Source organism: Coffea eugenioides, chromosome 1 (assembly GCF_003713205.1).
Source record: "Coffea eugenioides isolate CCC68of chromosome 1, Ceug_1.0, whole genome shotgun sequence".
NCBI lineage: Eukaryota > Viridiplantae > Streptophyta > Magnoliopsida > Gentianales > Rubiaceae > Coffea > Coffea eugenioides.
This window is the reverse complement of record NC_040035.1, coordinates 4,650,008-4,710,955: the sequence shown is the minus strand read 5'-3', so window position 1 is coordinate 4,710,955 and position 60,948 is coordinate 4,650,008. Positions and strand designations below refer to the sequence as shown.

The following is a 60,948-nucleotide window of genomic DNA, read 5'->3' as shown; positions in this document are numbered from 1 at the left end:
TCAAAAAAAAAACCAACGGTGCCCTATTCTTTTTCTTTCTCTTCTCCCTCCCCTTTTCTTCCTTTCCTACTGCCGCTGCTATCTCTCCCTCTCTCCGCGGATGTACGCGGCTGCCAATCACTGCTCGCATGCCATCGCCGCTACTTGCGTTGTTTCTGCTCGTTACTATCGCTACCACACCATGCTGCCGCCGCTAGCCACTACCCATGACCATCTCTGTTTCCGCTATTTGTTGGCATCTCTGATTTTGGTTTGGGGGCGGTGGAGGTCCACCATATTGGCTTCACACCACCATTCCCACTTATGCCATAGCTGCTCGAGACCCTCCATTACGTGCTCAGGGAAGTTTCGTTGTCCCTTTTTGTTTCGTATTCTATTATTTATCTCTTACATTGGAGACAATGTAAGATTTAAGTGTGGGGGAAGTAGTATATTGATAATATATTGGAAAAGTGCAAGTGTAGGCATTTTTGTTGGAATTTTTTGTTTGACTTTGTGGAATTTTATTCAATTTTTACCTATCTTTGTGCATATTTGTGATTGTTCTTGATAACGATGATTAGATATCTCAAATTTTTCTATTGTTAAGATTTTACACTCTAAGGTGTTAAGTATGACATGGTTAAATCTAAGAGTATCTTTTTGGTGAATATTTGAGATTTTGTGACTTTTGCACTTTGTGGTTAACTTCTCTAAGTATTGTCAATATTTGTCTAGTATTTTTTATGCAAATTGGTTCAACTATTAATCTTAATTCTCCATGATTAAGAAATAGAGCGGGTTTGTGTAATTGTTAGTTTTAATTTGGTGCTTATTTATGAATAGTATTCGGCTATACTCCGCTAGTATCGTTGTCTAGTAACCGGAGGTCTTCACCACAAGTGTCGATTTTCGCGTCAAAAAGTGATGATCGCTATGAGTATGTGGTTTTTAAACGATGATAGCTGAGTAACCGAGCTCCTTCATTTGGCCAATGTCGGAGTTCGCGTTAAAATGCTTAAATGGCTAAAGACTAAGCATTCTCCCTGGAAAAAAAAATCAATCAAGTGTGGGGATATTTTAGAAAAAGATGTGTTAATAGTGAAAAATGTGGAAGTGTTTGAATGAATTGTTAGCCCGCTGATCCATGAATTTTAATGTTGAGATTTTGTTTAATAGTCGAACCATTTGCTTATGGATGCTGGTTGAATATTTGATATTCTTATATTAGTTAGTTATAAATTGAAAGAGTCCTTGATCTTGAAACCTAACTGGAGAAATATTTTTTTGAAAAATTGCCACTAATACTTGACATATGTTTTAATTGTATCTTGGCAATAGATGATTCGAATAATAGCCATTGTTTGAATTTGATTGCTTGATTTGTGTTCTCATAGTTGAGGACAAGCATGGTTTAGGTGTGAAGGAAATTGATAGGTCATAATTTGTTGCTAAATTTATAATTATTTTCTCATTGATTTTAGCCAAATATTATTTTAATTGTCGGATTCTACTTATATTTGATATTTTGTACTTATTTCAGGAGTAGGAATGAAAAGTGCTTAAATGAAGATTTTCTAGTGAAAAACATCTAACGGTCGCACGTGGGCGTGCCTAAACTCACTACTCAATGCCGAAAAATCGGGATTGATATTTGGCAGTCTTCCAATCTAAGTCAACTTCCTAATTTGTTAGCGGGTCTCTCTCAAGAAAAAGAAAAGCTTGAGGAAATTGATTTGTAATAGGACTTTCTTTTAGGAATTTGATTGGTATTAGAAAACCAATCAATTAAGAAGTCAAAAGAGGAAACAAGAAAAATAAGGCTACATTCCCGTTTGATTGATATGGAAGCGATGGAACAATCTGGATGGGAGTGTCACGACTCTTTGGGGAAGAATGGCAGCTTGGTCTTTTCTCCTTAAAGGAGACGATGGCCTCCTTGCTCCTTGGCTTTGGTTTTGGTGAAATTGTAAAAGCTTTGGCGTTGGGATTTTTTTCCCAATGATGAGCCACTAATCTTCTTTTCTAGTCGAAAATCAACTTGAAGACTCGATTCCAAACATCTGTGAGACCGAATTATTTTACTTATTTCTTTTATTCATTAGTATTTGTACGTTTCCTGGTTTAACTTCTTATGTTTGTTATGTTATTTGAATGTCAAGGGGCCGATATTCGAATTAACCTAATAATCTACTGTCAGATTAATTGATTGAATCTGTAATTGTTTGACTGGTTAATACCAGTGTGATTGGTTTCATGTTAGGGAAGCGTATGATCTAACTTAAACGAACCCTCGTAGCGTGTTTGTTGGTTAGGGTTGGGTTTTTCTAATTCTTAATGCAATCGAGAAAGTAAATCCTATGGTCGTACCTAGGGTATTTCTTGGTTAGGGAAATAGTTAATGGTCATACCTTGACTATCGAAAAAGTAAAGAAAGGCTGATTGTTTATCGCGTGCATGACAACTATAACCACTCTATTATCGAACTGTGAACTCGCTCTTTCGTGAGTACAATAGCACATCCAGGCAGGAGACTTTTCCTATAACATTCCCACTAATTCATACAATTCGGAAGCAAGATGATATATAATTATTGGGATTTTCTAGTGATTGCTCACAGATTACTCGTTAACACATTTAATATTCAACAAATCTATCATATATATATATATATATATACACACGCATATTAACAATACTAACAATTATTATCGTCTCTTACATTTATAAACTTTTTCTATTTAATATTACCTCCCCTCTTTTATATTTATTTACTTTTCTAATTAATTTTATATTTTTAAAAATATAATATCTGAAATATATTTTAACGAGGAGCCCATAAGGCATATGTTAGACAAACTGGTAATTATTTTAGTATTCCTTTCCCAGCTTTGTCTTAATAGGCAACGGTGACCAAGACACTAATCTAGTCAAGATACTCACACAAAATATCTTTATCATGGCCTGCATACTATCCTCCACCTTCCTGTACAGGACAGCCAAAACTATAGGAAGGATTTCAAAATCAGCAAGCATTCCAAATTCCAATCAATCAAAAGGTTATTCACTTATTCATAAAGGGTTAAAGTGCCAGAACAAATTCTGGTATCCTTTTTCTTTTCTTGATTCGTGCTGATAAAACATCCTGTAAAGTGAAAATGCAAATATGCTCTAATAAACAAACCTTCCACTCTAATCCTCATGAAAGTCTCCAGTGTGTCAATCAATTCGAAGATATTTAAGGGTTTTGTAGAAGATGCAAATCAGATATTATTACTCTATGTGCAATTTGGACTTCATTTTCCTATAATATTCAGCGGCAAATCAGACATTGGCTTTTCCGTGAGGTTTTCTTCCACCCCATTGACCAGTAGAACTGGTTTTGTCAAGGCAATTGATAGTGACCAGAAAAGCACTCTCCACGGTTGGTGAATCTTGAGAGATACTATGAGTATCATCAAACAGATACCAGTCAATACCTAATTCATAATCTTGAATTTTACAATTTTCACTTAAAATTTTGTCACTCAAATGTATGCCCCTTGCCATTAAAAGGGAAAAAAAAAAATTAAAGAACTACATGCCTCACAAATTTGGATTATAATTTATGGGGTCATGTTATGTGTCCGAAACCTTGTAGACTTGAGCTCTATGCATGATGGTTTTGAAAGATTGCAATGTTCTTCACAAGAGTTTTGGCCTTTTTTTTTCATATAAAAAAACCAAGTACTAAACATCTTTTCTATTTCACCTCGTACAATGGATCTCTAGGAGTTTTACCTCTCAAGTAAAAATGTGTCAACTAAACTAGTCTAAAGCACAGAATCTTGGAGAAAGTATTTTTAAAGTGCAATAATAGTAGCTGCATTGACTCTGAGAATCAAGATATTAAGGCACATCAAGCACATGTCACCAGCTGTATGCTCTTCTCTTAAGTATTCTCTTATCCCTTCAAGATGAAGAGTCTATTCAATGAATTCAGGTGGTTAGAAACTCAAGAAGAAAAGGCAAAGCCAAATTATGAATTTTTCCAAAACATAGAATCAATGGCAAGACAATAAGTCATTTGGAAGCATGTACCCCGCACCATTCCATCAATTCCTACAGGGACAAGACTAGAAAAGCATTCAACTTGTTTTCCTATAATTGCTACATTGCCCAAAAAAAAAAAAAAAAAAAGGCTGAACTAAAAGATGCAAACATCTTTGTCTTCATGATTCTTCCTCAGCATAGCCATCACTAAATTTGAACCACTTCTTCGCCTTGCACAAGTTCATCAACAGATACCAAGCAATCCCACCAACTGTCATCAGGCCACTCATCAAATACACAGTCTTGGAGGCTATAGCCATTATGTACACTAAAAATCCTGATGGAATCAGGCACATAACCACCAGAGCCGGTAGTGGCAGGGGAACCCGATAAGGCCGTTTCATGGTGGGGAATTTTCTCCTCAACCAAAGGAAAGTTAGAAATTCTAAAAGCATTCCTAAACTGTACAAGAAATTTGCTGAATATATGATATCTGTGTAACTCATATATGAAATACCAAGTGAAATAGCAGTTGATAGTAATATTCCCAGCCAAGGTGTATTGAACCATTTTGACCTTACTTTACAAAACTCAGGCAAGAATCCAATCTCAGCCATTCCTTCAACCTGATAAGCACTGCTACTCAACTGAGCTTCAAACAGGCCAATTGCTGATAAAACAGCTCCAATTTCAATCCAAATTTTCAACCATTGACCCGAAATCATTTTTGCTGCATCAGCCATGAATCCAGCTTCCCATAAATTTTGGTCAACAGATATTGCCCCAGTAACAGCTACAAGAGGAATAATATAACCCAAACAAGTGAAAATCACAGCACACAAAAGTGCTAGAGGAAAGGTCTTCTGTGGCTTATCAACTTCACCTGCCATAGTACTAACATTATCCCAAAAATTCAGGTTCCAAAACAATGTATTGAAGAACAAACGCCAATCTTTTTCCACACCCTTTTGGCCTAAACTGATCCACCTGTGAGGATGAATCTGTGGGATTGCTATCAAGGACATTAGTATAAATGGTGCCAGTGAAATCAGGCCTAAAGCAACAGCTGCATATCCAACTATAGTTAAACCTGTGTAGTTGAGAAAGGATAGAAGCAAAGTTGAAATCAAGATTGCCATCTGTCTTGGCAGGCCTGATGAAAAGATGGGGAAGAGTTTCTTGAGATAGTCAATGCAAAGAGCTGGAAAGGCAGCTATGTTGATAACTCCACTGAGGAACTTCCATGTTCCCATGAGAGAACCCCAGAAGGGGCCAAAAGCGCGATCAGCCCAGATGACAAAGCCACCATTTCCAGGAAAAGTAGTGGAGAGCTCAGCTGTGATGAGAGCTTCAGGGATACTCCAAATAAAGGGGAAGATGATAAAGCCAAGAATGGCCAGTAAAGGTCCTGCAGCTTGAACTGCAGGCTCTTCTCCATATGGCCCCCCAGCAACCTCAAAGTAGATGAGGAATATGAGAGGGATGAGGGTGAGCTTCTTGGGAGTTTTCGCGGTGGGGGAGCTGGTGGTTATGGGGAGAAGCTGTTCAGGGCAGTTTTGGTCATCTTGTGGTGGTGCTGAACGTGGAGGAGATTTACTTGGCTTGTTGATGTTTGTTCCCATTTCTGATTGATTCCACAAACCCGGCCTCCTTGAGAAATTCAGTTAAGAGAAAGCTTGGAGGATTGGTACTGGGGTGATAGTAATCTGGGGAGGTATCATTGAAGAGAGAATTCCATTTCTTGATGAGGAATGTAGTGAAGACAAGGTGGGGGAATCAGGAATCAGATCAGAGTAGCGTTATTGGTCATTAGACCATCATAGAGCATAGAATAGAATACTAAAAGTGGTAGGTTGCGTAGAGAAACCAATGCCGTTAGGTAGAAGGTCAAAGGGTGCTTATATGGGAAATTTGCTTACCTAAAAAGTAAAGAGGAAAATCTACATTATACTAAAACTACACGATATTTATCAGCCAAACTTCTCCAAAATGTGGTGCTCCATATTAGATATTAAAACCACACAATTTTCCAAAATTCAGTTTTTGATTGGAAATTGTAATTTTGAAATTTTATAGGAAGTTAGTTGATAATTCATCCAAAAGTCTGCCTTACTTGATCTCTTTCTTATAAAAGGATCCAATGTTAAGAATGAATAAGACAATTTTGGATTGTATTTTTTTTTTTTGTTGACAAGGGAATCCGCAGCTGCTACTCTAAAGCATAAACACTTCAATTAGCACCCTCTATTAGTAAAATTTGGAAAGGTTAGCACGTACATAGGTAGTTTAGAGCTCGTGAATGGCCAAAAGTGCAAATAATTTGAGCATAATGCACACAAAATGGAATTTTAGGTTATTATCTATTTGGGGCGGCAATTTTTGGACAGATATGACCTTGATAGCAAAATGACAAAGTAACAATTTGCCAATAATTGCTAATTGTACGATTAGCAAGCTATTTAAATATCAAAATTTTCCTTTTTCTTTTCTCTTTGATTGTTTAATGGTCCTCACAAAGCATACTTAGAAGAAAAAGAGGGTTGATTCACTATTAGGACTTCAAAATTATAGCTGACCCTGAAATGCATAAACATCTGTGCAGAACTCTTGTAATGTGCCATTAGAGCACAACAAGAAGAATCATATTAAATTCAAGTCAACTGCCATTTTATTAAATTCCATGCTTCTTGTAGATATAAAGTAGGGCTTCTCTTATGGACCATCATCTCTTGCCTTTGTGCATATGGATTTTAATAGCTTTAAAGACTCTCCCATACGTCTTGGCTGGCTTGTTTATATGTTGTAGGCAGGTGTGTACTCTTACATTCTCCAATAGTCCATGGGGGGCTGGCTTAGTTTTGGCTCTTAAGTAGCACATATTGCAATTGAATTCACACATTAATTTGTTACAGAAAAAAGAGAAAATGAAAAGAAAAACTAACAAAACACACACACACACACACACAAAATATATATACGTGGCCTTATTTTTCTTTTATTAATTTTTAATAAAAATATTGTTGTAATTTATTTATTTATGATTTAGTTTTTGGCTCTTAGTAGCAGTTCACAACACAGTGCAGTTGAATGCACACAATTGTTACCACAAAAAAAAAATAAAAAAATATATATATATATATCACACACACACACAGACAGAGTTTCGCTTTCGCACAATACACGTGGCCTTACCTTTCGTGTCTTTAGTTTCCAAGTGCCTGTGTCGGTTCTCCTTTATTTGGTTTTTGGTGGCAGCATGGGCGTTCCGTTCTGCATTTGGAGGGTCAAAATAATCGGCCGCTGGAATCAAGAGATTTGGCTATCTTCTACCAAGCGCTCAAAATATTGGACCAAGAACAGGAATCTCTTAGACAATGTTATCATCATTTCCAACGTGGTATTTTACCATATATAAATCTCAAATTTGAATGCAAGAGCAGTAATATTTTAGTGTAAATTCCAAAATTGCACACATATGCCATCCAATTAATCTAAGGCCAACATTTGAAGTCACTTTGATGAGGTACTGTAATTGTCGGCAGTATTTGTTTGGATTAAGAATTATTTCGAAAATTATAGTTTTTGTATTATTGACTATATCACATTTTGTAATGTGATATATGTAACATGAAAAAGGTAATTAAAGAAAAACAAATTATGATGTATGTCTAGAGAATAGTATGATAAGATTGTTAAATAATGGGTCGTCAAATCGTGGTAAACACAGGAGAAGAGATAGATTGGGTGATTCAGGGGAAGAGAGTATGAGAAATCTTGAATTCGAGAACTCCTACTTACACGTAAAAACAAAAACTTGTTGAACATGATATCTTATATATATAAAAGATGATTGAGTTAGGGAGAGAGTATGGTTTGGTGATAAGATAGGAGAGATTGTAAGTAACAAATTCTTGATTAAATGATTGAATTAGGGGGGAGAGTAGAGTTGAATGGTAAAGTGTGAATGATTATAAATAAGAGGTCGTGGTTACCTCTCGCTTAAAAAAAAGGAAGATGATGATTGAATTAGAGAAAGTCCAACAAAACTCAAAAGAAGAAAAATGGATAACGAAAGATAAGTCGTCAAATTGGCTTTTCATTCTAAAACTTTTGTGGTAGCCAAAGAAAGTGTTTGTTTGCATGAAAGTGGGTGAAGCAGGGGATTTCACAACACAACAAAACTTTTGCTTGTGGAATGTACTTGTCTGTATACTTCATGTGTTTAATTATCTTCTCAAGTGTTACAATTGATAGTTTTGTTTCAGAGTGTAAACTACAATTATTTATAGTTCCCGGGTGCAAACTGTAATTCACCTATAGGGTGGTCAAGTGGACACTGTAGCATGTGTTTCAATACTGTTGCTAATTTTGAAAAGTAATGAGCTAATTAAATCACCAACTAACCAATAGCCCAAAGCTGTTGGCCACCGTCATCGTCTTTAAGATTTGGGTAAAATACAAGAAATCCCTTGTGATTTCGCGAAAAGACACCTTACTCCCCTATCGTTCAGAAACCTGCACATAAACACTTTAAACTTCATTACTAAAGTGGAAATTGACCTTTAACCGGATGTGCAGGTCGAATATCAGGTAACAAGGCAGGCTGAAAACTGGACCTGTGAACATCTCCTAGGATCCAATTGAGGATCATTAAAGACCCTCGCTTCCTGCAGAACAGCACCCTTCTCGATCCCCATGAATGGAGAGTAATCCACTACAGATTAAAGAATCGAAATTACAACATCGGATTTCATTGATTGCTACACTCAGGCAAGGTTCAAACAAATTCCAAAGGCTAAAGCAGATCTGAGCCAAAATTAACCGGTCTCTTCGAAATTAATGTAGTGAAGAACTAACCCAGGGCTACAAATACAAATAGTAAATAAATCCGCAGGACCAGTATTTCAACTTCTGCTAATTCCTTTTTTTTTTTTTGTCTTTTTGCTTTTTAAGTGGGCACAGGTTTTGGATAAAGTGTTTGATCCGTGTGTCTTCTGGTTTTTAAAAATTTACAACTTCCAGATGGAATTTCATTGACTAAATTTGCTTGCCATATATGGAAATTGAACTGGTTATGTATTTTAGCAATTTTTCACCTGAGGATCCATTCAATGACAGACATGGTAAAGCTAGAACTCAACTCTCCCGTTTCTGAACAATGAAAGGTATGTCTTCACTACTAAAGGTCGTCTCATGTTGCAGAGTGTTCTGAAGGATATTCAAACTCAGAATAAAAAATTTGGATGGAAAATCTTGCGATACCATATTCCCTCTTTCATCAATGTTGTTCCTATAGACCTGAAGCATTGGGTCTCTGTTTTAACAAGCCTCACTGCACTTTCTTCTCCTCAGATTCGAAGTCCGTAACAGCTACAATCTCTTATTTTCAATCTTCTCAAGCTTGGCAAACATTTCTTTTTGACATCTGCATTCACGTGATTATCAGCACCAATTTTCCTGACAAAGCTCGTTTCTTGTCAATCTGTATGGCAGAATCTGATTCATAGCAAATTTGCTTTGGTGGTGTCGCATGCTGCTGATACCATTGCAAGACTGGAGAAAGGAGGAGTGTTGCGGATCTCTTCGCTTCTGCCTTCTCTCTCTTCTGTATGCTTATATCGGGTGGGAGAGTGAAGTCGAATCGCAGATATCTCTTTGGTCGACGTTGTACAAATTAGTTTCCCTGGACAGTAACTTTTTTCTTTTTTGTGAAGGAATTGGACAGCCTGCCAGGGTATTTGACCTTCTGCCAGTAACTAAGCCGGTTCAAAAGGTAATTTACACTTTAGTTATAAGGTTTATGGTGTTTATGTGCAGGTTTCTAAACGATAAGAAGGTGAGGTGTCTTTTCGTGAAACCACAGGGGGTTCCTTGTATTTTACCCTTAAGATTTGGTAGGATAGGAGGTTAAAGATTTAAACCTAGCCTCTCACTATTTGTCACTATATGTGACTTGCGTCTTGCCACTTTAAGTAATTTAAATCCATACGGGTGCGTAATGCATTTGTTTGATCCGATGGTGGTTCAGTCTTGATTGGTTCCCCAATAGGCTCAGTTGGGTCCTCCCCTTAGAATGAGTTACAGTAGGAGCAGGAGTAGGAGTAGGTGTAGAGTAGACAAGTGATCATTGGCAAAAAAAAAAAAAAAATTAAATCACCAATTGCAACCGTACTTGGCGTGTGCACCAACTGCAACTGTATTTGCCCCTCATCAAAGTTGTCACTTAATGTGGTTTCTCTTAAATCCATATCCGATGGCGGTTTAATCCCTATCGGTTCCTTGTGACCCTGTTAGGTCACCCCCTAGATAGGATCTTTTAGGAGTAGGAATAGATGTAGATGATGACAATTGATCAAAAAAAAAAAAGCACGTGAAACACCAAAGCAATTATCTAAGGGGTATTTGGTAGATGGATATTTGGGGCAGAAATAGGTATCAAAGTTAGTGTATTTATATTTATTGTTTTGTTGCTCACAATAAATTATTCAATAAAAATGTTAGATTTTATTGTCTATCATTCCCCACTTATATTTTAGGTTTCAAAACTAATTAGCTTTTTAAGTGAAACCCATTTCTCTTCTAAGGGTGCGTTTGATAAAACTAAAATCTGAAAATTGAAATTTGATGTCTAAATCCATTAAGTTATTGGATTGTTAAATATTAAATCAAGTACATTTGAGTATACATCACATTCAATGATAAGTGAATAGTTTATCACTTTTTTTGGAGCAAGTTTTGTCTTAAAAATTCAGTACCACTTAATTAATTCAGATGTTCAAAATATTACTTCCATAGAGAGATAAAGAGAGCCAATTCTCAATTGCTTTGCAATATTTTCTCAAGAAATCAGGCAAAAAAGTTACCAATAATATAGTTCATAACCATGGGTGAGGGCTTTATTAGCTTATCTCCCTAAACTGTAAGTAATCCTTGCATAAATTCTAAGTGATATTCAACAATTCATTCCCAAAAAAAAAGGAATATTTTCTAAGTTATTTGAGTCAGCTTTTTATCATAAAATTATAACTATGACTATATGTTATTTTGTGGAGGGGTGCGAATTGAAGCAACCCAAATATTATTCTTGAAAATCCTGCCTTAGAAGGGGAAAAATAGTCTAAAAAATTTAGAAGGAAATGAGAATACATGGGCCTTCAAACGCTTGTGAGCCCAGCCCAGTTGCTGACACAACTTAGTGATCATCTTATGGGCCTAAATCATGGAAAAACGACTGGATGGTTCCTCAAATAGATATAGGCCTTCGAGTTCTTTTGGGTTTTATCTTTGGGAGCCAACAGTAAGAAAAATATCTCCACTTCAACTGATCCAAGCAAGAAGCAGCTGACATTCTTGTCAGTTTTCAAGAACTGCTGGGGATTGTCTGCAGAAGAATGGAGTCAGTTTCACTGAAGCATGTGATTTCTGCTGCTGGCACTATATTTCCAGCAAGATATTCAAAAAACCCAATTCATATTAGAAGGGTTGGCACTCGTTCTAGACATTTTCCACTGGTTCTTTACTCCAAGAAATGGGATTTTCAAGGTACAATCTTTTCTTCCTACCATAGCCATTAATTTGTGTTTTTCTATTTCTTTTGTTAAAGTTTCATTCAAGTAGCACATGTTTGAATCCTTCTTTGCTGTAATCTGTCTATGGATATATTTACTTTTAGGAATAGGGGATGGATTCTTTTTTCTGTGTGATTAAGCGCTATTGACAAATGAGCTGGCTTGTTTTAGAAAGATAGATGATTAGGTTGCATGAAATGTGTTTGCTTTTTCTTTATTTTCTTTTCATAATGGTGATTTTTGAACTAGCAATGCGGGAAGTGTTTTTCCCCCTTGTAAAAAAAAATTGGGTGATAAATGAGAAATTAGTCTTGTACATATGTATTTCCGGGCTGCAATTTATTTTAGAATAGCAAAATGTCTTTGCTGGTGAACCAATAGAGCAATAAAATGCTTAATGTTTAGCAGCACCATTTTCCATGTTCTTTCTCTTAATTTTGTACGTAAGTATTTTGTTTGGTTTTTCTATGATCTTCGGCATGTATGTGCATAAGCAAAAGTTTCGACTTTGTTGGAGGCATAGGGAAAAAGATGGTTCTTGGTGGGTTGTTTATAGGACAAAAATTTATGAGACTCAAACAATTAGGATACAAGTTCCATGAATTTTAAAGCATTACACAAGCACATGCATATGATGTAGTGAAATAGGTAAAACAACCTTCCGCCAGCCTTGGTTTTCTGAAATCTACCTTCAAGAAATTGTATGGGCGTCGTTTTACGGTTATGCTCTCTCCATAGCCGAGTCCAAGGAGTACTTCTGTACGATGGTTGGGACTTAAACCCCTACAGCTAAAAGAGGGATGAGTTGTACCCAAGAATATCACAGAGATAGCATGTGAAACATTTATCAATACCAGGCTATGGTGTAGCTCAATTTTATCATTTCCCCCTTTTCCTTGATCGTTAACCATCATCAGGATTACCATTCTAACAAATTCAGCTATTTGATCTTGTTCTCAGCTGGTAACAATTTGCTTTGGCATCTAATTAGTCAATATTAATAATTCCATGCTAAATTTCTGCTTCAGATTTTCAGGACTATGCAAAACCAGCTCAACTTTTGCCGGCCTCAGAAGTGCAAATTTACGAGCCTTCCTCACTGGAACAGATTTTTTATTCTCTCAAGGTGCAAAACTGTGAATCATTGTACAAAGTCAAACTACAGACTAGTAGCATGTATGGGTCCAGTCTAACTGATTCAAATGCTGGAGTGCTTCTTTGCTTCATAGATGATAACAGCAACTCTATCCTTCAAAGAATACCAGCTTCTCTGGCAAAAGATCAGTCGTTGCAGTCAGGTGACAATGACAATTCTGGAGTTCTCCATTTTAGGAGAGGCTGTATTGATGAGTTCATATTTTGGGGACCAACACTTGAGAAGATTGCAGCCATTTGGGTAGGCCTTGAGTCAGGTAGCCTTTTCCAGATATGAGTTCCAATTCGGTGCACTGACTACAAAAGCATATCTCTTTGTGCTTGATAAAGAATTTAGGATCCTTTAATAAAAATTTGTCCCTGTTTTAAGTGAGAACATGATGAAGTTTCTCATTTTGTTAATTTGTCATGGAAGCTGATGCTATCTGTGACATTCAAGGTTTTCCTGCGAAGCTGTGTAAGTTTTGAGGGACTGATAGGAAAGAAATTATAAAAAAAAATCAGTTCTGATCTCCATATATGGTCTCTATTTTCTGCATAATACCAAATAAATGATGGTGGAAGCAGCATCTTGGTAACGATGGCTTATTGTATGAGGGGTTATGTAGTTTCCTGACCCAAGAAAAAGGGCTGCATGGGCAGGGGTTTTAAGCACACAAGAATGCAGAAACATTATAAACGGTTGGATATGCATTAGCAAGAATTCTAGTTGCAGAAGATTGCACTTATACGTGTATTATAGTCTATTCACTCCTACTTGCTTTGCATTTTAATCTAACTATTAAGGAGTTCTGTTGAGATTCTAGTAAGATATTGAATCATTTACAGTGATTACCAATGGATTATGCAATTGATGAGCGTGAATGTTGCTGCAAAAATATCACTATGTGTCAACTGATCTTCACACAGAAGTTTTGGGCTATATGGACATTTTATCTAGGTTTCTATGAAAATTAATTAGAATTTTTGGGGAAAAAAAATGAACCTACCTGAAGCTTAAATTCATCCAAGATCCTATGGTGGTAAACTGGGTGTCTGAATTCTTAGACAATTAGGCAACTTATTAGGATGTATGGATGAAGCGGCCAGGAACTCTTAAATTAACACATGATCCATGTGATGTACTTAATGATATAATAACAATAATGTTTGTGGGAGAATGAATTTGTGAACAAGAAGTTCTAATTCATTACGTTGTTCAAAAATATCTTCGATTTAGAGAAGTTTTAGGCATATGAATTGAATAAAGAATACAGTTTTTGAGATTCTGCTGATAATTATTTTCAGTAACGAAAAGATTAAACCTGTTACATTTCATTAATCACACTTTGATCATCAAAAAATGTATAAAACTGTAAAAATAGATGGTGATGCCTACGCTACTTGTTTCTGGGTTGAGTCATTATTCTTTTAGCCTGCTTTTTGATTCAATTTTTACAGCATTTGATTCTAATTCTTGGAGGTTAGTTATAAAAGGATAAAATCATTTAAGTACGTGCTTTATGTGATCAGATGCTCAGACATATGTAATGCATTTTGTGGCATCTATACATCACAGTAATCAGATGCTTTGATATACTCTTCCTACATTTTTTTCAAAGGCTTAAAATAAAAACGACCGTCAACTGTATATCTTTTGACTTGCGCTAGAGGGAAAAGAAATTTCATACTTGTTTTGCTTCATCCCTGCTATTTATCATACTTGGCAAATCCCTACAACTGATGGTGGTAGTCTTTGGTTGAGGAAAGCATTGGCCGTAACTTGATACTTTTGTTAGCTAGGACCAACTATACCAATTATAGAAGGTTCAAATATTGTTCTAGATATGCTAACATGGAGGTTAGAGATGACACATACTGAAGAAAAACTTTAGGAGTTCCATTTCTTAGAAACATGAACAATATGAAATCAGCAAAGCTCATTAATCAAGAGAGTTTTTGGCTTATGATAAAAGTTGAATTTTAAGCCTGTCTTTATTTATAGAAGCTGATGCCAGCTCTTTAGGGCTTACATGAATAATGGAAGTCGTGGACATAATTTAATCTTGGTACACCATTGAGGAGAACTGTGTAACAGTTGATGCTTGATGACTCTAATCATAAATTCCCTAATCATTGCTTCTTTGGTCTCATTGACATTGTCAAACTCTGGTTTTACACACCATAAGTAATTTGTCATTAGCTAAAGGAAGACCTTATCTTTTGTGGAATATCTAAAATATGTTTTGTTTTGTCATATTCAGATGCTTGTTATTGTAACAGTTGATGCTTGATGACTCTAATCATAACTTCCCTAATTATTGCTTCTTTTGTCTCATTGACAATGTCAAACTCTGGTTGGATGCACCGTAAGTAATTTGTCATTGGCTAAAGGAAGACCTTATCTTTTGAGGAATATCTAAAATGTGTTTTGTTTTGTCATATTCAGATGCTTGTTATTGTAAGCTTCAAGGTACTTATTCAACAATCAGATCCTTGACTGTCAACTTAATTTGGTAGATATATGGTTGTTTCTTAGCTTTTGCTGGGTATCATACTGTTGCCTTGACTATGTTAGACACTTGCAATCTCCATAATCCTCTTGTTGCCAATGACAGGTCAGTGGAGATTAGGACAAATGAGCTTAACTATTATTTGTCGGCATCAATCCCCGTCAACTGAAACAGACAAGAATCCTGTGCAGTTTTGGGGTTTCCAATATGACTTTGGCCTTGAGGATATACTACTTGGTGAAGCTAATGACTTTTCCATGGCAGAACTTAGACCCTGTTCAGTTACCGAACTTTCTGGGGATGTCATTGCCTCGGTAAATGACAAACAATCGCATCCTTCTTCAGTTGGTAGCCTGATTTTATCTAGTGAAGAAAGCATGAAGGAATATGCAGACTTGAAATTTTCGTTGTTGCTTTATGATGCAATGCTTATCCTTGCTGGTTCCTCAATTGCCTCATTCTCACTTGGAGAAAATGCTGCATTAGCATTCTTAACAGGTGGGATTGGAGGGTTCTTATATCTACTGTTACTGCAAAGGTCGGTTGATGGATTACCGGCTGCAGAAATGGTTCCAACAAACAGGATGGAAAACTTGGGTCAAATACTGGGAAAATCTAGAGGCTCACTGACAAGCTTAGTTTTGGCTTTTGCATTAGCTGTTATTGCTGCAAGATACATCTCAGGAGATGCTGCCAGGGTGTTGACACCAAACGACCTCATTTTTGGGATGGCTGGGTTCCTAATGTGTAAGATATCTGTGGTTTTGGCAGCATTCAGACCTTTGCCAACAGGCTCAAGAGAAAACAAGTGATTCCTCTAGTTATGTAAATACCATCTGTACAGAACAGTCATATAGCAGATGTTCACCATTTATATTTCCAGGTGTCCTTGGGTGATTTTCCAAATGTAAAACAGACGCCGAGTTTTGTAGAATACATATACTCAATTTGCACAATCTCTGCACTCCTACGCAGGATAAGATTGCTTTTTCAGCAATGTTAATGGGATATTAATAATGTCTGATCATTTTGCTGTCATATTTGTTGGAGCATTTTATGTTGCTGCCTAAAGCTAGCCAAACAGAAAATCTAAATGCATCCGAAAGGAACTTGTGTCCATAGCAATCATCAGTTTCCGGATTAAGTTGGAAGTTCAGAAGTTTGTTCTCTGCTTTGTTTGTTGTAGAATGTAGGTTGTCAGATTAGCTAATTGTCATTTCTTTTGAAGATCAAAAAGTCAGTGCAAGATTAATATTGGGGTGTGGGATGTAGCTTGTAAGACTTGGTCAAGTCTACCGTGAAAAGATGTTGCAGACCTGCGTTTGCCGGGAGTCGAACCCGGGTCTATTGCTTGGAAGGCAATTATCCTAACCGTTGGACTACAAACGCTTTGAATGAGGGGGTGAATCTTAGGTAATACTTTTGACACGAAACCATGGATGTTTTATCAGTCGCCTCAAGGACAAGTTGTATCACTTTGGTTTTTAAACATTCAATCAACTTAAAAATGTTTCACAATTGTTAGTAGTAAACAAGGATTTTATTAATTTAATGTTTTCTTGTATAACTTGTGAACTGAAAAAATGACTAACTGAGAAAGTCTCAATTTAGTAACTAAACTTGAGATTTCAAAATTTAGAGATCTTGAGTTCAATCTCTCTTTTCCTACTCCACTTCTTAAATTCTAATTTTTTTTTCCTTACGAAAAAATTAGAAGCCCTTTTTGGGAAACAAAAAGCCCACATATTGAGACCGAGAGAAAGTTAAAGGAAAAAAAAAACAAAATTAAAGCACGAAGAATCAAAATAATGTTCTAGGGTGAGCAAGCAAGGGATGAAATATGTGTATCAATGGTGAAATATAAGAAAAATTTCCACTTTATTCAACCTTTAGTTATGCAAACAAAACTAATAGATCCCACCACAAGATAAAGGTTGTAAATCATTTTTAATGATTTTAAAAATTGCAGTTAAACGTTCAGAAGTTTGTTCTCTGCTTTGTTTGTTGTGTAGGTTGTCAGATTAGCTAAATGTATACCTGTCATTTCTTTTTAAGATCAAAAAGTCAGATTGACATTGGGGTGTAGGATGTAGCTGATAGGGCTTGGCCAAGTCTTCTGTTCAAACATGCTGAAGATATGCGTTTGCCGGGAGTCGAACCCGGGTCTATTGCTTGGAAGGCAATTATCCTAACCGTTGGACTACAAACGCTTTCCATTGACACTAAGTCTTAGGTTAATAACTTTGACATCAAGCCCTGGATGTTTTATTAGTCAAAAGTATTAACCTAAGATCAATCAACTTAGAAACGTTTCAAAATTGTTAGTAGTTAACAAGGATTTTATTAATTTAATGTTTTCTTGTATAACTTGTGAACTGAAAAAACAGCTAGTTCAGAAGGCTTCAATCTAGTAACTAAGGTTGATATTTCAAAATTTAGAGATCTTGGGTTCAATCTCTCTTTTCCCACTCCACTTCTTAAATTCAATTTTTTCCTGTCGAAAAAAAAATTAGAAGTCGTTTTTGGGAAACAAAAATCCCACATATTGAGATCGAGAGAAAGATAAAGGAGAAAGAAACAAAATTGAAGCATGAAGAATCAAAAGAATATTCTGGGGTGAGGGATGAAATATGTGTATCAGTGGTGGAATATAGGAAAAAAATTTCAACTTTATTCAACCTTAGTGCTGTAAACAAAATTAATTGAACCCACCCACGACAAGATAAAGGTTGTAAATCATTTTTAATGATTTAAAAAATTGCAGTTAAGCTCCTTGTTTATGTATGGAACTGAAGTTAATCTATTTTTTTATCAATTCTGAGTGCGATTAGATTGAACTTTTAACACACAATTTTAAATTATGTGCTAATCAAATCAAGCTTGAAACTTTAGATATTATTTGTATTTAACTTGCTTAGTTAATAATAATAATAATAATAAAACTTGCTTAGTTGGCCAACTAAAGTGAAAGTTTCGATACCAAAATACTAGTTTGGTTAGTAAATTTGCCCTGAATATGTAACATGAAGGAAATCTAAGGCATTATTAAGGATTGCAATTTTCTAAAAAAAAAAATTTACATTTTTCGTGAACATATTTCTCAATCATTTTTTTAACTCATATATATCAAATCAATACAGTGCCTTTTATATATATATAAAAAAAAATTTCACAAAATAGCAATTCAAATAGAACCTAAGTTTATGATTCTGAGTATTAGAAGGGGAAGGGACGGGAGAAGTTAGAAGTATGAATGACATCACCTGTTACATATTTATAGTTGGTTGATGGCTCAAGGCCCCTTAAAAATAGGGATAATTTTAGAAACTTCTATTGAGGTTTTTGACAATTTCACTCAGCTTCTCCGAGGTTTTAATAATTACATAGATCTCCCTTAGTCCAATCAAATGACTAAAATGTCCTCCACTTAATAGTTAATTCATAAAGGGACATTTAAAACCGAAAAATACTTCTTATTATTCTACTTGTCATTTCCTTATCTCAAAGAACAATCTCTATCAATTTTTTAATTTCATCTCTTCTTCTCTACCACCCTCCATCTGTCTTTCATACTCTTTTTTCTTTTTCTCCTACAACCGCTTCCTTCCCTCACCAAATACCGCACTGCATTGTTACCAACTACACTACTATCATTTCCAAAAATTTATCTGTACTTTTTTGTCTTATTATAAAAATTTTGGACCCTTTCTTTTTTTTTCACTAGTTTTACTCTTTACAAATGTTAGCCAATTAAAGTTACCAAATTAAAAAGGTGCAGACTGTGGATTTTATTGTCAAACTAGGGGAAGATGAAAAAGGTGGCAGTGATATACATAAAAAAAATTAAATTGAGAGTTGGAAGATAAAAAAGTGACCATTATATTTGTTAAGCAAAAAAGTCTAACAATTAAAAAACTCATTGGTTCTTTCTTTTATTTACCTATTGAATGTGGTTTTACTATGAAGGTAGAATTTTGTCTCTATTTCTAAGAGTACTAGAGTAATGATGAATTTATTCTTAGGGACATAGGGGCATTTTTGGTTTAGTATTGGTAGTGTTGGTAGTGAGTTGCATTAGACAAGAATTAGCAAGTAATAAATTTTGAGACGAGTTGGAGTCACTGGACTTTATTTGCTTTAGTGACTATGCCACATATAAGAAGTTAAAGATTAAAAACTTGTTATGTTTTGTCTTGTTCTCTAGAAGAAGGGTATTTTAGGATATTTGTCAAAAATTATAGGCTATTGGATCTATATTGTTACATAAACCTTAAAAGCGAGGGAGGTAGGTATAATTTTTGAAACTTGAGGGGAGCTCACTATAATTGTTGGAAACCTCGAGGGAGGTTTATGAAATTATCCCAAAAAAATGGAAAAAGAAAATAACTTTAACTTTAATCAGAATGTTTCTCCTGATTGTTTAGTGCCAAGTTTTGCATGGTTGTGCAATCATATTTGTTTCTCCCTTTAAGAAGGAATATTCCTCGTTAGCAATATGTGTGCAAATGAAATTAAAGCAACAAGAATCAAGATTGAGGTAGGGTGAAGTATGTGCATCAATTTTGGAAGGTAGGAAAAATCTCTCTATTCATTCAACCTTTGTGCTGTAAACAAAACTAATCAAACCCAAGGCAGGCTCGAGGTTGTTTTTCTTGCTTAATGAGTTTGAAAATTACGGTTAAACTCCTTGTTTATGTATCGCACTGAACTTAATCTACTTTTTATCAAGTCGAGTTTAAATCAGTTGAACTTTTAAAATATAATTTCAAATTTGTTCTAATCAAGATAAACTTGAATTGAGTTTTAAAACTTTAAATATTGTTTGTGTTTGACTTCATTAGGTGGTCAATTAAACCAGAACGAGCTCTTAGCGAGCTATGCTAGTTTCAAATATCAAAATAGTTTGGTTAGTCTATTTGCCCTGTCAATCGACTGAAGTGTTAACCACGGGTTTTGTGATACTAATGAAATCTAAGTTTCTGATTCTAAGTATTAGAAGAGGAAACAATTTGGTTAGTCTATTTGCCCTGTCAATCGAGTTAAGTGTTAACTATGAGTTTAAGATATGAATAAAATCTATGTTTCTGATTCTGAGTAATAGAAAGTAAGGAGGGACGAGAAATTAAGAGTATGAACGACATCACCTGATTTTTTTTTTTAGATAATAAAATAGAATAATTTTATTAATCATGAGATCGAATTTGCAACAAGTGCAAAACAAATAAAAGATGGAGGAGAGTTTCTCCATATACAAGAATCTGAAAGATTAACAGCATACTTAGCAAAGTTATGAGCAGGAACATTAAATGACCTAGAAATTCATGAAACTTCCCAACACATGAAATCTTGACATAAGACAATGGTATCATCAATCAACAAGCCACATGATGAATCGTCAGATTCCAAACGGTCCAGCATTTTGATTGTTTAATGCCAGGTTTTGCATGGTTGTGCAAGCATATTTGTTGTTCCCTTAAAAGAGGAATATTCCTAATTAGCAATATGTATACAAATGAACATTCTTGTTTTGTTTCATTTGGAGAAATAATAGAGTTTGATTCACTTTCCAAAGAGGAAGTATAAAGAAGTAGTCCAATTTGATGACATGGTTCATACCTTAATGAACTCCCATATGGGATGGTGTATTATTTGCTCAAAGACCAGAGTTGAAGTGTCTTGACCACTAAACCAAGTAGACCCTTGTGTGTTCACCCTTTGACTAGCTAACTACATGTTCTCCATCACTCTAATCTTCTGAAATCCTTCTACATTGAATTTATGCTCTGGTCTAGTGAGCCTAACTGTATTTTTATTTCTTTTAATCTCAAGCATTTTCAAAAGGGTGTTGAATCAAGAGTGGTACTCCATGATTGATGATTGCCCACCGAAATCTTTCCCCCTAACCAAATACCTAAGGTCTCTAAAAAATACAGTAGAGAAAAATGCAATTTTGGTACTCAAATTTTGACACACGAGCAGTTTTAATCCCCAAATTTTGGACAAAAACAAATATAGTACCCAATTTTTCAACTATTGAGCACATTGAGCACCCTTGACGGATTTTTTTCCAAATTACTACCAAAAAATGTTACGTGATAGTCATATGTCCGACAACTATTGTATAAAAAATGTAAAAATTTCCTCTGACACTAAGTGTCACGTAAATATCTTTTTAACACTATAAGTATTAAGTTTAAGAATTAATAATTTTATCAAGTAAAATACCTTTATGACACTAAATACTAAGTTTAAGAACTAATAATTTTATCAAAAGGATATTTTAAATTTTTTGGCAATTTTTTATTAATAGTTGTTAGACATATGACTATCACGTGACTTTTTCGAGTAGCAATTTGGAAAAAAAATCTATCAAGAGTACAAAATGTGCTTAAAAGTTGAAAGTTTGGGTACCAGATTTGTTTTCGTCCAAATTTGGAGACTAAAACTATTCATCTGTCAAAGTTTGGATACCAAAGCTGCATTTTTCTCAAATACAGTATCTATCAACTTTCGTTTTCCCTGCTTGTGTAATCTCCCACAAGGCGGCCTAAGTGATAAGATACAACAATTATAAAATGAGTAAGATGAGCCACAAATATGTCACTCTTGTTACAGATTTTTATGCATAAAAGCCCTGAAAACTATAGCATTTGCCTGTTATGAAGTTATAAAATACATAAACAAGACAAAAGATACCTAAAGTTTGTCAAGAACATCCCATTCACCAGGTCACTTTCTAATTTTGTTTTTACTAGGAAAAAAACCTGTTCATTGCAAGCATTTTAATTTAAAATCCATCATGTTGAGATCAAATGACTCCGTATAACAAAAGAATCCCGAATTCAGAGTGTGGAGAAACGATAAGACTCCAACAATGACTCCATTGTCATGTCACTTTCGGTTTGTATATTTCGAAATTAACCTCCACATGGCAGCACAAGCCATTCATAAAACTAAGATTAGAGAGACTCTAGAAGATCAACTGTTTGGGGAAGGTATCGAAGAAGGCCAAGATCCTCATTTAAGCAGACAAAAGAAGACGAATACACTGAAAACAATTATCACCTAAGCAACTCCGAACCTTTTTTGTACATAAAATGATGCTCCAATCCAATGCTATTGCATTTGTACCATCTTGAAGTCTTTATATTGATTCAAAACTACATGCACCATCAGCCTAATTATCACCCAAGCAGTTTCCATGAAAACCACCAATCACTATCAGTAGCAAATTTTTTTTTTCTGATGACTGATCAAATCGAGTTCTAGTACTGGTACGTAGTTTTGCGAACCACCATAACAACCTTCATAAACTGCAGAGAAATTTTTGCATGTGACATCAGGCATGTTTTAAACCATACTCCATGCATGAAAGTCTTCCAATTTTGTTCATACATATCCATGTCTTTATTGAATCATCTAAGCATGAAACTCTAAAGTAGACACGTTTAAAGTACTCGATAACCTTTAAATGATTTGCCTGTAAGTGTGAAGAGAGAAAGCACAAAAGAAACTCCTCTTTAGTTGTTGAGATTGGGAGTTCCATAAAGACAGACAAACCGTTGAACTTGCCAAAATGTGTGCTGCATCATTTTCTTTTCCGGCTAAACCTTCTGTAAAAGGTGGCAATGGCAATTTCTTGCCCAACAGATACAGAAAAGGAACCGTAAGAGCAGAAGTGCTGATAGCTGATCGCAAGAGGGGTGAACGCATCCTTCCAGAACTGACAATTCAAGGAATTCCTCACAGTGATCACCATATACATGAGATTGTCCGGAGGCAATCGCAAACAAGTAGCTTTTCAAGAAAGGATGCTCTCAGAAGACCTCAGTTCCCCCCTATGTTTCTTGAAGAAGCATATGAACGATGCAAGAAAATCTGCGCAGAATACGCCAAAACATTCTACTTAGGTACTCTCAGGAATCCCTTCTCTTTGAAAATTTCTTTGTTATAATAACATACCGGAGGTGATTAGCATAATCCGAACCTTACCCAAATGTGCTTGTGATCAATTGATGCATAGAAAATAACAAAAAAATAAATAACGCAGACAAGAGAAAAAGAAATTTGTATCCGTTTGTTTTGTGCATCAGTGTAGAGATTTTCACTACTCATCATACTTTGCTACCTTGATGTCCCTGGCATAGGATTGATGGCATGCCAACCTTGTCACCACTGGGGACCATTTCCCGAAGTTCTTGCATAAAATGTTTTTGTTGTAACTAACTAGATAATGATATATTGTCTTCTTGAACAATTCATAAAATTAGGCCTCATATATATGTTGCTCATGCAGGGACAAGGCTAATGACAGAGGAGAGACAGAAAGCAATATGGGCTATCTATGGTGAGCTCTTGTTTAATATTGGTAGTCCAAAAAAATTATGGAAGTAGCATAGTGATTAGATTAACCATTGAGTACTGAGTAGCATGTCATACAGAAGCAAATCTATTCACATCCTATATATGCTCTCTTCTTCTTCTCACGATGAAATTGTTGTTCTGTAGTCTGGTGCAGGAGGACAGATGATCTGGTTGATGGCCCCAATGCTGTCTACTTAAGCTCTGCTGCTCTTGATAGATGGGAAAAGAGAACAGAAGACATCTTCAATGGACGCCCCTACGATTTGCTCGATGCTGCACTTACTGATACTGTATACAAGTTCCCTTTGGACATCAAGGTACTAAATAATTGAGATAGAAAACACAATTTGACTTCTCTTTAACCTGTTAAACAACATATATTCTTTTCCATTTCGAGGCTTTTAAGGACATGATAGAGGGAATGAGACTGGACACATGGAAAAGTCGGTATGCAAATTTTGAGGAGCTCTACCAGTATTGCTACTGTGTAGCTGGAACTGTTGGTCTAATGAGTGTCCCAGTAATGGGGATTGCACCAGAATCCCATTTATCTTGTCAAAGCATCTATGATGCAGCACTTTCTTTGGGCATAGGCAATCAACTGACAAACATACTCAGAGATGTTGGAGAAGAGTAAGTATTTATCAGTTACTAAACAGTATGTCTTCCCCAATTCTTGATAAATTCCTTATTCTGATCGGTGAACATCATTTATTATTCCGGCTAGTGCTCAGAGAGGGAGAGTTTATCTTCCGCAAGACGAACTCGCACAGTTTGCATTATGTGATGATGATATCTTCTCAAGAAAGGTCACAGATGGATGGAGAGAGTTCATGAAAAAACAGATTCGACGCGCAAGGTTCTACTTCAATCAGGCTGAGGAAGGAGCTTCACAGCTTGACAAGGCTAGCCGTTGGCCGGTAATTTCTTGCAAAAGATGGCATAACTTTCTCATCCAAAAGGAAGATTAATGAATCAACTTACAGTTTATCACAAAAATTATCAAATTATAGATTGCATCATCGCAGAAAGAATGGATAGTATGTCATCTTGCAAGTAATTACTTGGTCTGATTGTTGCAGGTCTGGTCATGCTTGATAATATACCGCAAGATCTTGGATGCAATAGAGGAAAATGCCTATGATAATTTGACAAAGAGAGCTTATGTAGGGAGGGCTAAGAAGCTTCTGACATTACCTCAAGCTTATACTAGAGCTCTATCAATGTCCAATTTGGCCTTCCAATCAAATCTTTCATGTGAAAAACACATAACTGGAGGTCAATAACCTCCCATCGTTTGATAGTGATACGCAAACCAGATGAAACAGGAATTTATTGTCAGTCAGTCTTTGAATTCATGTTGATCAATCTTTTCAACACTTGAAAGATCAAAAAGTAAGGAAACACAAATAAAGAGGGGAAAAAAGTGCCAAGCAAAATGGGGTTTTTTTTTTTCTTAGAATTAATCTCCATGGGTGAGATTTTCTTCTCTTCATATAAAGCACCAGCTGGCAAGAAATTCTTTGTTCATCTTCTTCCTTTTAATACTCTGAACTTGTCAATCTGGAATTTTTAAATAAAAACAAAGATAAAAAATCACCATATGTGCCAATTATATAAACGTGTTCACAAAATGACGGAGTGCAAGATTTCTTTGAACATATAAAAGAGAACAAATTTTTCTTTTTGACATATTTAGCTGTTCTCAAATTAAGGCTAAATATCTTGTAGTCTTTAGTGGTACAATTGACACCTTTGTGCGGCAAGAAGATGGCATAATTTAAACTGAGGAAGACTTGGTTTAGTGACTAATATTGTGAGACTAGGACTTAGAAGTCCTAGATTCAAATCTCCTTTCCTCCTTCCCACTTCTTAAATCCTATTCTTAAAGAGAGATGGCATAATTTAATCTATGGGCTTGATCACAACTGATTCTATTTTTGTAAAAGCTGATTTTGTAAAATTGATTCTTGAAAATCATATATTTTCAAAATAACTCACGTGTTCTAGTTTATTAGTTTAAAAAAGTAGTTTTAAGAATGTACAGGTGTTCTCAAGAAAAAGTTAAAAAATTGATTTTGACAAAAAAATAAGATCGGATTACATTTATATGCTATATAAATGAATTTTTGTGCTACTTAAACAAATTTTGAAGTAATTAGTCACTTTTCTTATGAAGATTAAATGTTGGATGAGAAAAAGAGAAGGGATATAGATGAATTTGGAAGTGGGATGAGGATAGGAGGAAGATAGAGAACGTTCGACGTAAAAAATTACCTAATCTTTAGGTAATTTAGTAATTATGTTGAAAATATAAGGGTAATTTTGTTTGCATGAAAAGTAAGCAAGAACCAATGTTCAAAAGCACCTCAAGACTTGTTTTTGATTTTTTAGGCAAAAATTCAAAATCAAAATTTCAAGATTAGCTGAACAAAAAAAAAAAAAAAAAAACTTTCCGACAATCAAAAGCTAAAATTAAGTTTCCAAAATCAGTTAAGAACAGGGTGTACATCCAAATCTGGATGAATTTTGTTACATCGCAAGTCAACGCTTTCAGCAAACAGGAAGAAAGCGTGATTAATTATGTGTGCATAATAAGCACGCCTTCGGGTGGGCGTAGTGGAAATGAAGCTTTTATATAGCGACATTATTTTCTGATTGAGAAACATAGCTTGTAATGGCCATTTGACCGGATCCCTCAGATAGGGCCATTACAAAACTAATTAAAAAAAAACTACCACTCACCATTTTTTTTTTTGGTTGAGGAACCAAAAATTGCTACCACTTGCTATTCAAAAGTCAAACAAACAAAGACAGACAATGTATTGTCTAAATAATTGAGAGCAATTGTAAATATTCAATGAACAGAAATTACTGCCTCCCGAATATGTAAATATTCAAGAAGAAGAAAGAACAAAGTGCAACTTACGACAAGCTTTCCCCATTGACAATTAACTAGTGAAAAAGGAAAGAAATGGAATAATACAAACTAAATCAGATTATTCATTGACTTTCAGGGTGACCATTTACATTTTAAATCAAAATAGAAATATTATTTTGTTAAAAAACAGAGTCATTTGCAAAGAAAAAACTAAAAGTTCAATATGGTATCAAGTAGTACAAATTTCTATCAAAATGTGTCCATTGAAGTGAAAGGAAAAGAACTATAGGCAATAGCCCCAATCATCAACTTAAGAAATCTATGAAATTGTCTGAAAAATTATGTTCAATTATCATCTACTATTGCAATTTCCTACCATTTGTTCTATTCTATAAAAATTCATCTCATTCATCATGCTGTACCTAAGAATTTACAATATTCTGAAATTGCCATGAACAACGAAAGAATTAATTTTTTTTTGTAGTTTTGTCAAATAACTTTTTTTTAGTAACTTACATCCTTACCTTCACAAAATAAACTTAAAAAACATCCAAAAAGACAATGAAAAAGATTGTGATCTATGAGAAAAATCTAGTGTGTAATTTCATGAAATTCTCCCTTATGGGGTTTGTAAATAGCCATTCAAAATGTTTTTCAGAAAATTCCACAAAACAGTCCCAAAACCAATCCATGCGTATCGTTGCTTATTTAAGTTCCCATAGCAAAATCAATTCGCCTTAAAGCTTACCCTTAGTATAAGAGTATTACAAGGCCAACAAATATGCGGTGACCACCTTCATCTCTGAGATACGGTGGAAATCCAGAAGAATGGAGAGATTGATTGCTGATCGGCTGCAGCGCCCGAAGATAGGGTTTTAACGCGAGGAAAATGAAACATACCTATATTTTCTGTACTTGTACCATACATGATTAAAAATTCTTTTTTGAAAGTAAACATCACTTCAAATCAAATACCGGGAAAAGAGGAGAGTTTCAGTGCTAAATTCAAACCAAGTACCAAAATGATTGATAAATTGGTACCGGATTCATCCCTAAAGTGAGCTGATTTTGAGGGAAAAGAAATATCACTGAACTGATTTTGGGGGCAAAAGAAATCTTCACGTGTATGTGGAGGATTTTTTGGTGTTGCAATCAAAAGGAAGTACAATTAGTTGTTGGAGGAATTGGTAGAAAAGTGAAGATTTTGCAGACTTATAGGTACGTATCTCACCGAAAGACAGGGGAAGGAAATTCTGGTTCTGAAAGCTAAACAACAACCAAAAATGATGATTAATAGAGAATCATTAGGGCTAAGTGTTAAACTAACCACTTGTTAATTATGGTGCTTCACTAACTAACGGGTCTAACATGAGTTATACTAATAAGACTGACTCCATTATCTTAATTAATCCAAAAACAGCCCATGAGATAAAAGGACCCACAAATAGTCTACAACTATTTGTATTTGATCAGAAAATTATAAAAGAAATAATTTCAAATGTACAAAAATAACCCTAAATAGTTAGCAACTATTTAAAGAGCTAGTTTTCATAAAAGGATTCAATTGACCTTTCCCACCAATTAAAAACCAAACAAAAGGAACAAATGAAAATAATTAAATCATTTTTACCAATTAGCCCCTAAATAGTAAGGAACTATTAAGCCTTTGAATTTGGACACCAAGGCTCAAATAGACATTTCTCACTCTTTAATGGCCAAAATAAAGAAACGAAAATTGCTTCTTACAATGACACCTTGACACTTGGCATCAATGGAGAACTTGAGTTGTTCTCTTATCTAGTTGGTAGATATTGAACATTTTCCAAATATAATCACTGTGAGTATGCGATATGATTAGAACTATGTAAGTAAGAAATGTTAAAGAAAGAGAAAAAGAATACACATCAAAAAGCTATATTCATGAAGAGAAGATACTAAATAAACAAAAGAATAATTAGGATTGTGTAGTTGCTTTAAAATTTGCTAATAATAGACAACTTCTTTATCCCAACCAAAGATAATAGATGAAAAAGAAAACTAATTAACCAATATAAGTATGCAAAATAAATCAAAGTTTAAAATATGCACTTTATTATATACAATATAGAAAAGTGTTATACTTATGCCATGTTTGATAATCCAATTCATAATTTAAATTTAATGTATTCAGATCTTAACATATTCAGATGCATTTGATAATTAAAACTAAAACATCTGAATTCATTAAGTGACACTGAATTTTCTAGGCAAAATTTGCTCCAAAAAATAAGTAATAAGCTATTTACTTATCACTTAATGTGATATACACTCAAATATATCAAATTTAATACTTAACAATTTACTAATTTAATGGATTTAGATTTTATATTTCAGACTTTAAATTTCAGTTTTCAGATTTTAGTTTTATCAAATGCACCCTTAGTTTTAGACTCTTCTTTAAACCTATTAGGTCAAAGTATAGGCTTGGATGCATGCAAATTAAATATATATAGTTCAAGTTTATGGTTTTAGTTTAAGTCCTACCCTCAGTCATGTATAAAGAATGGAATATTTGAATAAGGAGATAATTGCAGAAACCTCCCCTGAGATTTCTGACATTTGCACTGACCTCCCCTCTAGGTTTAGAAATTGCATTCACCTCCCTTGAACAGTAACAATTCGTTGCAGAAACCTCCTTGACAGCTTTTGTAGAAATGAGATAAGAATTTTCTTCCAATTTTGCCCTTACTTGCTTGACAATTATTATTTGCTTGACAATTGCTTAACTAATTATCTAATTAGTTAATAGTTAAACTAATTAACTATTAACTAATTATCAAATTAACTATTAACTAATTAACTAATTATCTAATTAATTAATTAACTAATTATCTAATTAACTAATTAACTAAAGCTGTTTTCTGTCCAAAACTAACAAACTATTTGCATGTTAAACTAATTAACTAATTAACTGCTTAACTAATTAACTAATTAACTAACTAACTAATTAATAAACTTTTTGCATGTTAAACTATATGCAGTACGCATTACCTATTTAAAGTATCGGCTCTTTATAGGTATTTTACTTTCAAACATTTAATTTATGATAAAAACATCAATGTTTGTAAGTAAAATTTAAAAAGTGTTACAGTAATATTCCTACAAAAAGGGAGGGGCATAGGGCTATAAATTAAATGTTTGAAAGTAAGAATATTGATATTACTGTAACACTTTTTGAATTTTACTTACAAACATTGATTTTTTATCATAAATTAAATGTTTGAAAATAAAATACCCATAAAGAGCCAATACTTTAAATAGATAATGCGTACTGCATATAGTTTAACATGCAAATAGTTTGTTAGTTTCGGATAGACAACAGTTTTAGTTAATTAGTTAATTAGATAATTAGTTAATTAGATAAACAGAAATTAGTTAATTAGTTAATTAATTAATTAGTTAATTAGTTAGTTAATTAGTTAAGTAGTTAATTAGTTAATTAGTTTAACATGCAAATAGTTTGTTAGTTTCGGATAGACAATAGCTTTAGTTAATTAGTTAATTAGTTAAGCAGTTAATTAGTTAATTAGTTTAACATGCAAATAGTTTGTTAGTTTCAGATAGACAACAACTTTAGTTAATTAGATCAACAAAAATTAGTTAATAAGTTAATTAATTAATTAGATAATTAGGTAGTTAATTAGTTAAGCAGTTAATTAGTTAATTTGTTTAACATGCAAATAGTTTGTTAGTTTCGGACAGACAACAGTTTTAGTTAATTAGTTAATTAGATAAATAGAAATTAGTTAATTAGTTAATTAGTTAATAGTTAATTAGATAATTAGTTAATAGTTAATTAGTTTAACTATGCAGAAATAGTTTGATTAGTTAATAACTATTAACAATTAGATAATTAGTTATTTAGTTAATAGTTAATTAGATTATTAGTTATTAATTAATTAGATTATTAGTTATTTAGTTAATTAGTTAATTAGTTAAACTATGCAGAAATAGTTAATTTAGTGTAATTTTTATTAACAAATGTTTTGTTGGGTTTGATGAAAGTACTCATCACATTCATTTGGTAAAATTAAATCATGTCAGGGGCACCTTAGTAAATTGACCCACTTTTGCCTATTAAATTGCCTCCAACTTTTGATAGGGGAGGTCAGTGCTATTTCAAAATTGATAGGGGAGGTCAATGCTATTTTTATAAAAGTCAGGGGAGGTTTCTGCAATTATCCCTTGAATAAGTGAAAACATAAATAATTGAGTCAAAGTTGAGATGATGTGTAAGGGAAGTTTGGTACTTGATATTAGTTGAAATAATTAGAAAAAAAAACTAATAAGAAGTGTCCTAATTTCAAAGAGTAATGCTCACATAGAGGAAAACATAATAGTAATGTACTACTATAAATATATTTATAAAATGAAAATTTTGAGATTGTATTTTTATGTTGTTCAAATATTTTTTTTCTAGAATAATATCATGATAGATTTGAATTTCGTGACTTCATTAACATAATATTTTGTTAAACAAAATCATGAACTAAGAGTTTAACATACAATTGATACAACAATTTCCTATGTGCAGTCTTTAAAAATGAAAAACATGAAAGATAAATTTTATAATAAATGAATAAAAGAAAAAATGCATGTCTTGTTACAAGATAAGAAACACATTAAATATTTAATTTGATTACGCAAGTTAGAAGATATGAGCATCTATGTAGTTTTTTTAATGTCCATTCTGAAAAATTGATGGGAAACAAGCCTTGCATTTTGGGAGATCCAATTTCTTGCAAGAATGTTAGATTTTCTACGAAAAGCAAAAAGATCAAAAAAAAATTGGGAAAAGCAAAGAGATGAAAAAAATTGGGTTTGTTACAGTATTTTTATTTTTTTTAAAATTTTATGCTCTATTCAAATCATAAGAAGTGGGAAATTTTCCTTAATTTAGTATTCAACTCATTAGATTTTGGTTGAATTTCAATTTGGCCTTTCAAAGTAGACCAAAGTGTCAATTTAGCCCCTAAAAGTGATTTTAACTCCCAATTAAGCCTTTCAAAGTGGAAATTTGATTCCAAATAAACTTTTTTCACCATTTGATATGTGGTCAATAAAATTTGACAGTAATTTAGTAGTAAAGTGAAACCCTACCTATTTTTTAGGGACTTTAAAACAATTAATTTCTCGCCTAAATGATCTAAAAGGGATAAAATATTGCTCTTCTAATCTTTTTAAAAAAAAGTTTTAATGCTATTTTCAGTGTTCCAAATCTGGTTAGAAGAGTATTATTCTATCCTTTTTGGATCATTTAAGTGAGAAGTTAATTGCTCTAAAGTAAGTAAAAATTATTAGATTTCACTATACCACTAAGGTTTAATTAAACGTTATTGATCAAATGTAAATCGATAGAAGGTCCTATTTAGAACAAAAGTTCCAGTTAAGAAGGCTTAATTGAAACTTGTTCACTTTCATGGACCGAATCGATACTTTGGTCTATTTCAAAGGGCTAAATGGAAATTTGCCCTTTAATTTTTTACAATTTGGTTTATTTGGTGTTCAGATCATTGAATTTTTCACCGTTATTTTTAGTAAAATGCACCAATTCTAAAGATGTTTCTTTAGTTTGGTGTTATAACAAGTGCCCATAGGGCATTCATTAGAAAAATCGTTAATTATTAGATAGTTATAGCTATCTTTGTTAAGGTTAATAAAAGATTAAGGTACGGGGAATCTTTCTTAATATGAAGTCCATAACATTTAATTATTCACTATAATTTTGGTAAAGTTAGGAAATTTTAACCATCGTCTAATTTTTTGGTAACGTTTGGAAATTTCGGTTATTAAGGACTAAACTTTTTTTTTTTTAAGAAAAAACTATTTTTAGATTGAATCCACACAAAAGGAATTAATGATACTAAATTAGCAGTAGAAGGTGCTAATTAAGAAAACATGTTTAACTTTTTTCTAGGTTAACTAACCTATATATGAGTGTGACTAGATGTTAATTTGTCTACTTCTTTTGCACTTGAAAATTCTACACTACAGCCTCCTAAATCCCACGGCAAACCATGAGGAGTTACTCTATTTTTGCAACTGCGATTGTTCTTCTCTTCATCATAGTCGGTAAAGAATCTCATTACTTCTCTTTTTTTTCCCCTTAAATGTCTGTTTTTGCTGTTCTTCATGAATAATACGAGGAAGATACTAGTTTTGATTAGATTACAGTGTAGAATCATAGAAGACACAATAGACACTTTTTAATATTATGATTTTTAATGCACTTCAGTTATCAAGGCATGTGCATTTTCAACGACTACAAAAGAGTTTCCAACTATTGTTTCAAGAGCTTAAATTAAATTCCATAAAACCTTTCTCCAGTAGTTTCTTCTTCTCTAATTTCTGTAAAATTATTCCTTTGTAAGGAGACTATTCAAAGAATAAATAAGAAGTTAAATAGTTTCCAACTAGACATGTCAATGTGTTAGATCTTATGTAGATCCAACCCAAACCCAATATAATTGAATAGGATTGAATTTAATTTCTCAAATTCAAACTCTATCCTGATCCAGATCTAGTAAGAGAGTCATGGATTTCAGTAAGATCTGATTTTCTATGATCCATACTCAAATCCAAATCCAAATCAGACACTACTTAGACTCATGTATGAATAAATAATAGTGTGTGTATACATACATACATGTGTGTATGTGTACACACACACAAGTAAAGTTATAAAATAATCAAATATTTTATGGCCATTAGATCGAATATAGTAAGATTTCATGACTGTTAGATCAGAGGAGAAAAAATAAAGGTAAACAAATGAAAGATTGGATGTGGGTGCAAATGAAATTTTAAAGATAAATAGAAATAGTTGATAATAATTTTTTCTTTGAGTTCATAATATTACATTCAACTTCTTGAATATTAATTTTGTTATTTGAAAATAAAATTAGATGGTATTTATGTTATTTTTGAACTCTATATATTTTTAAAATACTTTTACTTTAGTTATTCATTGAATGTTCAGAAAATTACCCACAGATACCTATTGGATACCAAAATCCATGAGGGTTCAAGTCTGAATTTACTTTTTTAGGTCTAATTAAATTTAATTCTAGATCTTTATCAAAGGAGTCCAATTCAGACGTTACCCGTTAACATACGCATTTCCAACAATAGAACAAAATATATTTAGACACACTTGCAAAAACTGACTTTTTTTAAGACAATGGTAATTAGGGGTTTTGTTAGTTACTTGCTTTAACAATATTCTCAAATTTTGTTTTCCAACTTTTGAATGATCAAATGTAGGCAATGGATCAGTGTCAAAGGTGGACGCAATAACTAGAGAATGTGCAGTCATTATTCCTACTGGAAAAACATGTAACAACAATACTTGCAATGAGGAATGTTTGAAAGAACATGGAGGAAAAAACCAAACAATTGCTCGTGGATTCTGCTCCAGCTATAATCCTGACCAGTGTCTCTGCTTTTTTTGTTGTTCTCCCCATTGTGATCTGAAGGACATCCGTGAAATGGCGAAAAAGAAACTGGGATAGAATTCATGTCCATTGATATCTTGGTTCAGTTAATGTTTTTTTTTTTTTTTTTGGTGATGCTTACGTTAGATGAGCAAGAATTGACCAAATGGCAACAAAAGATAGCTTTCTAAGTCTTTCTTTTTCTTTTTTTTTTCTGCCAATCTATCCTACGTTCTTTCTTCTTTTAGTGTGAATCATTTAATTGCTTTTGATATATTAAATGTAAATAAAGTACTGAATCCCTAGTTTGGACCAGCAAGAAAAGCAAAGAGGTGCCAGACAATTGAAGTTCTTTCTTGCATAAGACACAACTCTCAATGGAGGAGATCTTGATCTTGTTTGCTGATCAAATTCCTTTTTTTTTTTCCTTCTGAGCAAATTGAATTTTTCGTTTTATTTCGAAAAAATTTTGCCAATGAGGCCTATATGCAAATGAAGATTGAAAAAGAAACCATCAAATGTGAATATGGCGTAAACATGTATACCCGAAATGCTAGAGTTCAAGCAATTTTTGGCATATATAGAACCACTTTAACATAATACTCTATTATGAGTGTTTGAAATATGAGGCTGGAAGTTTTGCATCACTTGCTAGTTACTAGCGCTGGGATAATTGGTCCAGCTCTACGATTCAGGATGTAAGGCGACAGACAGGAAGGCGTGGGTGAAGTTGGCGTAGAGGCGTGATTCTTACTGCTATCTTATTGTAGCGAAATGGAGAAGTCAATCCACGCTTTTTAGGAGGAAGGAAAGGAGGCGTAAATTTGTGGAGCAAATACCAAAGCACGTCTTTGTAGTTGGTATGCAACTAATTTTCAGTTTGATTGTGCATAATTCATATGTTTCTTAACGAATTTAGTCTACAGAGATGATCCACACGGACAAAAATCTGTGCGAATTTTATGAATTTATGTTTAATAATAGTGAATTATGAGTTTATGACAGATAAAACAAGGATCTATTCTAAATCAAAACTCAGTTTGGAGTTATCTTGTTTGCAAAAAAATTAATTTAGGGAATGAGTGATAATGCCAGAGTTTCATTATAAGCCCAATTCTTTTTTGCATGCTTATTCTGTGCCCCTAGATTACATAATTGAGAAAAGCAAAAGAAAACATATTGCTATAGTAGTGCACAACTATACATAAAACAACATTACTTTGTCCCTCCAGTGGTGAAGATACTTAACAATTGAAGTAGTCGAATCTCTTATTCTTTTGATGAAAGCAAAAACTTTTATTACTAAACTTGCTGAAAATTTCCTTTTTTAAAAATTTTTTTCCTTCTTCTATTTTCTTCTCCTTTTGCACAGAAGGCTTCTATTTTCTTCCTCTTCCATTTTCTTCTCCATTATCCCAATTGCACTACTAAATTTTCAAGGTGAAAGTGAATGCAGCATTCTTCTTTCGAAAAGTCAATTGTCAACCTTCCCGCTCATCTATTTCAACTTATTTTCTCTAGGGGTGTAAATGAGTCTAAATAAGCTAAACAACTTTTTATTCAAATTTGTTTGATTTTTTTGATGAGTTTAAAATTATGTTCAACCTTGACTTGTTTACTTTTTTTAGTTGAGCTTAAATGAGTTTTTATCAAGTCAAATTCAAGTAGTTTGAATATTTTATATAGAGAAATTTGCCAAATTGGTCCCTAACATTTACCAAAAATAGTTTTTTAGTCCCTAACATATAAAATCAACCAAAATTATCCCTCACATTTAAATTGTGATCCAATTTGGTCCTAATGCTCGTTTTTGCTCATTTCTCCGGCTAAAAATAGCACGCCTCTCTCACGTGATCATATTTTTAGGGGCAAAACCGGAAAACACATTTCATTATCGGTTGAAAGTAAAAGGATAGGGGACCACCACTCCCTTTTCACCTTTCCCCCTCAAATTACAGTTTCAAGAAACCCTAAATTGCATCCCTTAATTAACAAGCATAACTTGGAAATGTTAGTGATGATGATGATGATGAAGACAAAGCTGTAGAGTGTGACGGCCTGCGTGCTTGGGGACATGGCATCTCGTCTTAATTTCGGCCTTAATGAACTGGATTTCGTTTTCTCCACCCTCGTCGTCGGCTCCATTCTCAATTTCCTGCTCATGTATCTCCTGGCACGCATCGCCAGGGCTGGGGGCGCTTCTTCTTCTGGCCGCCTCCCCTCCATCTTCGCCGCCTGTCCTCCCAGCCACATGTTCGAGCCGGGGGCTTACGGCGTATTCAGTCGGATGGGGACTTTTGTGTACAAAGGCACCCTCTTTGCAGCCGTGGACTTCGCCGCCGGACTCGTGGGAACTGCTATCTCCAATGCCCTGATCAAGATGAGGAAGAAGATGGATCCCAATTTCCAGACCCCCAACAAGCCTCCTCCGACGCCTTTGAACACTCTCACCTGGGCCGTCCACATGGGCGTCAGCAGCAACTTCAGATACCAAGCCCTCAACGGCATCGAGTTTCTGCTTGCCAAGGGCCTTCCCTCTTTTCTCTTCAAAAACTCCGTCGTCATTTTGAGGTGCTTAAACAATGTCCTTGGAGGGATGTCTTTTGTCGTACTGGCTAGGTTAACAGGATCACAGGTTGCTGCTGCTGCTGCTCCTCCTCTTCCTTCTCTGTTTTCCGCTGCTGCTGAACTGGAACAACAACAACAACAACAACTAGTCAAGGAGGAGGAGGAGGAGGTAGGTGTCCGGGAAGGTGGTGTTGCAGCTGGAGATGCTTTACCTGCTGATGGTCCCCTATCCTTTTACTTTCAACCGGTAATGAAATGTGTTTTCCGGTTTTGCCCCTAAAAATATGATCACGTGAGAGAGGCGTGCTATTTTTAGTTGGAAAAATGAGCCAAAACGAGCATTAGGACCAAATTGAATCACAATTTAAATGTGAGGGATAATTTTGGTTGATTTTATATGTTAGGGACTAAAAAAGTGTTTTTGGTAAATGTTAGGGACCAATTTGGCAAATTTCCCTTTTATATATAAAATTTCACTTTCATGCTAATTAAATTGAGCTTGAGCTAAACTTGAAAGTTTATTAAACACAAAATGTTATTCAAGTGTGGTTAGTTAGTAAACCAAACTCAAATGAGCTTTTCTTAAACTAAATTATCGAGTAACTTGATTCGTCTTTCAGTCTTATTTAAGACTATAAAAATTAGTTTTTCAAATACTATAAAATTTTTTCAAAAATACTCTAAAAGGTACTCTAAAAAATAGTTTTAATTTTTTTAATGTTTAAAAAATATTCCAAAATATATTCTAACAATCCTACTACTCTTAAATATTTCAAAATATATTCTAAAAATATTCCAAAATATACTCTAAAAACTCTGTTACAGTAAAATTTTTCAAAAATACTTCCAAAAATAGTTAATCCAAACGGAGCCATTTAATGTTTTTCATTCGAAGTCCATGTCCAATTCTCTGTAAAAAACGCAAGAATGGAAACTTTACTAAAAGCCCACGAGCATTCGACGGGTACGCTGAAAATCTTTGCAGCCCAATGCCGGTGGAGTGTCCAAAAATTAAAATACTATACAAAAATTTATTTGAGTAAAATTAATTGTGCATGATCAAATATACATAAAAAAAAAGTCTTTTCTGGCCAGATTAGAGCTGGTTTAATAAGTAATATTTGTGTATTTCGTCTAGAGAAGCTTAGATTCTAATTCTGATTTGGTAGGTATTGCGTGTTTGTGGATACTATTGGACAAATATCAGTTAAGATCTTTGGATGTTTATTGAATAAGTATTAAATTCTTTTTTTGAGAATAAAGGTCACTTGCTTCCATTAAGTGGTTTTGAGATCTATAAGATTTGTTTGGACGGATACTACTTACACCAGTTATAAGGGCTACTAAGTTATTCAAAATCCTCTGGAATGGAGGGTGTTCTTAGTTTTAACATTGTTTAAAGGGCTCAAGTTGAGTAATTCTTTTTTCAAGTTAAGTTCTTTTCCATCTCTGGATCAGTTAAAGTGCAATTTGACATTTCCACTTCTGCATTCTTTGCAAAGAATACCAAAACTCAGATTGTCCTGAAATGACTCTGTTAAGTTGTTTACAGTTATTATAGCAAGGGAATACATTAATACAGGTAATGTGATGCATGAACACACCACAGTGACAAAATGTTCAGTCATTATTTGATCATGTTGCTCGCACGATAATACTTTGAAATGTCGAATGATGAACTATGATTTTCATCGATAGACAGGATAAAATTATTTTAAAATAGGGTGGAGCTAAATCCATACCCCATTAGTCTAAATGCACACCATTTACACCAAAATGTCTATATAGCTCACACTATTTATCAGGATTTCGTAGGAACTTTTTCAATACCAAATCTAACCTTTTGTGGTGGAAAAAGATGAAGTTAATCAAGTTCATCTTTTTCCCCACTTTACTGCATCATTTTATCGTCCCCTGTCCTTACCTTCCAATACCGAAAACTTATAGTGCCAATTATCATCATCAACTAAAATGTACCAGAACATAGCAAAAACTTACCAGAAAAATATTACTGATAATAAAAAAATAAAAATTTCAGGATCAAAAATTGAAGAGTGATACTTGATTCTCAAATATCTATTGAAAATAAAAAAAACAAATGATGATCATGGCAATGATTTCATATTCACTTGGAACTAGAAGTTCGAAGTTCTCCAACTGATGATAATAGTTGCTGTTATAGTTCGTAAATATTAGAAGGTAAGGAATAGGAATAATGAAAGGACGCAATTGAGTTGGGGGGGGAGGGGGAACAAACTTAATTGGCACCATTTTTTCCCACCAGAAAAGGTTAGCTTTAGTTTGAAAAAGTTTCTATGAAATCCTGATAAACAGTTTGGGCTTTATAGACATTTTGGTGTAAAAGATGTGGATTTAGACTAGAGGAGTGTGAATTTAGCCCCACCCTAAATAGTATGGGTTTTATAGATATTTTGGTATAAAAGGTGTGAATTTAGACTAGAGGGGTGTGGATTCAGCCCCACGCTTTAAAATATAGAGAGTAAAGTACAACTGACACCAAATGCTAGGGAGGCTTGTAGCAATAAACCTACCATAAATCTCTAAAATAGTCCAATTATTCCTAAGTTAACATACAATATTTGATTTCAATCAAAAGGGATGTCGAGAATCTTAAAAGTGTGGCTAATGAATAATCTTGTCATTGCTTTGAGTAGCACATATAAAGATTGCAGATGGAGTGCAAGGTAGTAAAATAATTTAATGACAGGGAGTTTTTTGTTTTAATTACCATCAGTATTGGGATTCAATCAAAAGGGCATATCAAAGAATAATTCATTTATTTAATTAGCACCGTAATCAAAATGTAACAACTCTAATAAAAAATACTTTTGAGTATAACAGAAACTAAAGATCAAGAAATACTAACACTTAATTTATCACACCCGTGTCTATGTATATGTATGTATGTATACATATATATATATATATATATGGTAAGTGGGAGGTGTTAAACCCAACACCTCCTACTCACAATCCCTCCCCTATATGTATGTATGTACATATATTAATGCCAAAATATCACTTGCTGTATACACCATTAACTTAGTTAGATACCAGATAATTATTGAATATGATTAAACAACAGTTGCACTACACCAGAAGTTAACCACAATTAATTTGAATAACAACAATTATCAACACCTGTGCATACGTTAGAGCAGCAGTTGCATTAGCAACTTCCGGATATCAATTCAAATAACTTAGTATTAAGGCATCAATCATGCATATCGCTTAAGGTAGTCATCAACTGTGGTGTACTTGACTTCAGGATACAATTCGGATGCCTCTTCCCCTTTCATTTCCTATCTCAAAGTTTGCAAGGCATCCTTCATGGCATACAGTTTGATGTACACACATACATATTATTGTTGTTGTTGTATGAAGAGATGATCTATCTGAACAAAACTCACAAGTATAACAATATTCTATGGTTATACATAGCATGTAATATAAAGCCAAACACATGCTGGATTAGTTAGTAAAGACGAATCACTTATAACGACTTATGATTTTGAGGATATATTTTGATTCGTGGTGGTGATTAGAGTTAAAATCAGCCAAACGTATTGTTAAAAAAAAAACGAAACATAAATAACAATCATGTAATAATTGAACATAAGACAATTATATTTTGTCCCATCCGGTGGCAAATGTGATTAATTAGCTAATCGGTGCTTATAAAGATGATGGAAAGGTATTTACAAATAACAATTAAAGTAATCAAATCTATCTCTTCCCATCTCCCCGCCCCGCCGCCCTCCTCCTATGTTCTTGTCCATTTGACAAAAGAATTCGAATTTGGAGCTGAAATTTGATCACGTCAATTAACTACTGGTTTTTCATGGGAAAAGTGTAAACAACAATTCTTGTTTTGAAAATATAATTATTTTTTACATTATGAACTTTCTCAATTTATCCCCTGGCACAGATGGGCCTATAGTTTTGGGCTCGCTGTCCACGTCCAATACTCCGTAAACTATGTAATGCTCGAAGAAAATCCCACAAGCATTTTGTGGATGTTCAAAAAATCCTTGCAGCCCAATGCATGTTCATATTAAAAAATAAATATTTTTACAAAAATCTTTTGACAAAAATTCATTGAACTAGTGATCAGTGTACACTTAAAATGTATATACTATAATGGTTGGATTCATGACACGTATATAAAACTTAAATTTTAAATTTAAACTCAAATTAGTTATCATTCATCCAACAGTAATAATATATATATTGTTAGTGTATGTAAGTACGGGTATAAACGAACTAATCAATCTACATACCTTAATATTCAAATTTGTTTGATTATGTTAATAAGGTTAGAATTTTGTTCAAATTTGACTTGTTTATTTAACGAACCGAGTTTGAACGACCTTTTTATCGAATTTAAATGTTATCGAACTGTTCAAATTTAGTTTGACTAGTTACCGAATCAAGCTTGAATGAGCCCTTTACCAAGTCCAACTCAATTCTGAGTATCGAGTAACTTGATACATCTTTTAGCTCTATATGTAAGATTAATGCATAAAGTATAAATGAAAATTAGCTTTGATATACAGTGGCAGTTTCCAACAACGATGCTTTTACTCGGGCATTAGCTTTGACATAGGCTGCCTTCCAGAAGAATCGAAACCGTCACTTGTACTAGGCAGGAAAATGTTGTATTCATGTTTATAAGAATAGTACAAACTTCATGGTCAATTTCTTTTTTAACTGACCAAAGGACAAAATAATCCACAAGAAGTAGGCTTCGATTTCCCTTGGCTTTATGTTGAATTGAATTGAAGCTTTAGGTCCAATTACTATAAACAGTTTCCTGATAGAACCGCCTAGCAAGTAGGAATGAGTTCAATATTTAGTTATGTTATCCTTTAGGTTCTAAATGATCTCAGGCACCATCCAGGTTGGAATGTCCCAAAACAAGAAGAAAATGATACAATTGAAAGGCTCTTCACCATCATACAATGCTATAGAGAATATAAGATGTAAAAGGCCATCACAAGATTTCCGCCAGTTTTAACTCGAATCTCTAAGGACATATCAACTGGACTAACAAATTGAAATGGTCATTTGGCCTGATTTTTTTACTAGAATTGCAGAAAATGAAACCTCTATCTGGTTTCCAGAAATTTAGCATATTAAGTAGAAAGAAACTCAAGTTAGGCACAATAACAATTTGCATTAACAAGTTCCGTTCTTAATGAATTTCACGCACTAGTTCTTCATCTATTACAACTCTCTATTCATACAAAACAAATTGATACATAAAAATGCACCTGGTGCTTAAGTACATCTAAGAATTTCTACTAACAAGGATGTGATTTTTGCAACAGGTTTATAGAGAATGAAACACAAGCTAAGCCTGCCAGCTTGGAAAGACATAAGGCTAGGTCAACATACACGTAGCTTCTGGGTATACCAATCCTATCTTGAGCCACAGGATTCCCAATTCTTTCTTTCACAGTCCACCGCCGATACTATCTTCAGTCACTGGATTCCCAGTTCTTTCTTCCACAAAAGATGCATCCAAATTTTTTTTTTGCACAAGCCATCCATATATTTATAAGAATATATTCAACCTTCCGATCTCGGCAACACTTTGATGTTGAGTCGTTAATATATAATTTATTATACCTAATAAACTCATTTCCTTCTAAGTTACCTCCTCATAAGTCGGAATATATCGACCCAATAATCAATCTCATGTATATATATTTATATCAATTTATCAATTAATTCACCTCACAACGCAGTAACAATTAATATCAATAACTTATACATAGAAACCGTGGTCGTACAACATGATCAATCTTTCACTCGAAGACACCAAGCACATGAAACACAAGAACGGCAGAATTCATCGCCAAATCTAAGTTTCTGCAAAAGTAATGTTTCATGTCCAGCAGCACGGAATAGATATATCTCCTTCATAATTAAAGTGAATGAATACCTGTATCGTTGAAGACCAATTGAGCTTCCAACATCTCCGATTGAACTTACAACCGCACCGCTTCTATTTCTCTGCTTGTGTTTCGAATCTTGCCATCAATATTTAAAGGTAGATTTCGGTTTAGGGTTATGTCAAAATTAGTTTGAGTGACCAATGTACCCTTTATCATCATGGCCAAAAGGACAAAGGGACCGCAGATGTTGGACAAATTGCTAAATTAGCCCCTGATAAGTCTTTTTATAAATTTTTGGAATTCCATTTTTTGGTTTTAGAGCAATAATTTAGGGGCTAATTACAGTAAACACCCAATAGAATTAGGGATAGTTACACTTTGCCCCCAAAGGCCCCCAAAAAAAATGCAATCAAGGGACACTTTATACCAAGAATATTATACTTAAAAGATTCCATTAGACCTTAGACAAAAATTGACAGTTAAAATCTTCTAATATTCACACTAATTACATTTTAGATACTAGTGTTAGTATAATTTGTAAATTCTATTAAAAGAAAGCCCACAACTGTTATAGATACTCATCTTTTACTTTGCTTTGTTTTTGCTTTGTTTTTTTTTTTTTTTGTTGCCTTTTTTTCTTTAGTTTATTTTATATAACTTTTAATTTTTTAGCTTCCACAGTCACTATTAAAAACACTTATAGAGATAGAGAGAAGCTTTTTTTTTTTTCTCCTTTACAAAGTGATTTATTTTTGTTTGTAAACGGAGGACGGTACATGTTATATGTTGGCATCTAAAGGAACAACAGAATTTGAAATTTAAGATATGATTATGAAAATTTTAATTGGAACAATCCTTAATTTTTGGGTTATAAAATGTGTATGCATTCTTCATGTATTATATCCAATAGAGTTAAGGTTACTTTATATTGATCTTACTATTGTTATTGTTGTTTAAATATTTATTAACAACATGGTAATTCTTCTATAGTTTCGATTTGCACAATATTTGCAAGTAGCTTCTAGGGTAGCTAAGAGTTCCTAAGGGAGTTTTGTCCTCTACAATGGGTAGGTTTCCAATTCCATTGGCTTTGCATTGCGTTGAAGTTGAAGGTTCTGATCTATTCACTGTAAATTCTTGCCCACAATACAGGGTTGGAATCTCCTAATAGAAGAGGAAAATGATCATATATGAACATCTGCAGACTACAATTAAGGATATAACAAAATGCTACAAAATGTAAGCGTTACACAGGTTGTTCGTGGCCTTGTTTGAATTGCGAATTTTTGTAGAAAATTTTTCTTAATATTTCTCAATATTGTTAAAGTATAATTTTTTTACAAAAGCTTCAAAAAAATAAAAACTTGCAATCCAAACGAGGTAAGTTACTGTCAACTTTACGGCTCTCCAATAAGATTATTTTTGTCAATTATAACTCTGTCTTCGAGAAAGAACATCTCGACAAATTAAAATGGCAACTTTGCTGATCTTTTCAACAAACAATTGCAGGAAAAATAGCATATTAAGCTGGGGGAAAAAATCAATTTACATTCACAATGAATTTCATACACGAGTTGTTATTCTTCAAAGTACAAAAGGTAAGAAAATGTAAAAAAATTCAATAAAGCATTGGTTTGCTTCCCATTCACACGAAAAACATATTGATACATCATATGCCTTCCACTTCCGCATAACTAGAATATAATCTTTCCGAAAGTAAGCCTAATACAATGGCTGTTATACTCAATTCCTAGAGCTAACAATGAAAACGTAACATACTTATATCCAATTTCTTTTGCACAAGCCGTCCACATTCTTTTGCACAAGCCACAATTTCTATTGGACAAGCCCAGCCTCAATCCAGATGGTAGAAACAAGGACGAATTGCAAACATATTGTAAAGATAGGAACTGTCTTCGTCATATGCAAATTGGCTGACAAGGTAGCTAACATTGATCGCAAGAGAGGTGAATTCGGCATCAGTTAGGCAGACAAGAAAGTCGAAACCGAGAGATGCTGTGGTGGCAAGTGCAATCAAAAGTCATACCACAAATAATGTGTTTGCCATTCGATATATCAATCGAAATATTTCAATATATCCTATAAATCTATCTCACGAGGCAGTAACAATTAATCTCATCCATATATTTTTTCTAAAATATACCTATTAATTCACCTCATGAGGCAATAATAACTAATTCCATCAACTTATACAAAGAAACCGTGGTCACAAAACCTAATTAATTTCTGGTTCGAAGATGCCAAGCACATGAAACATAACAAGAATAGCACAAAACATCACCAAATCTAAATTTCTGCAGGAATAATGTTTCACCTCCAACAGCACCGAATGGGTACATATCTAAAACCATGACTGCGCCGCGCCGCTTCTACTCTCCTTGCGTTTGGAGTCACTCGGAATCGATATTTAAACGTATATTTCCTCTTTAGGGTTACGCTAGATGGACCACTATACCCTTTACTGGGCAAATTGCTAAAACAGCCCCTCAGAAGTCATATATTCCAGTGGTCTGGTCGAAATTTGAAAATGTTATATTTTTCTTTTTGAATTATCCCCAAATATTTGTCACATACCCAAATGGATAATTATATCCCTCTTGTTCAATTTTTTACCCTTAAGGATTCCCTCAAATTTTACATTTATTAGTGGACCTCTTGAATTTCATTTGTTATGGACAAAAGTTGTTTTGCAACATAAAAAAAAAGGCTGAAACTCACTTTGAATTGGTACTACGCACAAAAAATTCAAATTCCAGAGTATGACAAAAAATTTTGTGTTCACATATTTTAAACCAAGCATAAATAGAATTTTAATAGTTTTAGAAATTGATATGTAATTAGGAAATTATATTAGATTTAGCGTCACAATGGGGTTAGGAAATAAGTTGAGTCATGTTTTGATATTATAATTAAAATATAAATTGTGGTTATGTTTCTCTATTTAAGGGCTTGGAGTACTAAGTTTGTAGTTAAGGGAAATTAATGAATTGAAGAAAAATATTTTGTTTCCTGCTGTGCCTTTCTTATTATTTGTAAAATTTTAATATTACTTCCGCTGCGTGTATTTTTTGTGCTAACATTTTGGGATAGAGGGAGTTTAAGTTTTGTAGATTTCATCTTTAGAATTCTAAATTAAGGGTTTGTCACATTAAATACCTTTTTATATTAGTTTTCAAGTACTATAGTTTAAATTGTAAATTTGTTTAAATAAAAATTCAAAATTTTTCCTGCATACTCGTCTTTTCCTTTTCTTTTTTCTCCCCCTGTTTCTTACCCTCTTGAAGTTTATCATTCTTTTTTACTAATGTAAGCATTGAATTTCCATATTCGATATTAGCTTAAAATTGATTAATGTTTGTTAATAAATGGAAGAGGAAAAAAATGTTTGTTAATAAATGGAACTACACAAGTCATTATCTTGATAGGTGTATAAATGTTTGTTAAAAAATTAGATCATTTGCAGACAAATTATCTTTTCCAATTTATCTTGACATGTGGATAAATGTTTGTAAAATGTTTGTTTCTTACCCTCCTCCTTTAACAATATTCTCAAATTTTATTTTCCAATTTTTTGGATGATCAAATGTAGGGAATGGATCAGTGTCAAAGGTGAACGCAGTAACTCAAGAATGTCGAGTCAAAATTCCTACCGGAAAAACACGTAACAACAATCCTTGCAATGTGGAATGTTTGAAAGAACATTGAGGCAAAAACTAAACAATTGCTCGTGGATTCTGCTCCAGCTATAATCCTGACCATTGCCTCTGCTCCAGCTACTGCGGGACATGATGGAAATGGCAAAAAAGAAACTCGGATAGAATCATTTTTATCTTATATGCATATGATAATTTCAATAAAGAAATATATCTAAGAGCTTCACTGTTTTTTTTAACTGTTTTTAATTGTTTAGTTGATGCCCATTTTCTTTTTTTTTTTTCCCTATTTAAGGCTCTTTTTCGATAAGCAAGAATTGATGCAAATTAAAAATAGAAAAGGACTTTTGAAGCCTTTTTTTTTCATTACGAATTTTTAGGTCCTTGTCCTGCTTCTTTTTATTTTTATTATTATTATTTTTTTTTTTTTTTGCTTTTGATGTGAATCCTTTAGCCCCTTTTAGTTTCAAATCAAACTTAGATAAGAAATTCAATCCCTAGATTGGACCAGCCAAACAAAAGTTCCAAATCTAATTTCCTTGGCATATTCAGTATCTCTTGTTTGGGTGCAACTAAACAGAGAGGTACCACACAATTGAGGTTCTTTCTTGCATAAGCATAACTCTCTTGATCTTAATTACTGAATAAATTTTTTTTTTTTTATAGTTCATCACACAACAAATGGACAAAATATTATGGAAGATGATGAAAATCAACTTATAGAGTTGTCCAATAGACATACACTTTAGGGGCGAGGAGTGGGTTGGGTGGTATCGGGGGAGGTCCTGGTAGGGCTGCAAACGAATCGAGTCGAGTCGAGTTTTGACCTTATCGAGTCGAGTCTTGACTTAATTTCATCGAACTGGAACTCGAGCTGACAATTTTGAAACTCGAGCTCGAACTCGACTCGAAAAATAAAAATAATTTTTTTAAAAAAATAAAAATAATTATTTTTTAAAAAATAAATAAAATAATTTTTTCTTAATAAATAATAAAATATTAAGGATATTTATGTAATTTTACTATTAAAATAAATAAATAAATAAATAAATAAATATATATATATATATATACTCGAGCTCGCGAACCAGCTCGCGAGCTAACGAGCTTAATATTTTGAGCTCGAGTACGAGTTCGACTTTGACTCGACCAGCTCGAGCTTGAATCAAGCCACTTGCGAGCCGATTCGTTTGCACCCCTAGGTCTTGGGTTTGAGACCTACCACTCACATGAAAAATAAAAAAAAAGGACATACAATCTCCTATCTGCATATTTTCAACAGAATTGGCTCAATAAGTAATTTCGTTCGATGAAGATGGGAGCAGCATTGTAAAGAAAAAACAACTACTGCAGGATCATAAGGGTCATTCGAAATGCCTATCATATATGTGGAGCAAGATTTTCATTTCTTTAAAATTCCCACATGTAGAGAAAATTGAAAATTCTCATACAATCTAAAATATTTGAAGAGGTATCTCACCAGCATGCCTGATGACCAGACACACGAGCCATAATGATATCATTATAGCGAGACAGAACACGAGCAACATCACGGGTTTCCTCCCGCTTACCCATCTGGTCCCAAGTATATAGCATGACCACCAAGCAAGTACGGTCTTGTTTGACAAACAAGTTTTTGACCAAGTTTGTCTGTTACAAGTTTTTTAATAACTTCACCTACATAATCTCAAAAAAATTCTTAAAAATTTTAAACTACACACTTCAAAATATTCAAAAATTTACACATTTCAAAAAAAATTTCCTACAACTTCTACAGTAAGTTACAGTAAAGTTTTAGACAAACACCCAAAAAATTCATTTGCCAAACGGGACCAGCCTATCTCAAATGAAATTCTTGTCCTCATGGATGGCTTGGCAAAAATCATAGCCATTGTTTTACCCTTAGATAGAAGATATGTCCTCTCCCCTGATTTTATCAGTGCCTTGATCTCTTTTGCCCGATCCAAAATATTCAAAAATGTGGCTTTCTCAAAATCATTAATGTGCAAAAAATCTTTCAGACCTGAATTAGCTGGAACGGCAGAATATCAAAAAGAACACAAGTATGAAAATTTTGGACCATCATTTGGACAAATTTTGAATGTGAGACAGATCTATGTAAACATTTGAAAATCCAATTTCAGATAATGTAATGTATCATCACATGCTATCAATTTAGTTATGACTTTTATAAAAAAAATTGTAAAGGCCTACTACAAAAAGAACAATCTGCTTGAAATGAGAATTGGCCAACTGATGGTGCTTTAGAATAACAAGCATATTAAGTTCATAAATCTTTCTAGATTTTCACTCAACAATAAAAATGACATAAGAGGAAAGAAATAGAGGCTTCCAAGTCCAAATGTACAAAAGCAGGAGGTAAACAAAACAGACTTCGAGACTCTAGAGGATTCATGATTTATTGATGCTTCTTAATGAGTTACCTAAACTATAAAAAAAAAAAAAAAAAATTCATGCTAATTGAATTTATGCACAATACTTTTACAGGTGAGTAACGTTAAGATGAATACTACATAAGCATAAAGATTTTGAATTAGAGGGGATAAACTCTACTAATTCTGAAATAAAAGGATGAAAGCATAGACTAAACTCTACCAAAATTTTTGTCACATTCCCAAATGGATAATTAAGCCTCTCTTGTTCAATTTTTTACCCTTTAGGATTCCCTCATATTTTACATTTATTAGCGGGCCTCTTGAATTTCTTTTGTTATGGACAAAAATTATCTTGAAAAATAAAAAAAAATAAGGCTGAAACTTACTTTGATTTGGTACTATGCATAAAAAGTTCAAATTTCAAAGTATGACAAAAGCCTTAGGAATGGAGGGCGTTTAAGTTTTGTAGATTTCATATTTAGAGTCCAAAATTAAGGGTTTGTCACAGTAAATACCTTTTTACATTAGTTCTGACGTAGTAGTATTAGTTTAAATTGTAAATTTGTTCAAATAAAAATTCACAATTTTTCTGCGTACTCATCTTTTCCTTTTCATTTTTCTTCCCCTTTTTCTTACCCTCCTGAAGTTTATCATTCTTTTTTACTACTGTAAGCATTGAATTTCCACATTCGATATTAGCTTAAAAGTGATTTATGTTTGTTAATAAATGGAACTACACAAGTCATCATCTTGACATGCAAAAAAAATTAACAGGATTTGAAAGTATTGATTAAGCAAACTGCAGCGAGGAAATTTTCCTTGAAAAATAACCCAAAAAAAAAAACATTATCATAGAAAAATCAACCAAAATTGTGCTGAGTCAAATAGGACCTTTTATTGGAGGATCATCCTAATCAACCAGAAGAAAATCAACCAGAAGAAAGCATAAAAAGAAACCAGACATCCAATCCACAACGAAACATCTACTGGAGCCTGGAGTTTGAGCAAATCAGCTTGTGACTGTCTGCAGAGGAAAAACTACCATGAACTAGTAGAGAAATCCAGAATTCCAGATAAAGAAACATCACTCGCAAAACTAGATTTCCAATAATCAAAAACATAAGATACCCTATAGAGAGTCATTAGCACAAGTTATTTAACTTGATCCATCCACCTGCAATTGTTTTTGGTTGGCCACTAATACCATCAAGCAAATCAGACAAACGTCAGACTGAACAGAAATACCGATGTTAACTGTGTTAAGATGGCTATAATGGACGTTTAATGAAATCCATAATGAGGCAAACCCATCCACTTAGGGGCCAGAAACAATAGCAGAACATCCACTGAAAACATCCGAAAGAAGCCTAATAACAGACCATCTTTCCTCTACAAAAACCCCATCCCAAGTGAGAGTATGCCCTTCTACAAGGGAATACAATAAGAACGAACTAGAAATTGTCCTACAAAAGTGAAGGAAAATGTAAGAACAGAATGGACTCGCTTAGATAACTAAAGGACGTGTAAAAAGGGAGGATGAAAGATTGATATACGAAAAAATTGATGCCGCATCAATTCCATGAAATGGTACATAAGCAGCAGTAAGTGTCCCAGATCCTACACCTCGTTTTGCTGTATCTGCGTACAGTTTCAGGATAGCAACTGCAAGAGAGTAGCATCATCTGCCCTTCTGTAAATTCTTTCTGCCAACCCACCTCATTCGAAACATATGATAACAAATCTCAGAAACAGCTCTTGATGCACAAAGCAGCAAGCACAGACCTTCTGTAAGACAGTCACTGAACCATAGCATATGCAGCTTCATCATAAAAAGTAATCTGGTGTTCTCCTAGTTACATCTGGCTCTCCTCTCCGAGGAGCAGGCTCAAACTGCAGCCACAAATATGTTTAACTCGGGTATCAAAAGGCAAAAAGAAGCAAAAGATACATCCAAACAGCTAATGCAAGCAAGACTCTTTTCCTTCTGCTCACCATTAAACACATGAAAGGGGAATGTGTAGGCTAAACAAATTAGACAGATTACCTGAATAAATGTGTGGCCTTTGCAGTCATCCACTTCCAGGATGGACGCCATGTTTCCACAGCGATAGCAATAATTTGGTGCGCTAAATATGGTAACAACTTTTTGATCCTGTAATAATTAGCATTATAATGTGAACAGTCATATCCCATTTTGGAAAAAGTTGGAGGGTGAAAAAAGAGGGGGGGGGGGGTAAGGCATCACAGTGTTGAGAGATTATTTACATGAGCCCAATTGAATCCTTCCATAACCAACTGATGTGCCCTAGCAATAAGCTTTAAATTGTTGGTGTGATTAAATTGCTCTGATATGTCCTGTTGAAATTCGAGAAACAAGAAAGTTTACTTCGCGTGATATCAATGATTCAACGAAAACAACTGAAGGGAAGAGCAGATACCTGGCCAAATGTATATCCAGCACCGCGGGGTGAAATGCCCCAACCACAACGGTCATCAGGGTCAGACCACAAAAGATCACACATGGGTCCCTCATGAGGAACTTCTTGCACACGATCGAAATTTCGTATGTTGTCTAGAGTTTCAACTGACGGAGACAACCCTCCATGCAGACAGAAAATTTCTGACTCAACCTAGAATATTTCAAGACAAGACATTAAACACGTACAAGATATGACCACATCGTCAACAGCAAGACACGAGGCAAGAGAAACATAGTATAATCTAGAGAGCCCATCTAAGTTGAGAAAACTCTCTCTAAGACTACAAGAATCATCCATTCAACTTTCTCACATAAGACCATGGCACTCCAGTTTGCACTTCAGCACACATAAAAGCAGTGCTCCTGACAAGATACCACCAAACTAGTAGCACCAATGAAACTAGTATGTGGTGATAAAGGTTCTTCGTGCTCAGTCGAAAGACTGATCCTTAATATGGTTAAGGAGACAGTCTTGCTGGCAACTGCTATAAAAGTGTGCAATTTTTCCACCAAAGCAGGTAGAAAAAGAGGACAGGCAATTAATCAGTTTTACTCCCTTCTCTCCTCCCAAACAAACCACGTCCTTGCAGAGTCACAAGAAAACCTCTTTCCAAGAAATTAAGAGCAAAAACAAGATAAAATGAAGGCTATGACGTAATAACCCACAATACCAAATGGGGTGGGGCATCTGCAAATCTGAAGAATTGCACAAGCAATAGAATTGCTGCCACATGTTTTACAACTTGAGAAATCTAAATTACATATTGACTTCTTGGATTCATTAATCATTCATTGTCTGGCCAAAGAATTTACCAACAATTCCCCAGTACTTCACCATATCCCCCGAAGTGATTAATGATTGAACACAACAAGTTTTGTTCCCCCATTTCACTTTCGGTCAAATAACTTCAAAAAATGCAATAAGCCAATGATCCCAACAAAAATTCATTTACTTTGAAAAACAAGGGCTTGGTTGGAGGATGGTCAGGTCAGGGATGACCAGGGAAAATGAGCATTAAGGGATTATGTTTTTGACATCCAAATAAAGTGGTTGCAAAGAACATCTTTATCATTTACGGCCGCACCTGCAACCAAGTCAAAATCCCAACCATCTGAAATTACATGACTTATTTAACATCTTTTAATATATTATAACATGTCAGAAGTAATTTATCAACCTTCAGAGCGCTACTTCCTAACAAATGCATATCTAATGTCAAGATGCTGTGACATGTAATCAAATGAAACAATTTCTGTGACTTCAAGAAAAAATTCAAACACTAACCACTCTGCAATGTCCACAAGAAGAAAAGTCCTGATCAATTTAGGAAAAAGTACACCAATAATTGCCAACAAGGAATGTTAATTACCAGCGCAGTGAGTGGAAAGTAGTCAAATAGATCAGTAAAAATCTTCCAGACATTTGCATTGCCATATCTGTAAGGTAGAGATAGCCACCAATTAATACAGTCAGTTCCAATTAATACACTGCAGCCGTAGACATTAAGTACAATGAGTTCACGATCAAGTAGACAATTTGGGATCTATAACGTAGACAAGTAAAAGAAATCCATTGTGGCTACTACATCTGAAACACTTTTCAACACCTGTTTTCCCTTGAATTCCCTCAATTGTCTCGTATCATTTTCAACATTAAGATTTTGTTCATGTCACATTTTGCACCAATTCGACACCCCTGACAATTAGAAATGGATAGGGGTAACAGGATGCCAACTTCCAAATGCAATACTTCTATAAAACAAAATCAGTTGCAAATGACACCTCTTTTGGCAGAGCAAAAGAAGTTTGCCAGCAACTGTGTACAAATTCATAAAAGCAGTGTGCCAAGGTACAACGCTGAATTGTACAAAGGTTCCAATAACATCTAGACAAATCAATATTACTCCAATGCATATTGCAAGGTGTATCTTCAGAAAGGTCAAAACCATTCTAAATTCAATGCACTTAAGCAAGCAGCAATAAGCCCCATATATATATATTCCATGAAAAGTAGATTTTATCATCTAAAGCTTCACATGAAAGATAATTAGCTTCACATGCAAGATAATTAGTCAACTGATGATACTGAGTTCATTGAGTTCAACTTTTATACTACCAACTTTTGCTCAACCTTTAACCTGCCAAATTAGCTTAGCATCAAATTTTCAACTTAAGCATGAACAATAAAAGCCAAAAGGGAAAAAGGGAGTAGCATTTCCAAAGGAAAGTCTGAAACTGAAAAAGAAGACAAGAACTTACTTCCTTAGGCATTCATCATAAAACCCATATACTTGAGTAATCTGAGACAGGAAATGGGGGGAAAAGAGCCAGTTTAGCATAAAGCATCCAAACCCAAAAGACATAACATGATGGGAAATTTCAAAATGAAATAAATCCAGCAGAATACAGAAGAGAATAGACCTATAATCTCTCAAATTACAACTTCTGATGATAAAAAAGGGTAGCTACCACCCAGCTCCACTTAATGTTATAATTTCAACACATTGGGGACTCATCCTAGTGAACACGATATGGGAGCCATAACTGGGTTGTTTAACAGCTAAAGAAAGTGTATGAGAAGCAAGACAGGTTAGTCTATATACCTGTCGACTCTCATGATTTCCTCTTAGAATAGTAATTCGTTGAGGGTAACGCACTTTGAGGGCTACCAGAAGCTGAGAAGAAATTTGACTAATCAAAATTAGAACAACCATTGCAGCACCCAATATGCAGTACTAACTAAAGAAACATGGCAAGAAAGAAAGAAGGGGAAAAACAAAGAAAAAAAGAAGACATACATTAACTATTAGACCAAAACCACCAAAATTTTCAGGAACTGAGTATTGAAACATATAGAATAGGAAATTCTGGCATATAGCTTTGTGTTCTAAATACTAAAGTATAAGATAAAGTCACTAACTATTTTTGCCCTAACAAATATTTTAAACCAAATTCTGCATGCTACAACAAAGTAGGAAGCATATTTGAGAAGACTAGCGAAAACCAAGCACAAAATAACTTGCCAAAACATGATGATCTATTTGAGTAAAAATAAGTTTGCAGGGACACAGTTGTGCAGACAGCATGCTCAATTTCATGCAAGGAATTAGGAGAATTTATTTCAGTGTATTCACCCAGCTTAAATTTTTTAATGGCAACTCAAAATTTTTAACTAACAGGACTGACACACATGAAGATCATTTTTTCCAATTCAAGGCCTCAATTTACACATCTCAAGATCAATTTTTCTCTAGCCATAGCATTGCACAAGCTATAGTTAAAACCTGAATTTAGATTGCCAACCTATACTTAATTTGCCACCATCAGCTGCCCAATATCTAAAATAAATTTGAGTCTCCTAACAAAAACAGAGAGAGGAGAAAAAAAGAAGTCATGCAATTGCAGATATTCTGGTTATCACAATTAACATGGCTAAGCAAAGAAACTATTTTCATTAATATGTAACAGATTGAAAGAAAAGTTTAAAACTCACAGTTACAGTTTCAACTGAATAATACCCACGATCTACATAATCTCCCATAAACAAATAATTTGTATCTGGACACTGCAAAGCACGCAAATAAACTTAATTAGTAAGATTCAACTTGACAAACATATTAAGGAGAAAAAAAGCTTAATCAAGTCAAATCCCAAGGATATAGATTATTATGTTACCAAAATATAAAAAACATGAATAACTGACAAGACCTAGATAGACTCCAGCACCATAACAATGTTGCAATAGGAGGACAAACAACTAGACAAGCATTTGAACCAGAGAGAGAGAGAGAGAGTCATGCTACGATGGGACCAATCCATTCAGGTCATTTGGAAAAATTATATACCCTTCCTGCCCCAATATAAAAACTTGGTCTAATACCCAAAGTACAGAGAGATGAAACAACTGAAAACAGTTATCTCAAGAAACCAATTGATTGAGGAGGCAGAGTATTGATTGAGCAGATACCTTGCCACCAATACGGAAAAGCTCAGCAAGATCGTGGAATTGTCCATGAATGTCACCACATATGGTCACAGGACTCTTCACAGGCTACACAGACATCAAATGAAAGTGAAACTCCTTACATCACATTACATTCTATAAACCAGGAAGATTCTTTGATAGACAACAAACAATATGACAAGACCAAATGAAAGACCAAAATGAATAAAAACTGTCAGGCTTCATGTTACACCCATTCAAAAGGCATAGTAAAGCTCCTTGCACGCATATTAAACAGAGAGTTTCTGCTAAGTCAATGAAAATGCTTTGAAGATCATTGCCTCACTATATATGATGTTGAGACCAACTATGACCAACAAACACAGCCTATATCTATCAGAAGAAAAACTTATTACCAAGTTCATGCAAATTCTCGGGCAAAAAACTTTCTAGCTACATCATTTAAAAAAATGTGATTTCAGGCTATGCAGCAGAACCATAGATATCATAAAAAATTTTCTAGGATGACAACGACAAAGCTTTGTCAGTTTGATAATTCACAAAAGCAACTCCAAAACCTCAAAATCACCGAAACAACAGCTTTAAGTTGAAAAAAATTAGATCATTTAAAGGAGATCAAAACATGCAGCATGAATTAAAGCTGAAACCTTTTGACTCCACATAACCAAAAAATCCACCACATGTAAATGCACAAACAAGTTAGTATATTTTCTTTAACTTTCTCCCCTACATAAAATATTACTTTTACAATTAAATGTTAAACAACAAGTTTTCTCCCAACCATGTACCATCAGAAGAATGTTCTACTGTAACCAACAGTTCCTCTTACATGCACCTCAATATAATAGTTCACGGACAACAAAAATCAAGTACATAAGCAACCAGAAGATTGTGCATTGCAGCATTAATAAAATTATCAGAGAAAATCATACTTGAACATTGCTCTCATCCATTAAGATCTCCTTGGCCTTCTCACATAGCAGTCTCACCTATATACAGGAAGAAAAGAGCACTTGAAAAATAATATTTCAACCACCAAAACAAAAAATTCAATAGGATTACACAACAAGATAAATAATTCAAATGTGTATATGACGCATTACCACAGATAGAATTTATCTATTTTGGATAATAATCATTCCAAATTTACATCTTGACATGCAATTGATCACTTTAAATATGTATACTAACCTATGTCTCATTCTATGGAAAGTCGCCTCAAACTGTAATTCTTCTTTGTTTTAGGTTTCTTCATAACCAGCCTCAACCACATTAAACTTCAGTTCCCACAAACTCAGAGAAGATTGACTATAATTTGATGCTCCCAATCTCATCTTGCCCTCCCTCCTTTAAATCATTGCACATCTACATCTTGACACGCAACTGATCACTCTAAATATGCATACAAAGCTGTGTCTCATTCTATGGAAAATCGCCTCAAACTGTAATTCTTCCTTTTTTTTAAGATTCTTCATAACTAGCCCCAACCACATTAAATTTCAGTTGCCACAAATTCATAGAAGATTGACTACAATTTGATGCTCCCAATCCCATCCTGCTCTCCCCCCTTAACCCCATAACATATCTAGCAAATGAACTTATCCCAAACACAAACAAAACAGCTGGCCTATTATAAATATTCTCTGAGACTTGTTCTAATGTTTCAGTGACTGTAACAAGATATGTAATCCTCTATCAAAATTTAACAATAAAGAACTTGCTCAACCTAGAAAAGTCTAGAATTGAATATTCCAAATGGTTAACAGTGTTTATTCCTCATCTTAAAGTGAAAATTTCAATTATCACTATCCCCATACCCCATCAGCTTCTTCCCCCCACCCCTCCCCTTCTACAGGAAATAGTAAAAAGATCAGCATTTTCCCCCTCTCCACCCACCACCCCCCCCCCAAAAAAAAAACTAAACTAAAATAAACTAAATAAAAATGGTTGTTTCTACTGAAAGACCATTTCTACATCATAACGAAATTTGTAGCACAATCAACCTATACTACGAAATGCGTAAACTCCATGTCCCAAAAAAAAAAGAAAAAAAAAACTCGAAAAATCTCTGTATATTAAATTATCCAGGAACAGAACTCAAATGCTAAATTTCCAGAATCCCATTGAAGAATAAGGGGTCAATTAATTTTTTAAAAAAAAGGAAAAAAACCAAAAAAAAAATCCATTCCTTTGGTTTTATAAATGAAAGAAAACAAGCAAATAATTCTGGTGCATTCTGATGTTATCCCAAAAAAAATCGAAAACCAAAAAAGTTCAAAACTTTCCAACCTTCTCCTCCATTACAAAATAAAAAAAAATTCCAAAATAGATCTGATTTAACAAGCCCATTTCACTACATCACCAGATTCAACCACGTACACGAAAAGCTCCTTAATTTCGCCAAAAAAAGTACCGTAAACTCCCACAAGGAAAGGAAGAAAAACCGAAATTCAAGAAACAGATCAAAGAACATCTCTAACAAATACGTAAATAACTTTTGCATATTCACCTCTTGTTCGGACAAGGGTTTGCACTGCATAAGCTGAGAAATCTGCTCATCGAGGCTGCCGCCATGAACAGAACCGGGAGACGGCACAGCCGAATCGGAGCTCATTTTTAACAATTAAAAAATTTTCTCTTTTTTTACAGAGAATTTATAGAAATAGATGATAAATCTGCAGAATTGTGGAGTTGTTGGATGGAACCCAAGATGGCTTCTCTCTTTTGCGGATTTTTGGTTTCGGGCCGCCTTCGGCTACGACGTCGTTTGGAGGATTGAAAGTGGAGGGAGAGAAAAGAATGGAGAGTGGAGGCAGTGAACGGTGGTGGTGAAACCAACGAGAGTGAAAGGGAGAGAGAGAGAGAGAGAGAAGGAATTCCCAAGGGTAAAATGGGAAGGATATTTTATTTTTTAGTTTTTTCTTTTTTAAAAAAATATTTATTTTTAGTAGGAGTATAATTTTTCTGTACAGCAGAATTTGTTTTTTTTATTTATTTTTTTTGTGGCGGGGAAGGAATCAGGGACTTGTCCGGAACCTATTTGCACATGTGACCATAATTTGTTGCGGTAAATTCCATATGGACCCATGATATTTTGACAAAATGTCACTTAAGGCCTGTTTTGGGAGTTTATATTTTCAAGGAGAAGGAGAAGGAGAAGGAAAAGGAAATTGGTTTAAATACATTTTGCTTCCTTGTAATTAGGTATTAGTAGCAAATGTCCCTTGTATTCATGAAACCTACAAATTATCCTATGATGGTAATAGTCTAATGTATTTGGACAGCAAAAAAGATAAATTATGCCAATGTTGTTATTAAAATATTGTCCAATGACCATTTGTCATTTTCTCCTTCTTTTTGTTGTTTTTCTTATTATTGTTTAATTTCTTTCCCAGTATGAAATACAAATTTTCATAATAAAGTACTAAAGAATGTTTTATGAAAAATTTAATTATCATAAAAAAATTAAAATATATATATTTATTCTAAGTAACTCCTTGTTATGCATTAATTGTTACTAAAATTAATTAATATTTAGTACAAATATATTACTTCTATTTTCTCTTTTTCCTCGTCTACTTTTCTTCTTTGTGCTTTTAATCAGTTTACTTGACACTTAATCATACACAGTTATTTTTTCTATTGAATTTTTTTTTATTGTAAGCAGAAGGACTCGAACCCGAAACCTCTTGCTCACACTCCCTCCTCCCATACCACCCAACCCATCCCTCCCCCCCTTTTCTATTGAATATTTAATGACAGTACTTTATGTACCTTTTATTTTTGTTAACAATTAGTGCATTATAAACATCACAACTGTTAAAGAAAAATAGAAATTGCTTTAGGTTTTTTATTAAATATACACTTTCACATATCGTTTAATAATTTATGATAGCTAAATATTTTACATAACTAAATAGTGATAAATATATTTACTAATTAAAAGAATTTATTTACAAGAAAATAACAAAATATGTTAAACCACAAAAGAAGTTTTTTGGTACCTTATTTAAAATTTGTAAATCACAGTCTATAGAGTAAGAAGAAATATATATATATTAGGAAAAAGGATGGAAAAAAAAAGAAAAGAAAATGGATCATCTAACAATGTCTAATAATGAGGGCATAATTATCTTTTTGCTAGAGATATATATTTACCTAATAGTCTTTTTTCCAAACAATAACATATTTGCCTAATAGTTGACGGGGGTAATTTGTAAGTTTAGTGAATATAGGGGGTAATACTTGACCCTAATTACAAGGGGCAATACGTGATTAAACCAAGAAAATACACACTTAAAACCTACTTTTTTTTAAACAAAAGGTTTCGAATTCAGAACCTTCTACCTACATTATATTACCTTATCACTCAACCCAACTTAAAGCCTACTTGTTATTATGTGCAATCTTATACAAACTTAAATTTCAATATGTCTTTTTTTGTTTCTTTTTTTTTCTATTTGTTTTTTTGAAAGAAGCTTTAGTTCACTCTCTCTTAGTTATGTCTCCATACTTCAAAATAAAATTTGTTTTACCTTCAAAATCTTCAATTTCTCTTTGTTTCTCCTAAATTTACTAATAATGGATTAAAAAGGCGCATGTCTCTTTTGCACCAAATTGGTGAGGAAACTAGGGCTGATTTCCTGCAAGAAATTATTCCACAAATAACCATGGCCAAAATTCCTGGCAAACATTAACAAAATATCATAACGAGTATACATCTTGATCTACAAACAATTCCCACTTGCGGCTATATAGAGCACCCCCACGGAAACTGAAAGGCCTCACTCCAGTCGATCTGGTTTAGCGACTGTCTTTGCTTGCTTCAAACTTGAAAGATATGAAGTCTTGTACTAATCTATTTTTGGCTTTTTTGTTCTGATCATGTTTTATCCGGGTAATTCATTAAGGAAGTACACTTAGTTTATCCATTTCATCTGCACAAAGTGGTTTTATTTTATATACTCTAGCTTTTACTATCCCATACTATTTGCAGCCATAATTAGGGGTGCAAACAAGCCGAGTTCAAGTCGAGCTTTGGCTAATCGAGTCGAGCTCGAGTTAATTTTGTGAAACTCGAGCTCGACGAGCTCAAAATATCAAGCTCGAGCTCGAGCTCGAGTCAAATTCGAGTCGAGCTCGAGCTTAAAAAATAAAAATAATTATTATAATTATTTTATTTTTAAAAAATAAAAAATAATTTTTTTTAAAAAAATGAATAAAACAATAATTTTTTTAACAAATAATAAAATATTAGAAATATATATGTAATTTTACTATTAAAATAAAAAATAAAAAATATATATAATTGAGCTCGCGAGTCGCTCGCGAGTCAACGAACTTAATGTTTTTTAGCTCGAGTTCGAGCTCGAGATCGACTTAATTAGCTTGAACTCGACTCGAGCTCGACTCGAGCTCGTATTCAAGCCGCTCGCGATCGGCTCGCAAGCGATTCGATTCGCAAAACACCCCTAGTCATAATTGTTAATCAAATTCTTGGTTTTTACTGTCAAAAGCAAAGAACAAAAGTCATGATAATCTTTTTGGGAAGTTTGTCTATACATACATACATACATATATATATTATAAATCTTTCGTACACTGATAGTGTAAACACTATTAACATTGAATGAATGACAACTTTATAAAATTTAAATTTGAAATTTAATTTTTGCACATATGATGAATCTAACAATGATAATATATACATTGTCAGTGTATACAAAATTTACTTTTATATATATATGTGTGTGTGTGTGTAATATACAGAGAAATTCTGTGGTCACTTTAAAACATTGCAAGGTATGATGTAAATGCTTAACCATATTGCTTGATTTTGTTGTACGAGGTTGTGAGCTACAGTTGCATCTATTTTGTTACTCGTACTAATGTTCTTTGCTGGCAGAAACAAAAGTCACGGTGGTCAGGGACAAGGGGCTATCAATGTTGGAAACTAGTAGGACAAATTGTACCTAGCTTTTTCATCAGATCAATGCAACGCCT

At 33.8% G+C, this 60,948-nt stretch overlaps 5 protein-coding genes and 2 non-coding genes across 7 annotated transcripts; 3 read left to right on the top strand and 4 right to left on the bottom strand.

The window, feature by feature from the left end:
- Positions 1–4,024: 4,024 nt before the first annotated feature.
- On the bottom strand, positions 4,025–5,736 carry LOC113781172 (probable polyamine transporter At3g13620). The gene has a single exon (XM_027327046.1). The coding sequence runs from the start codon at positions 5,631–5,633 to the stop codon at positions 4,191–4,193; it is 1,443 nt and encodes a 480-aa protein (XP_027182847.1). The 5' UTR covers positions 5,634–5,736; the 3' UTR covers positions 4,025–4,190.
- Positions 5,737–11,318: 5,582 nt separating this feature from the next.
- LOC113777149 lies at positions 11,319–16,264 on the top strand. The gene is made up of 3 exons (XM_027322192.1): positions 11,319–11,553; positions 12,608–12,991; positions 15,332–16,264. The coding sequence occupies exons 1-3, from the start codon at positions 11,403–11,405 to the stop codon at positions 16,036–16,038; spliced, it is 1,242 nt and encodes a 413-aa protein (XP_027177993.1). The 5' UTR covers positions 11,319–11,402; the 3' UTR covers positions 16,039–16,264.
- Positions 16,265–16,543: 279 nt separating this feature from the next.
- TRNAG-UCC lies at positions 16,544–16,615 on the bottom strand. Its single transcript has one exon. It is a non-coding gene; the product is annotated as a tRNA-Gly (tRNA).
- A 749-nt stretch (positions 16,616–17,364) lies between these two features.
- Positions 17,365–17,436, bottom strand: TRNAG-UCC. The gene has a single exon. It is a non-coding gene; the product is annotated as a tRNA-Gly (tRNA).
- A 5,366-nt stretch (positions 17,437–22,802) lies between these two features.
- On the top strand, positions 22,803–34,021 carry LOC113766017 (phytoene synthase 2, chloroplastic-like). Its single transcript, XM_027310251.1, has 7 exons — positions 22,803–23,136; positions 23,523–23,573; positions 23,735–23,907; positions 23,988–24,223; positions 24,318–24,510; positions 24,673–24,868; positions 33,774–34,021. Exons 1-7 carry the CDS (start codon positions 22,803–22,805, stop codon positions 34,019–34,021), a joined length of 1,431 nt encoding a protein of 476 aa, XP_027166052.1.
- Positions 34,022–34,435: 414 nt separating this feature from the next.
- On the top strand, positions 34,436–37,742 carry LOC113766006 (protein RETICULATA-RELATED 3, chloroplastic-like). Its single transcript, XM_027310241.1, has 3 exons — positions 34,436–34,474; positions 35,991–36,758; positions 37,650–37,742. Exons 1-3 carry the CDS (start codon positions 34,436–34,438, stop codon positions 37,740–37,742), a joined length of 900 nt encoding a protein of 299 aa, XP_027166042.1.
- An 11,834-nt stretch (positions 37,743–49,576) lies between these two features.
- LOC113761858 (serine/threonine-protein phosphatase PP2A-2 catalytic subunit-like) lies at positions 49,577–57,774 on the bottom strand. The gene is made up of 11 exons (XM_027305019.1): positions 57,455–57,774; positions 55,878–55,934; positions 54,949–55,032; positions 54,475–54,546; positions 53,585–53,656; positions 53,241–53,281; positions 52,352–52,418; positions 50,941–51,132; positions 50,768–50,857; positions 50,547–50,654; positions 49,577–50,392 (listed from the first exon to the last, which is right to left on the bottom strand). The coding sequence occupies exons 1-11, from the start codon at positions 57,557–57,559 to the stop codon at positions 50,327–50,329; spliced, it is 954 nt and encodes a 317-aa protein (XP_027160820.1). The 5' UTR covers positions 57,560–57,774; the 3' UTR covers positions 49,577–50,326.
- Positions 57,775–60,948: the final 3,174 nt, after the last annotated feature.

Bases quoted from the DNA above. Each gene is read 5' to 3' on its own strand.
- LOC113781172 (XM_027327046.1), bottom strand. From the start codon at position 5,633: ATGGGAACAAACATCAACAAGCCAAGTAAATCTCCTCCACGTTCAGCA.
- LOC113777149 (XM_027322192.1), top strand. From the start codon at position 11,403: ATGGAGTCAGTTTCACTGAAGCATGTGATTTCTGCTGCTGGCACTATA. The intron at 11,554-12,607 runs GTACAATCTTTT...TTTCTGCTTCAG, and splicing joins CAAGAAATGGGATTTTCAAG to ATTTTCAGGACTATGCAAAA. The intron at 12,992-15,331 runs GTAGCCTTTTCC...TGCCAATGACAG, and splicing joins TTGGGTAGGCCTTGAGTCAG to GTCAGTGGAGATTAGGACAA.
- LOC113766017 (XM_027310251.1), top strand. From the start codon at position 22,803: ATGTGTGCTGCATCATTTTCTTTTCCGGCTAAACCTTCTGTAAAAGGT. The intron at 24,224-24,317 runs GTAAGTATTTAT...TATTCCGGCTAG, and splicing joins CTCAGAGATGTTGGAGAAGA to TGCTCAGAGAGGGAGAGTTT. The intron at 24,869-33,773 runs GTCAATAACCTC...GATCAAATGTAG, and splicing joins TGAAAAACACATAACTGGAG to GCAATGGATCAGTGTCAAAG.
- LOC113766006 (XM_027310241.1), top strand. From the start codon at position 34,436: ATGAAGATTGAAAAAGAAACCATCAAATGTGAATATGGC. The intron at 34,475-35,990 runs GTAAACATGTAT...ACAAAGCTGTAG, and splicing joins CCATCAAATGTGAATATGGC to AGTGTGACGGCCTGCGTGCT. The intron at 36,759-37,649 runs GTAATGAAATGT...TATTTCGTCTAG, and splicing joins TATCCTTTTACTTTCAACCG to AGAAGCTTAGATTCTAATTC.
- LOC113761858 (XM_027305019.1), bottom strand. From the start codon at position 57,559: ATGAGCTCCGATTCGGCTGTGCCGTCTCCCGGTTCTGTTCATGGCGGC. The intron at 55,033-55,877 runs GTATGATTTTCT...ATGTCTGTGTAG, and splicing joins TGGATGAGAGCAATGTTCAA to CCTGTGAAGAGTCCTGTGAC. The intron at 51,133-52,351 runs GTAATTAACATT...GAAATATTCTAG, and splicing joins ACTTTCCACTCACTGCGCTG to GTTGAGTCAGAAATTTTCTG.